This window comes from Emydura macquarii, unplaced genomic scaffold (assembly GCF_026122565.2).
Source record: "Emydura macquarii macquarii isolate MOO-44397 ecotype Brisbane River unplaced genomic scaffold, CSIRO-AGI_Emac_v2 contig_2205, whole genome shotgun sequence".
Taxonomy (NCBI): domain Eukaryota; kingdom Metazoa; phylum Chordata; order Testudines; family Chelidae; genus Emydura; species Emydura macquarii.
Window position 1 is genome coordinate 27,591,900 of NW_027132342.1, and position 72,089 is coordinate 27,663,988.

General features: G+C 41.9%; 1 protein-coding gene and 1 pseudogene across 1 annotated transcript; one reads left to right on the forward strand and one right to left on the reverse strand.

Annotated features, from left to right (window-relative positions):
• Positions 1-948: 948 nt before the first annotated feature.
• PLEKHG7 (pleckstrin homology and RhoGEF domain containing G7) lies at positions 949-39,642 on the reverse strand. The gene is made up of 8 exons (XM_067559108.1): positions 39,343-39,642; positions 26,941-27,036; positions 23,993-24,088; positions 22,191-22,315; positions 18,686-18,852; positions 9,806-9,885; positions 8,282-8,426; positions 949-1,061 (listed from the first exon to the last, which is right to left on the reverse strand). The coding sequence occupies exons 1-8, from the start codon at positions 39,640-39,642 to the stop codon at positions 949-951; spliced, it is 1,122 nt and encodes a 373-aa protein (XP_067415209.1).
• A 4,224-nt stretch (positions 39,643-43,866) lies between these two features.
• On the forward strand, positions 43,867-50,297 carry LOC137160566 (vertebrate ancient opsin-like; annotated as a pseudogene).
• The last annotated feature ends 21,792 nt before the right edge of the window (positions 50,298-72,089 follow it).

Here is a 72,089-nt window from a genome sequence, read left to right on the forward strand (position 1 = left end):
CTCCCACTACAAGCTTCCTTGAGCTTGAACACTTTAACTGTACCTCGCGGCGTTCACCAACCGCAGATTCCAACCGCGTCTAGCCTTTGGGCTCAGACCGGCTTCTAGGCGTCTTGCCTAGCCTTGCACCCTTGTGCTTTTTACAGGTCCCCACGGAAGCTAGTCCTCTGCTAACCCAACCTTTACCTATGCCAGGCAGGACTTGAGACCTAGCCTCCTATAGGGCCGTTGCTGGGAGCTCCCTCCACCAGCCGTACTCTGCCTCCCGGGCGTCAGATCCCCGATGGACCAATCGAGGAGGCACCTGAACGTTCCTCCCGGTGTTAGCTTCCCCAAGTGGGTACTGCTAACTGAGGTAACCTATTAACGTTGCCCCGACTAGTGTGGCAACGGGCCTTTATTCAATATATGACAGTGTGTGCCAGTAAAACCTCAAGCGTTCCTGCGGTTTCACTGGGTGGTGTACTAGTATGGGTGCCAATACTCAATGGAGTCGCAGACCCAAGATAACAATACCCCTGCGGTAGGACGGTAGTGCCCTGTCACCAAGTTGATCAGGCTTGGATCAAATTCACTGAACCCTCCCTTGCAGCAGTGGCTGCTTCTAGACTCCGTACCGTGCCAAATAACAAATGGTGTAAAACGTAAAGGACTCCTGGCCAACGTTTAACGTGCTAACCAGTATGTCCCTTCGTGGTCGCCAAATCTGTTAACCCTGTGAACAGTTATTTAGGGTGAGGGATCTTTGTTCTGGACGCATCTATCAACGGCATACGTATGAACGACAGACGCAGATAGTCCTTCCAAAACAAATGGGGTAATTTATTGAATGACAACTTAACAAAAGCACGAGGGTCTAGACAGAGGGGTTGAACCCCGGACCCAAGTACCCAAACACAACCCGAAGGCAACTTAACCCCGCCCCAAGAGTCTTTTTGTGGCTTGATGTTACACGCTCACGGTATTTCTTCGCCCCTCCTGGCGTTGATGGTACGATCTGGTCACGTCTGCTTCAGTCCCAGGTCCGATGTCGTCTGCTTCGATTCCAGGTCCGAAGAGGCCTACCCACAGTAACCACAACGAGTATCCCCACACAGACTGTCACTAGAATGGACAGCACCCGTTACTAGGTGCTGTAGACCTATATAGTTTTTGGCCGATGGTTAGAGATCCAATCATAGGGCTGGGATTTTCCCGCTCTGAAAGGGTGTGCACACGGCACTATCCTTTGCACTCAGCACCATAAGCTTGTGCACACGGCATCTTAGGCTTATGCACACGGCACTTCATAGCCAGCCCTGGCCTCCGGTTGGCTAGAAAGATGTTACTGGGCAGACTAGACCAACTGTCTTAGCTGACCTTTTCACCTAGGTCCCCTTGATGGACAGGGACCTACTAAGAAAGGGGTTTCCCGCTCTTTTCCAACTGTCACTAGGCAGAATAGAGAACTTGGCTTTGTGCCAAGTGACAGTTTGTGACAGTTAGCACAGCAGGGGACAAAACCTTGTAAAACTCCATTTTGTTAAATGATCTCTATCAACTATACCAAACTATATACACAACCATACATGTACCTTAGGGTGGTTATAGGCCTACACCGTCCCCGACAGTTGCTTGTCTAACTTGCTCTTAAAAACCTCCAGTGATGTTGATTCCACAGTCTCTCCAAGTAATTTGTTCCAGTGCTTAACCACCTTTACAGTTAGGAACTTTTTCCTACTGTCCAACCTAAATCTCCCTTGCTGCAATTTAAGCCCATTATTTTTTGTCCTGTCCTCAGTGGTTAAAGAAAACAATTTATCACCCTCCTCTTTATAACAATCTTTTACCTACTTGAAAACTATTATCATGTTCCCCCTCAGTCTCATCTTCTCCAGACTAAACAAATCCATTTAAAAAACCTTTCTTCGTGTTTTGTTGCCCTCCTCTGGACTTCCTCCAATTTGTCCACATCTTTGTAGAAATGTGGTGGGTGCCCAGAACTGGACACAATACTCCAGCTGAGGCTTTATCAATGCTGAGTAGAATAGGTTAATTACTTCTTGTGTCTTGCTTACAACACAAGTTGTATAATATTACAACACAAGTTGTATAATATATCCTGCAAATATATCCCAGAACGATGTTCACTTTTTTTGGCAACAGTATTAGATGGTTGGCTCATATTTCGTTTGTGATCCACGGTAACCCCCAGATCCTTTTCTGCAGCACTCCTTTCTAGGCAGTCATTTCCCATTTTGTGTGTGTGCAACTGATTTGTTCCTTCCCAAGTGGAGTACTTCGCAGTTGTCCTTATTGAATTTCATCCTCGTTATTTCAGACCATTTCTCTAGTTTGTCAAGATTGTTTTGAATTCTAATCCTGTCCTCCAAAGCGCTTGCAAGCCCTCCCAGCATCATCTGCAAACTTCATAAGTGCATTCTCTATGCCATTATCCAAATCATTTATGGAGCTACTGAATAGAACTGGGCCCAGGACCAATCCCTGCGGGACCCACTCAATATGCCCTTCCAGCTTGACTGTGAAATATTGATAACTGCTCTGAGTATTGTTTTCCAACCAGTTGTTGGAAAGTTTACTTGTTAAATTATTGCTATGAAATATTGTGGCTGTAGCATGTCCATCCCTTATAAAGTCAATTTATTTTTAGAAACAAAATCTCCTGAGGGGACAATACAAGGCATGAGTGTTTTGAAAGAGAGAGAGAGCGCATCACTTTTCCTAGCTGCTCCGTAAGATGGTGCCTCTTGCTTGTGGTCATTATTTTACTGGCATTGTGTAGTAAATTCCCTGCAGACATTACTTCATGCCTCTGACACTGAACGTTGATTTCGATTTCAAGGTGGGACTACAAAGAGGCTCTAATTCAACAGAAGTCTTGAGCAGGAGTTTGTCTTTAAGCGTGTGTATCCCATCCCTCTTCAGCAAAGCATGTGCTGCTGAATCATCTTGGATTTGACTGACTGTGCTTTATTTTGTTCCTGTTTTCAGTGGTGTATACCCTGCACTGTCCTAGATAGTGTTTCTCAAAAGGCCCATATTGCACACAGATATGTATTCAAGGTTTAAGGGTGAAACCCTGGGTCCATTCAGATCAATGGCAAAATTCCCCGACTTCAATGGAGCCAGGATTTCATCCCAAATATTTAGTGTGAGAAGTTGTTATGGGGATTTTTCCTTGTTCCCTGCATTCTGGGCTGCAGTGTTCCTATTACACCCTCTCTTCCTCCTGCATTTTATACTGGGGCTGCATCACAGCACTTGGAGTGGGCCAGACTCTGATTTCATTAACTTTTTTATTCTAAGCTTCCATTAATATAAGTGAGATCTTAACCTAGTCCATTTATTTTATGTTTAGTAGCGTTGGGAGGACAAAGCAAAATTCAATTCTGAGCGTGCAGGCTGGAATCACTTCCCTGATTTGAGGTTAGCTTTTAAAACCATGTATCTCAGAGTGCACTGCAGAGTTCGGGCTGCCATGACATGCCAGTTGTCTCTAAATTTGGTATATTTGAGGTACCTTTTTGATAACCATTTCTCTAGTTCACACAGTTTACTTTATTGTAGTACTTGCTCTTATAAAATGCCGCTCATCCAGGGCCCAAGCATAATTTTTTCGGTACAAACTTGTAACACGGGCCCCTCCACACACAAACCACAATCCCTCATCCCATACATACAATCTCATGAGCCATGACAAATTTTTTCCTCATGGTAATGGGGCTTGCAGCCTGGGCTGGGCCCCCCAGGGCCTCTGGGCCCTAGTAAAGTGTACCCTTTCCCCCGCCCTCCATCAAAGCATCACCGAGTGCCAATCAAACCTTAAAACACTCTTGGGAGATACTACTAGGTAAATGTTTTATAATCCTCATTCTACAGCTAGGGAAAGTGAGCCATGGAGTGGTTAAATTACTAGCCTGAATCAGTAAGTACAGTAAATCCATAGCAGCGCTGGGGATATAACTCAGAACTCGTGTCCCTTACTTCTGTGATCTACACAGAATACAGCTATTCTGTTTTAAAGACGATATTTTCTGAACTAATATAAGAGACTCTCAATAACATTAATGAGAAAGAATCTACGCTTCCCTGTTTTCACAAGCCCACAACTTTCTAGGAGATTTATCTTTTGGGCTGAAATCTCCATTCTCTTTTCACTGTTTAAAGAAAGAAAACTTTCTAATTACTTTTTTAAAATCAGGGTCAGATCAAAGATGGCTGCAGTGTGAACTCTTTGGGGCATGGACCATCTTTTCCTGTGTTTGTACAGCAGCTAACACAATGAAGCCCTGCTGTGGGCCCATGATCCTTGGTACTACCACAATATAAATAAATAACTAATCATAAAAGCTGCCATGGACACAATCTCTAACAAGCAGTATGTGCACTGGTAGTTTCAGGGTGGGAGAAATTATGAAAATAAAGCAGCACTGGATTAAAAATCACTGCTCAGGGTTTTAGTAGAATTCATCAAATCCCCATTTAATATTCTTCCATGCAGCATGACAGACACAGCATCTGCTCCTCTTAGATCACTGCGGAGACAGCTTTAATGGGATTGTAAATATCTCATTCAAACACACAGCCAAATTGTCCCCACAAGTTCCCTTAACATTGTAGACAAGAGTGATCTGAGGGGAAATTTTGGATCCTGTTACTTTTGGGTGTGCCTGCAGTATTCTGTATATTCTAAGCTTTCATTACAAAAAATACCTCTCCCCCAAAAAACCCCCAATGTCTCCTTTTTCCATTGCAGAGGTGCAACTATCACAGTGTAATCCTCTCTGCTGCGGCTAGTTCAGCCTTGAAGAAAATTCTCTCTAGCAGCTGGGAACTCTCCTCTCTCCTACCACATCCACCTCAGTAGGGAGTAGACTTCAAAACCTAAGTGGGGGAATACTTAATAACCTTATTAAGCACAGAAAATATTTTCTTAAAAGAATTAGGAAATTAAATAAAAAATGCCTGTGCTAATGCTGTGCACAGGCCGTTACTTAACTCCACAAGGAATCAGCTGAAGTTATAAATATTTTGCACTCTAACACCAGTACTATCCAGTTACTTAACTCTAAAAATCCCGCTGCCAGACTGTTACGGGGTCTAGGTAGGCTCTGTAACATCATATCCCAGAGCATGGGCAGTGGAATTGCACAGTTCCCGAATGGATCTTCCCAGGCTTCAGTCCCTACAACTAGCTTTTAGAAAACATTTGAAGTGGTATGTCACATCTTCTGCTATCTATCTAGTTGTCTTTTCACTTGTCCCAGAGTTCCTTCTGCTGCCTTTGGTATAATGCCAGACTGGAAAAAGCCCATGAAAAAATTGCATGCAAATCCTATAAACTACCAGGGCAGGTCTAAATAAGGACTTTAAAGTCACTTTCAATGGCCCTGCCCTGGGAAATGCAGTTGACTCTTAATGTAGCCAGATTGACAAGACTGGAGTGCAAGATGGTATACAAGGCAGGTGTTTCGCAGAATGCTAGGAAAGGGTGTAGGGGTTTTTATATATTTATTTAGTTGGAGGAGATGAATATGAAGCCCCGATGGGCTATCATGGATAGTCAAGGACTAAAGTAGTGCAAGTCCTCCTGACCCCCAAAGAAGATTTGCTTTTCCCCCCCCCAACTCAGGATCCTCCCAGGCCAGGTTTAACTCTTGACCAGGAGGTCAGCCACTTGTGGGGAGAAACTTAATGATACTCACATTAGTAACTGAATTTTGGATCAAAGTCAGAATATTAACGACAAAGCCCTGCCAGTCAAATCACAAGAATGAAATCCAGTGTAGTTGTAGCCGTGTTGGTCCCAGGATATTAGAGAGACAAGGTGTGTGAGTTACTATCTTTTATTGGACCAGCTTCTGTTGATGAGAGAGAGAAGTTTTTGAGCTCACACAGCTCTTCTTCAGGTCTGGAAAATCGGTTCCACCTTGCATTTAGCTGTGATGCTTGGAGTACCTTTCCCAGACCTGCAGAAGAGCTCTGCATAAACTCAAAAGCTTGTCTCTCTCACCAATAGAAGCTGGCCCAATAAGTAATTCACCCACCTTGTCTCTCTCAGAATGAAATCCTTCATTTAAATTCAGTCCCAATGATGAAATTATGCTGTAACGCTAACACTGGAAACTGAGTGATTCAAACCCTTGGTTTGAAAGAAATTAGGCTGCCTAGCTATGCTCATGGGGAGGAGCTATTTACAGCCTGTGCCCCACCTCCCCTTTGATGCTGTTACCTTGCACTAATCTGAACTCATAATGAATTTAGCATGTAAAGGAACCTTTATGCTTAAGGTCTTCTGCTCAGATCAGAAGCCACTACATCTGTCGTGTGATATCATTATCCCCATTATTATTATTTATTACTGTTAAGTACCAGTGATGTGTCCAGCACTTGTAGAAGACACAAAAATGAAGTCACTCTCTTCCCTGGGGAATTTTCACTCTAAAACACAGACTCAGAGGAGACAGGATTCACTAAGCGACCAGAGAGGGAATTAGGTTACAGTTTTTTCATGAGTAGTTCTGAATTACTCCTTTCTACAATATGATGTGGTGATGGAGGAGTGTTCTGGGATCGTTAGGGTTTGTGGACATTGTGGAAGAAGTGAGTCTTTAGGAAGGATCTGAATGGAAAGAAGTGGGGACCCGATGTCCTGGGAAACAGAGGTGTCCCATGCACAGTGGACAGCATAGAAGATCGCACAGAGACAGGAGTGGGAAAAGTAAACAAGTGGGGCATTAAGGTTATCTTCATTGACGGATTGAAGAGGGGACATAGGCAGAGTGGAGAGAGACATAAGACACTTCGATAACCTGGGTTCCAGATCTGCTGCAGCTTTTACATGTGATCTGGCAGAGAGCTGAAGTACTATACACTGGCAAAAATTTCATTTCACTGCAGTAGTCCAACTCCTTGGATTTCACATAATATATGCCCAAGAGGTTTTTCAGCAACAAGAATCTGTGTATGCCCAAACTAGCAGCACACACAAGATCAGAGAGGCAGATGTTGCCCTGACCATCACCTGCTGGCTGCAGCGCAAGTCATATGCCATTTGTTTGCTGGATTTAGGCTGTGTTGGTAGGGAGACGCATTTAGAGACACCGAGAGAGACAGACAGTGTCTGCAGCACATTTAAAAAGCTAGTTTTTAAAATTTCTGATGTTAGTATTTTTATCTCCTCTTTAGTTGTGTTTATTCTATTTCCTTCCTGCCCTGGCAGTGGTGCTGAATGCTGATGAGTCAGGATGGATGAACTTCAAGGCTATCAAAAGTTCTGTAGTCTTTTGGTTTTATTTTTCATATCTGTGAATTGGGGGGGGGCGCTATATTGCTTAGTGGACAAGGAGTAGGATTTTGACAGTTCACTGGACCTGTACATGGGGCCTAAACATTTTTAACAGATGCCCCTGTGTTATTTCTACTTTGGATAACTCATTGTTGGGCTCTAGGAGGCGCTAAACTTAAGACAGCATTGAAGATGGTAAATTTCTCTCCCAAAAATCTAGGGTCACTTTATAAGGATCCACAACCCTGGGACAAAGCTGGATTCTCCTCCTCTCCAAATCCACAGGGGAAAGGTTCGCAAGTTAAAATGGAGAGGCTTCAATGACTTGCATGGCTTCCATTGTCATCCTTGGAACTCCCCTCACTCCCGACTCCCATGAACCCAAGGAGGCAGTGACTCTCAAAGGAACTTTCTTCTAGCTGGACTCCCTTAGGAGCCACTCTGTGCAGGGGTGGGAAGAAGGTGAGTGGGCGAGTGCATGTGATGCAGAAGACGGGGGCTTTTCCTCTCTGCTTTCTCAGGATCTCCTGCTATAGACTACTCAAACAGCAGCTATGCAGACTTTAGGAACCTAAAGGGAATAGCACGTAGGTCTGCACAGGGAGTTGTTAGAGAGCAAGGCACTTGGGACAACACTGCAGGAATGCAAAGCAAATTAAAACATACTAAGAAAGGATCCCATCTCCCCCAAGTACAAGACCATGCAGGCAGTATAGAACAACCAGGTCAAGCTAATACTTGGTACACAACTAAAGAAATGTAATCTGCTAGGGTATCTATGCCTCTTTCAGTGTCTTGGGGTAGCGCCTGAATACTGTGGTCTATACGGGAAGGAAATTGATTAACACAATGCAACAGAGTGTGTGTGTGTGTGTGTGTGTGTGTGTGTGTGTGTGTGTGTGTGTGTATACAAACACCAGTCTTATACCTCTGTGTATACACAGTACATAGAAAGCTGCCTTATGAAATATACAAAACATGCATCAAACATACCTGTGACATTTTTTAGTGTCAGTCTTTCTAGTACAGTGCTGGACAGGCCCATTCTACAAGAAACACCATCTTTTACCAAAGACTGCAGCTCAGGAGTAAAGGAAGGGCATACAGATATCGAACCTATATCTGAGCCCCCGTATTTCTGAAAACAGGAAGGGAAAGCACTTGATTACATATTCACAACCTGATATGTATGTTTACAGACTTTAGCCACTAACCATTGCTCACAGCTGGTTTTCCCTGCAGAATGTGCTCAGAGGCCTCGTGTAGATAATAAGCCCCAAAATAAAACCTATATTTCTGCTATGGTCTGAAAATAAGCTCCAAAATAAGCAGCTAACCTGTATGTTAAAATCAAAGCCAAGCCCGAGTGTACATAACATACAATACTAGTTTTTTTTCAAATGCCTTGTTTCTCACAGGTTACTGTTTTCTTCACACTTGTGGGTTTATTGCTGCTAGAAAATATGCCAAGTGCAGAACCCTAGGCAGTCCATATGCATGGATCGGTACTGTCATGTATAAAGAGGAATTTGCAAAAGGCCACACGTGATGCGGTGCCTCTAAAGCATGATTAATGCATACATGGGACAGACCCTCCTCAGGGACCTGCGAGTGTGGTCCAGATGACTGGGAATAGTGTCTATGCCGTGGTGTTGCTGGCATAGACTCTAACCTGTGCCATTTCAAAACCGATAAAATGTGACAGTTGCTGTCTGTTAAAAACCACTGTCTCCTGCAATAATCTATTGCATTACAGCCTGTCACCTTTGCTAAGACATTACTTGAGCTTCATAAATTTAACTGACGTAGTACTCAAAGGCACTCCAAGGCCAGGTGCGGTTTGGTGGTGAATAATAATACCTAGCTCTTACATAGTGCATTTTATCGGCAGATCTCAAAGTGCTTTACAGAGAAGGTCTCATTACTCCCATTTTATGCATGGGCATTAGACATGACTAATCCCAGGCCACACACAAGGGCAGTGGCATAGCCAGAGATAAAACCCAGCACTTCTGAGTTTTTTACTATTTTGTCCACTAGGTTAACGTTTTCACTGTTTCCCTAGGCTTTTCCCCATTTGCTTCCAAAGGTTCTGATTTCTGATGCCCATTACATAAAAGACTGCAAGTTTATAGGATTGATATGTACCATTAGAGTGCCCAGTACACTTCAGCAAATGTTGTTGGCTTTAGGGATCCAGTATTTGGGGTATAGAAACTGGGGGGAATGGTAAAGAAATTAAAGAAATGGCCAATAATACAAACCTTGGACACCATATCAACCCTATAACATACAGTCTTTATACACATCTCTTGTAATTGAAACCTCCCTGAAGAATTATTATGGTGTGTTTTACTCTTTGCTATTTATATTTAAAAAATAGATCACTATCCTTCATATACATTATTCCACTTCCATTTTTCTCTTAAAAACAATTCTTCCAATACATTTTCATAAATACTTTCCAGGCTGCGAAAAACACACACAGTTAGTGTAAATATTTCTGCCCTTTGTTACCTTTTTGTTGCGTTTAGTTTTGGAAATTAATAGGAAATCATTGAATAGAAAGAGATAGACATCAAGGATCCTGGTACTTTCTGAGGAGAAATACAAAACAGTAGCATGATTGTTCTGAGGAACTGCAATTTCTACTCTAAAGCAGATCTGCATAATGTGGCACAGCTAACTTGTACATTTGAATGACCTAAGGCAATTAATGAAAAAAAAAGTCAAGCGTATTTTTCAGGATGCAGTGGATGAAACATTTGTTTTTTTGAAGGTTCTTTTGACAAAGAAGCAGGCCTCCAAATCCGGCACACTACTACTCATCATCTCTTCTGTATTGTTACATATTCCAGACTTGAAAGGCATTCTGCTTTGTCATTTTGGTCATTCATATTTGTGGCACGTTGTAGCCACATTATCATAAAAGACCAAAAGTTTCTCATTGCCAAAATAACTCGGATCATATTTAGAATATCTTTGAAGACAGCTACAAAGAGCAGCATGGTCTCAAACAAACAACTCACTCATGGGGCCCTAGGGAATATTAACCCTATGGCAACTACAGATGCATAAAGAGGGAAAATTCCAATGTTCATTTGGATCCCTTAAAAATAGTTGTAGAAACATCTCAACTAAATGATGCAACTCAGATTTTCACATTGATGGAATTATAAAGATCTTTCAGTAATTACACATAATAGAGTGGAATCAGCTTCCATCACTCGCTTGGAGGTAACAAGAAATAGTGAAACAAATGTCTTTTAAGGGCAAGCTATTTTTTATAAGTTTGATTTGAAGTCTTCAAGGAAGAGGCCCCAGGTCCTGATTGGGGGCTGTAGGTGGCAATTCATGGCAATTCATGGCCTCCTACTTGGAATGAGAGATCTGGGGGGTGATAGTTGGAGTGCACTTGCTCTGCACTTACTTCACAATGGTTCCTGTCCCTCAGGGCTGTCCCGGCTCCCTGCTCTGGTCCATTGGCTCTTGACACAGTGTGCAGATGGGGCCCTCCCCCGTTCCTCGCAATGCTACAACCTGCCCACTTTCTGGTCCTGGAGGTTTTGAGTGTGTGGTTTTTTCCCCCTGGGTGGGCAGGTTGCCCCTGAGATGGGGGCCCTGTGCACGTCGACTGAGTGCACATTGGCAAATCAGGGGTTTGGCTGGGAGGCTGTGGAAGCCACAATGGGAATCTCCTTTTACCTCACCAGGGATTCGGGAGACTACAAAGAGCCAAGGTAACACAAGATGCTTCATTTTATTTGTTTAAAACCTATTTTCTCCACTGTAGGTGTGCTTGCGTCCCTGTGCTGCTGATTGGAGAACTTTGGTCGCAGAGTCTGTTGGGCCTGCACATGTGCAGTCTCTCCTTGTGCTCCCCTCAGTTCCTTCTCCACCGCAGAATCATAGACAAGAACTCTGAAGTAGAGGGGAGGAGGGTGGTTTGTGGAGCACCTATAGGGGGACACACCTCGAAGAACCATCCTCACTGCACAGGGTGAGTAACATCTTCTTTGAGTGTCCATATGGGTGCTCCACTGTAGGTGACTCCCGAGCAGTATCCTTTCTGGAGAGCTGGGACTTCGGAGTCAGGTCAGTTACAGATGACAGCACCATGGAGTCAAAGATGGTGTCGGAGGCAGAGTCCCCAGTGATTGCTTAGTGTTCTGTGAAAGTGTGGACTGATGCCCATGTCACAGTTCTACAAATCTCTGAAATAGGGACATCCTTGAAGAAGGCAATAGATGAGGAGATCGACCTTGTGGCGTGTGTATGAATAGAGTCTGGAGGGGTCATGCTGTAAACTTGGTAACACTGACTGATGCAGTTGAGACCCATTTAGAGAGCCTTTGGGCTGATATTACTGAACCCTTGGATCGTTCTGCAATGGAAAGGAAAAGCCTAGGAGATTTCCTGTAGACCTTTGTCCTGTCAAGGTAGAAGGCCAGGGCTCTTTTGACATCTAGGGTATAGCCTCCCTGTTGTCTTGATGAGGCTTGGAGTAGAAGACTGGAAGATGAATCAACTGATTCATGTGGAATGGAGAGGTTACTTTAGGAATGAAATTTGGATGCAGCCTGAGCATAACCTTGTCTGGCAAAAGTAGTGTGTAGGGGGATGTGCCATCAGAGCTGCTATCTCTCCTATTCTTCTAGTCAAGGTAACTGCTATCAGGAAGGCTGTTTTCATTGATAGATATATCAGCGAACAGGTGGCCATGGGTTTGCAGGGAGGCCTAGTCAAAGCCTTTCAGTACCAGCTTTAGGTCCCATATGGGGGTAGGAAATCGAGGTTGAGGAACCTTTTGGTAGTTGGGTGTGATGGCACTGAGTACCCCTCTATAGGTTGCTGAAAAGCTGTTATAGCTGCTAGATGGACCCTAAGAGAGTTTAGGGATCATCCTGAATTTTTTAAGGATTAGGGAATAGTCTAGGATATGTGGAAGAATTGCAGATGTTGGGGAGATTTGTCAGGACATGCACCAAACTGACACCTGGACCATTTCTGCAGGTAAGTGCGTTGTGTTGAGGACTTCCTACTGTGTAACAGAGCATCTTGAACCCGAACCAAGCAGAAGCCATGACTTGAGGTGGAGAATCCCAAAGGGGGGATGTAGGGTCTGTCCTTCATTCTGCAAGAAGAGGTGTGGAATGGCCGGGAAAGAGAGTGGGGGACACGTATCTCGGTGAATCAGGATGACATGAGCACCATCCTTTTTTATTTTCAGCAGGACCTTCAACAGCAGGGGAAACGGAGGAAAGGCATAGCGAAGATTCTTGTTCCAGGGGAGGAGGATAGCATTGCCCAGGGAGTGCTGTCCCATCCCTGCTCTGGAGCAGCATTGTGGACATTTTTTCTTCAAGTGAGTAGCAAACAGGTCTGTGGATGATGTCCCCCATCGCCTGAATAGATCGTGAAATACTGTTGTGTCTATCTTCCACCCGTGGTCAGGTGGGAATTTGTGACTGAAACTGTCTGCTATCTAGTGTTGTGTGGTCGGAAGGTAAGCTGCAGACAGTGTAACGTTGTGGGAGATGCATCAATCTCGTAACCTCATTGCTTCCATGCATAGGGAGGGTGATCTAGTCTCCCTCTTGTCAGTTGATGTAGTACGTGCAGGCTATATTGTCTGTTAGGATCTTTGTGTGTGATCTTGTGATCAGCGGGAGGAAGTGGGCACAGGAGTTCCTGACCACTCTCAATTCAAGGAGATTGATGTGTGACCATTTGCTTTGTGTCATGATGTTGTTTAAAGGCACGCCTCATCCTATGAGTGATGTGTCAGTGGTAAGGAGTGATGATGGTGACGTCTACGAGAAGTAAATCTTTTTGCACACATTGGCTAGGTCCCTCCACCCATCTAAAGAGTTTTTGATCCTAGTGGGTAGTGACAGGGGTTTGTCCAACCTCTCCCTCTTTGGTCTGTAAACTGAACTGAACCAAATTTGGAGGCATCATATGTGAAGCCTGGCATGTGATATCACTACTGCATTTGCTACCATATGTCCCAAAAGTTGGAGGCAGAGCGTGGCTGATATTTGTGGGCCGTACTGAATGATTTCTATGAGTGAAACCAGGGATAAGAACCTGTGTTGAGGTAGGAGGGCTTTGGCCTGAAACGCATCCAGGTTGGCCCCTATGAATTCCCGGAGTTGCACTGGAGTGAGGGTTGGCTTTTGGTGTTGATCTGCAGACCCAGTTCAGTAAACAAGTGTATCATAGTGTCGATGACTTGGTGAGCCTCCTGGAGAGATCGGGCTTTGAGGAGACAATTGTCCAGGTATGAGTAAATCATTATCCCTTGAGAGCGTAAATGAATGGCTATCATGGAGAGAACTTTGAAAAATACTCTCGGGGCCAATGACAGCCTAAAGAGGAGGACTCTGTATTGGTAATGATCATGTCCCAGAGTGAACCTGAGAAATCATCTGTGAGCCAGTAGGATTGAGATATGAAAGCAGTTGTCCTGAAGGTCAAGGGCCAAAAACCAGACTCCCTATTGAAGTGCTGGAATGATTGTTGATAAGATGACCATTTTGAACTTCTGAGCCTTGACAAACTCGTTGAGAGTTCTGAGGTCTAGCATGGATCTCCAACCTCCCTTCCTTTGTGTATTAGGAAATAATGAGAGTAGAACCCTTTGCCTCCTAGATGCTGAGGTACTGGTTCTATGGCTTTTAACTGGAGGAAGCGATCTATCTCTTGTGGTGGTAAGCTCTCATGAGAAGAGTCCTTGAAGAGGGACAGGGAAGGGTGTTGTGGAGGGAGTAGGGAGGTGAAATGAATGAAGTACCCAGATCAGATGATCTCTAAGACTCATCAGTCTGACATAATGCATTCCCAGGCACTGCGGAATGCTACCAATCAGTGGCCAAATGGGCATGCAATGATATTTGGTTGTGTTAGTTGGGGGGAATGGTCTAATGGTGCCTCAACCTGCCCATCAAAAGTGGTGTTTAGATGTAGAAGGTTGGAATGAAGGTTGAGGGCCAGATGATTTGTGTTTTGGGAATTTCCTTTTCTTTCTTTGCAGCTCATAATGGCGCTGAGTTTGGGGTTGAGATACATGTGGTCTATACTGAGTTGAGGATTAAATCATCTCTTTTGTCCCAGTGTATAAATACCCAGCTACTGGAGGGTAGCCCTAGAATCCTTCAAGGTATGAAGGGAGGCATCAGTCTTCTCGGCAAAGAGCTTCATGCCCTCAAAAGGAAGATCTTCCACTGTGGACTTGCACCTCTTTTAGGAATCCCGACAAGTGAAGCCATGACGTCTGTTGCATCATCACAGACGTGGAGATGGAACTCACTGCTGTGTTGTCATTGTCAAGGGCCCATTGTAATGATGTTTTTGCCACTAATTGGCACTCCTGGATAATGGCCTCAAAGGAGTCCTGATGTTATGTTTAGAGTAATTTATGTAGTTATACTTGGCCATAAGGGCCTCATAGTTGGTGGTACAGAATTGCAAGGTGTCTGAAGAAAAAGCCTTTCTGCCAAAAAGATTAAGGTGCTTCCAGTCTCTATCATAGGGTGTAGCCCTGGGTTGGTGTTGTCAGCCATGGGAATTGAGAGCATCCACCACAATGGAGTTGGGTGGCAGATGGGAAAATAGGAATTCCGATTCCTTGGCAGGGACATAATATTTTTTGTCTGCTTGTTAGCAAGTTGGTGCTACTGATGCCAGGGTTTGCCATACAGTCTTTCCTGTGTCTAAAATGGCTTTGTTAATTGGGAGGGCAATCTTTGAGGAGGACGAAGAGTGGAGGATATAAAGGAGCTGATGGTGGGCATCCTTGACTTCTTTTAGTCCTATCTGGAGCGTGTCTGCCACCCTCTTTGCCAGCTCCTGGAAAAGACAGAAGTTGTCTGTTAGAGATGGTGGGGGAGGCATGATGGCTTCTTCCAGAGAAGAGGAGGGTATGGTCTTTGGTGTTATTTCCTCCTCAGTACCAGCTTCCTGTTCCTCTGTAAATTCTGAGGCAGTTCCAAAGGCCTGGATACTGCAGCAGAGGGAGTGTGCCTGGAGAGTTTTCAGGCAAGTCTGAGAACAGGCTTTTGGTGCACTGCCCAAGGGTCCCAATATGGCCATTGTGGTGGCATAGGGCCTGGTGGAGGTGCCCAGGGGTGGCCGTACCAACATGGTGATGGAGCCATCTGTGGGTATACTTTCAGGCCTTGTTGGCAGTGGGTCCCATATGGCGATTGGGAGGAGTAATGTGAAACCACCTCCACTCACTATCTGAACCCTCACTAGACAGCAGAGAGGCATGGCATAGCTGCAGGGATACCCTCCGTGTAGAGTAAAAACTCGGTACTAAGAGGTGGGGACTCTGGTGCATCCCATATGCAAATGTCTTTGGGCTGGTGGAATTGCACTGGTACCAAATGTCCCAGCATTGGTGATGGTGCCAGGGGGGATAGAGACCTTGGCTGCACCGATCTGTCTGGTGCCAGGTGATCTGTCGCTAGCAGTACTTAGGTCTATTCGTGTACCAGGGGCACGTTTTTAGAGTGTTTTCTCTTGTCCTTCAGTACAGAAGACTCAGTGCCCCATGCCCATTGGGTCGGTGGGCCTGTCAGCTGTACCAGTAGCCGTTGGCCATCGTGAAGCATGGGTGCCAGACTGAGATGGTCTCAGTGCTGGCGGTGTCAAAGATGCTGATGGAGATGGTGATCACTTGCGGCTGTCTCTGGGCTCACTTTGGGCACTTCCCATTCTCTTCTTAGAAGACTAGTGAGAGGGTCCCCAGCCTGTTTCTTCAACCCACTTCCCTTAGATGTAGAAAGCTGTGGGGAAAATGCATGTCCGCCGGGCGATTGGGGCTGGAGAGCTGCCTCTATAAAGATGATCTTTTGGCGGAGCTCTCTGTCTTTGCGGGATCTCGGCTGGAGCTGCTGGCCCAGGCTACACTTCTGCTCTACAGTGGCCCTCACTGAGGCAGGGACTACACTGAGTGCTTATCTGCAACTGGGATCGCCACATTGCAGGTGCGGCACCTCTTGAAGCCTGGGGAGCCAGGCCATGCCTGGCTAAGGGAAAGGGTCCCCTGTGGGGGAAAACAGACGGGAGGAAACGTTTTTTAAAAATGTTTTTATTTTAAGGGTGGAAGAGAACGGAAGAATTACAACTAGAACTACGAGAAGCACGATAACTGGGGAACTAAGTGTGAAGCAAAATAATCTTAACAGCCTGCTAATGGCTCTGTCTCTAGTTCTGGGTAGTTGAGAAGGAATTGAGGGGGGTTAGCTCGGGATATGCTGGCTAGCCTTGTGGCACAGCACGAGGAGAGACAGCGCATGTGCAGGCCCAACAGACACTGCTATTGAAGTTCTCCAGTCGGCAGTGCAGGGACACGCACAACTACCAGAGGAGGACCCATAGAGACACCTCTCAAAGAAGAACTGATCTCATTTTGAAGGTGGTGAGGTTTGTAGCCAGCCCGAGGATTTTCAGCCATAAATTGCACAGCTGTGTGTCAGCTACCAAGAACTGCATCTTTCACACACCATCCCTGATATGGGGAGACTAGTGAAGTAAATCTGTTTCTTAGGATGGAAGCTATGATCAACATTTTACTCGTTTTCCTTTCGGTTTCAAGGCGTAATAAGAAACAACCCAGTTTTGAGAGAATTATCTGAGTAAAAATGCTAAGTGCTTTAGGGTGTTGACACTGGGCTTGGAGAAGCACAGCGCTCCTCAGTATCAGACTGTGTGTGTTTTTAAATCTGAGTCTTTAGGAGATACTTTCTTCCCATCTGCAACATCTCTTCCTGGTTAGAATTATGTTTTTCATTTTCATCTTGAAACTGAAAAGATCAAGAAATGTTGCCAAACCACGTGCTCTCTGATTGCTTATGTTAGCTAAAATAAATTGAGCTTACAAACTTATTTCTGAAAGAGTTATGGCTGAGCCATCCTGTCTGTCTTCAAATAAAGTTTGTCCCTGCAAGAAATGGAGATCTTCGATAAGGACCAGTACTTCATCTCATCCACAGTGGATGTCTTAGGTGATGGGTAGTGCTGGCTGAAATTTTGGGGATGAGAGGATTAAAACAACTTATTCTCTGGCTCCTTCCCCCAAACCCTCCCAAACAATAGCAGTGAATTTTTGTAAGTTAAAAAAGAATTGTATTCATTTATGTCCCTACAATTGCGCCTGTTCTTCTACCACCTTAAATCTTCATCTCCCTATGGTTGGCCTGTGTCTGTGGGAAGGAGAAATCTTATCTGGTCCCCCTCATTCCCCAGTTTATTATGATGATTGTGAGGATGGGAGAAAGGTGAACCACAATTTCTATGCCTTATTCTCTTTGCCTCAGTGCCCGGCTGCACTAATCAGGGAACTTTAAACTGAAGGCTTTTTTTTTCTCATGTCTAAACCACGGTTGAGACCTTTGTCTCCCCCTTCTCCCCCGCCTCCCCCCCACACACACTGTGCTGCTCTCAGTGCCTCTTCTGTGCTCTGTCTTCCTGCACTTGGATAAGGACATGGATGCTGACCCACACACACACAGAGCAAGGAAGGTAATGTTACCCCTCACAACATCCCAGCAAGGCAAGTAAGTTGTGATGTTCCTGCTTTACAAAGGAGGACATGAAGGCAGACAGTTTAAGTGGCCCAAAGCCACTTCCTGATTTGTAATCCTGGGCAGAGGTCACTAGGCCAGGCATACACCAACAACTCTTTCCACTTTCTATCTAGTAATGCTATCATTGACCTCAGTGGGAGCTGAAGAATAAGTTTGTTTCATAACTAACTTCAGAGCTATTAGATATTTACAGCTGCAAATTGTGGGTTCCAGGAAATGACAATTCATAGATCAATTATGTAAAACAGAATCCAGGATAAAACTGGGTTTGGACCCATCCATTTTCTTTTGCACAAGCTGGAGAAAGCTTTCCTTAGCTGAGATGGCTCCCTAGGTACCTTACATGTTAAGACTCTATCATTCCGAGAAAGGTTGTTGGCATAATATGCTGCTTGTGTGTGGAATTTTATTCTTTTAACAATTAAACCCTCTGAATCCTTCCCAGACATGACTCCATCTCCAAGACCTCTTTGCCTGAGATTTTCCTTGATTTGTTCCAATTTGTTAACTGCTCTCAGCTGTTTGCATGTCAATGCAAATGATTCACTGTAAATACAAGTGACTGACTGATTTATACGCTGCATGACCATACTGAAGAGAGATGTTGACAATGTGAGAATGGTATCAGGCAATTGTAAGAAAAAGAAAAGGCCTCAAAGGGATCATAATGAATTTTTCATGCTATCAATCACATTTTCACATGGTTAAAAAAAAATCCCTCATTTACATTTGAACCTCAAGAGCATAAACTCTCAGAGAAATTGCTAAACTGAGAACTTGGCTTTTACTGTCAGCTACTTACGAATGGCTTTTTCCACCTTTTCCTTATTAGAGCAGATGGTGACTTTCCGTGCTGCATCAGTACTTCTCTTCCAGATGTTGTTAAGGAGAAGGGGATTTCGGGTCAGTCTGTGTAAAGGAGCCACCAGCAGTTCTGACAGACGTAGTCTGCACTGTTCGTTTTGCTCACTCCACTGTTGAATTCACAGGAAGCCTGTTTTAGGATCCACGACCTCTGTTTGCTTTCTGACAAGGCAGTTAATAAGCAACTTATTGCATCATAAGCTGACTGAAATGAAATGGGGAATCCAATTATGATGAACTTCTTCTTTAGTGAGAGCCCAATCCAGCTCCCAGTGAAGTCAGTGGAAAGGCTCCCTTTCGCTTCATGAGGAGCTGAATCAGTCCCACGGGTTAATCTTGTGTACAGATAATTTCACATTTCAGACATTATACAAATTACTAGTAATGCCTTTCTTCACTAGACCATTGGTTCTCAGCTAGAAAAATCTCAATAAGGGGTTCCTCCAGAGCCATTTCATCTCCAATTTTTGACCGTTTATAAAAGGATAAGTTTTGCACTTAGATGTGTGTCTGCAACCTCTGGGGGACTCCTGCTGGTACTGGAGTTATTCAGACCCCAAATACCCCTAGTGGGTGCAAGGCACCTGGCTATCACCCTGAAGCTGCGCATAAGAGAGAGCTCATTTTACATGTTTAAATAGAGTACAGTCTGAAAGCTGAGAGTGCTTGAGATGATGATGACAATTATTTAGTATTTAAGTAGTGCTATTGGTCTGTGTGATGCTTAAGATAAATAAAAGTGAAAAATAAAATCCCATGCAGTCTATGAGCTAAATTCTGCTAGTGTAAATCTGGATTAACGCCATTGATTTCAGAGATATACGGTGTAACTAAGAGCAAAACTTGACCAATTGTGCTCCCATTAGAAATCCATAAACAACTCTTCAAGTTTGGCAAGAGTTTAGGTCAAGTTAATGGAGATACAGCCACATGGCAGGGAAAAGCCAAGCCACTCAGTGTAGTATTTGTCTCTTCTCTTCCCAAATGGTTTCAGATACAATAAAACAAAATGTATCTCAAGGAGTAAAAATGACATTAACATCAATGATCTGCCATTTTATTTCCACTCTGGGGTCCCAAAGAGATTCTCTTCCCTGCCAGATGGGTCTGAGATGGAATGTACCAGCCCTGCGCTGGTTCGGCAGGGGTTAATCCCTAAGCTGATACCTGACTGCCAGTGAAAGACCAGGAAGTCATCGGGAGCTGCGCCAGTTGATGATCCAGGAGACCCGTGGACCGTGGCATAGTGAGACAGGGTAGGAAGTAGCCCAGGGGGACTAGACATTTATCTGGTCATAGAACTGGGAGCTTGGGCAGCATATTTCAGTCAGATCACCACTGACCCAGTGGCGAATATACACACTGCTGATAGGGCCCTGGGCTGGGACCCAGTGGAGTAGGGAGGGCCCATGTCACCCTACCCCAGCCACCACTCATCCCTGAGTGGCAGCCCATCCCTACTCTGGCCACTAGGCCACACAGTCCTGAGATTGAGGGCTGCCATATTGATTCTGGCCACTAGGCCACTCATCCCTGTGAAGAAGGGTAGTCTTATTGACTCTGGTCATTAGACCACGCAGCCTCGTAAAGAGGGGCCTATCTATTGACTCCGGCCACCAGACCACACTGCCCTGAGGCTTAAGGCAGACAATTGGACTCAGCCACGGGGTTATAACAGCCTCTGCCCCGTCCTGAAGAGGGACAGGGTGTACTGGCCCAGCAACAGGGTCATAGTGATATAAATATCCAAAGGGGGAAAAAAAAATTGAAGTGTTCTCCCTTGGGTTCACAGGCTCACAAAAAACACACAAAAGCACTACCATGCTCTTTCATGTGTTTGGTGCTATTAGCTTGGTTTAAACACACCTTTTTAATTTCCCTCTGCAAAAATAATCTGTGCTCAGAGTGAATTAGTAATGCACAGATCTTATTCTGAATGTTTTGCTTGTAAAGTCAGATAGGACCATGTGACTACAAACAGGGCTTCAAATAAAGACAGAGCTTAAGTGACAAAACCACCACACCAGCCTCTCCAGTTCACACAAAAGCGTCTTGAATCACCTATTCTCCAGTTATGCCAACTCTTGTGATTTTAGTATAAATCTCATGATATTTGGTATTCTCATTAAAGCAGCAGGTCCTGGAGTCAAGTGATTCTGTAAAAATCTCAGCTTTCATTTAAAAAAAAAAAAGTCTTTAGCCCTCATGGCTGCAGAGAAAAGCTTGAAGATGTGACCTAAGTGCATCCAGAAGGCTGAGAAATAGGAAGGCAAATAAAAAGAATCCCATATATATTATTTTAAGATCTCTTGATTTTTAAACCCATCTTCTGATTTTTTGAGGCCTGACTCATGATTTTTGAATGCTTGAAGTTGGGAATACTTATTCCCTGTCTGCACATACTGTAGGAGTGGCTGGTTCCTCCCGTGCTTCCACATTCTGTTTCTATTTTAAAGGTTCCTGAGGACTAGCCTGTGAACCCCTTACTTGCACTGGTGAGCAGTTACTCGTAAGAATAGGCCCATTGAAGTTCACCTAACTGCTCGTGTGAGTCACCAGTGGCAGTAAGAGGATCACAGTGTGGCCCCACAGCACTGAGTTTCTCAGCTTGGGTTGACAGACTCAGGCTTAAAGGGTTCAGGCTGCCGTGCTAAAAATGGCTGTGTAGACAGCACTTTGGCTCTGAAACCCACCCCCCCTCCTACACATCAGAGTTCCAGCCCAACCTGCAACATTTACACAGCTAATTTTAGTGCAGCAGTGTGCCTGAGTCTATTGATTCAGGCTTGGAGGCTTGCTGCTGCGGACTATATAGATGCACCCTAAGTCACAGAATCTGTGATTTTTTACAAGATGTGAATTTTGAGTAGATCACATAAAATACAAAATCCACAACCCCCCTAAAAATAGACGGTTATATTAGCTTCTGCCCTCAGTGCTGGGAAATCCCAAGAGGGGATCATTGCATCAGGTGCTTAGTTATGTCAAATGCTCCACTTCAATCCCAATGTTTGCAGATATCCCGGGACATTGTACATTGGCCAACCCTGATGCTTCTACCTCCCAATAGTAGGTAACATATGACAGGTTTGGATTAACAGCCCAGCTGCTTAACTCACCTCTGGTGGGAGCTAGTTCTAGCTTCTAATAATTCTGTATCTATAGATTTCACAAACTGAATGTGCATTAAAATGCAGTTACCAGTGGGAAGGACCTCTATGAGTGGATGAAAACTTGGTGCCATTGAAGGAGGCTCATGTCAATGGAAATGTTGCCATTGATTTCAATGGAGCTAGGATTCCACTCAGTGTATTTAAACCTGTGGTATCTTTTGCATGTCAAGAAAAGCTGCATAGAATGTTATCTAAAATAGCTTTTTCAATCTCTTTTTAAAGTACTGCAATAGAATAGGATTATTGAAGACTGAAAAAGGAGAACAAAACCAACATTTTAATTTCAGATAGATTCCAAAATCTTCTCTCTGCCTCAGGTTCTCCAAGTAAAAAACAGCTGAAGTGTAATGAAGGCAATAAATCTGGTGTGTCTGACAGAGGTTACCTTGAAAGTACTGCAAGACAAAAGATGTAGGTTTAACAAGATTGAAAAAGAGGAATGTTAAAATGAGGGGCAAAACAATGGGGCAGACAATCCATTTTCTTAGTTTTTGTAAGATACAATCAAATCTCAAGCAAAATGTAATGGGGAAAAATGGAGTACAATAGAGAGTAAACTTGCCAAAGAAAACTACTTTCTTAAAGAATCCTGCCATAACTCTAGCAATTCTAAGGGCATGTGTTGAGACTTTATTGCGGTGTTGAGGCTTTATTGCAGGAAAGGTGAAGTAGATGATAAAAATGCTAGGCTATGTAACAGCTTCGCATAGTCTCATAGTTAGGAATGAACTAAGGTATACACGTGTGTCAGTGGCACTTAAAAATGTGGGTGAAATCTTGGCCCCAAAGAAGTCAATGGCAAACTCTCATTGACTTCAGCGGGGCCAGGATTTCACCCACTGAGTGCAAAGCCTATTCTAAAAGAAAGGCTAAAGATAATGTGGATGGTGGACCCATGAGGGCTGTACCCTTTTTTTCTGAATGGACACAGGCATTGCAAGGGTTTGTATAAAGAACCATCCTTGTGCATACATGGCATAAGAATACACAAGGTCTTGTCCTCTGGGGCAGAGTCTATGTTAGCATTTTCTACCACCAGTGCAGCTCCAGAACCAGATAAGCCCTGGGGTAAAAGTGCTGATGCCCTGCCTACACTAGTATTTCCACTGTTGCTATCACTGGTGAGTAGCACAGGAGGTTTCATGCTGGTGGGAGAGTCCCTGACAATTGCTAGTGTCGGCATCACAACAGAAGCAGTGGAGTTGGACGGTAGGAAGTGCTTGGGGGAAGAAATAAGGCAGCAGTTGCTGCCAGCTGTTTGCTGAGCAGAACTAGGTCAACAGCTTTCCCTCACTTATCTGATATGGTGACCAGATGAGTTAAAGGAAAAAGAGAACACAGATGGAAGGAGAAATTTAGAGGTGGGTAAATGTTAAGGGAAAGATGTAGAGAGGATATTGCAGGAAGGAGAAACCTGGAAAGGAGAAAAATCAAGAGGAAATATGTTTTGACATGTATATACTAATGTTTTTTAATATATGAACATCTAAACACAAAAGGTGAAATAATCCTGGCCCCACTGAAGTCAATGAGAGTTTTACCACTGACTTCACTGGGGCCAGGATTCCAACCACAATATTTATAATATATGACAGGCATTGGTACTGAATGAATGGAGCTACGGTGCCCACTGAGGAAAGTAAAACTACAGATGCCTCACATCTAATCTGACTAGGAGGGAATCTCTAACCAACCCTACAAGGATGTGTTAGCAAAGTGTGCATGCAAACAAGTTTGTCTGAAACTGCAAAAGCGATGGCCAAATCTGTTCGTTTCAGATTGGCCAGCTTTATTAACAACAATCTATCAACATGATGAGTGCAAACTGCTAGAACCATTGCTGTGAATTAATTTATTATTTAAAATTATTATTTAAAAACTAAATTTGAATATTGTGACATTATAGCAGAAGAGTGAATGTAGCTCTGAAGCTCCCATTAGACAGCTTTATTCCTCGTAGTTTATCATCTAGGAGGTCTTCAGAAAAAGTCGAATGTGACCAAGAAAGCAACTTCACAGACTTTCTGCTTTACAGTCAGAGTAGTACTACAGACCATTTCTGACCGTGTTACCTTTGTGAGTACAGAGATGAAATCCAGGGAGAATTCAGATGCAGTGACATGGTCTTTTACAATTTTGAAAAAATTAGTCACAAAACTGAGACTCATCTAATCAAGGAAAGAAAAAAAAAAAGAGTTTGATTCATCTTCTGAGCTTTATTTTTATCACTAAATATTTTAAGGTCCAGAGCCTGCAGCTGACTCCACACTCAATAGACCTCTGTACTTGCACAGAGCTCCACTTGACTGACTTTAAGTCAATGGGCAGAATCAGTTTCAAAATCATGGCCCAAGTGCTTGAGTTAACCAGAAGTTAAAACAAGCCCGTTAAAAACACCCACTTAGGTCTCGTCAAGTTCTGTTTAACAAAAATGATGAAACTAGATTATATTTTTCCAATGACATTTATTTTAGAACACAGCTACATAACTAATGTGAGTATTAAACACAAATGAACATTGGGAATTACAAAAATCAATGCTGTATACTGGTGAGAATCTGATCTGATGTGCCAGAACTCTATAGATGCAATGTTATTAAAGAGGTCTTCAAACTCATTTGGAAAGCATTTGTGCTTTATATTCAACCTTATTTCAATTTCCTGAAGATAATGAAAACATTTATTTAAAACTGCAAAGGGACCAGAATATGAAAACTGTCTTTGCAAGCAAGCCGTTCTCCCAAATTAAGTTCTTTAAAAATATTTTCAGTTAGATTCTAATGGGTTTATCTGAATCTCCACATCTGTGCATCCATAGAAAAATTTACTGTGAAGTCTATATATACTATGCAGTGGTATTGGGGATCTCATAGTATTCCTGTAGGGACAGAATCAAAAATAACTGCTGTATCTCCAGTACCTCAGTGTATTACAAGAAAATGCTGGGATTTTAATTGCAAATGCTATGTTTTGTTTGGTAAATGTATGGGTCTACATAGCTTTTGGGGAATTACTCGTGGTAGAGTATTTACTCTAGCATTTTGGCAAAGTGTATTTTATATACTTCACCACATACATTTCTTTTATGGCAAGAGTTTCAGTGTCATTTGGAGCATCTACTTTTCTTACTTTGACCATGATAGATGTTACTCTACCACATATACATGCAAAGATTACAAAAACAAAAACAAAAAAACCCCCATAATGGGAAAAGTATTAAAAACAACACTCAAGTCATGACTGTATCCTAACCAACCCTGGGGCACGTTCACCCTGTAAATTGCACATAATTAATCTCCCTTCCCATCTTAATCCCCAAAGATAGGGCCAGGCAAAGTCTTGATGCTTGTATATTCTGATGTTTAGCTTATCAGAATCTGTTGTTTCTGTAGGAATGCGAGCGGGAACTGAGGGCATAATGACTTATTGCAGTAGTAATTATTATTTTCATTATTATGTTGTATTATAGTAACATTTAAAGGCCCAGACTGAGATTGAGGCCCTTTGGGCTAGGCCCTGAATAAGCACAGTAAAAAATAGGCCCTTGCCTTGAAACAATTACCTTCTAAATAGACAAGAAAGACAGAGGGTGGCGGAGGAAACAAAGACACAGAGAGATGAACTGATTGGGCCAATGTCATCCAGCGAGCCAGTGGCACAGATGGGAGTAGAAACAACATCTCCTGACTGTCCATATCTACTAGCTCATACTGCCTCACACCAGCAGAGCTATACAAATAATATTTAGCCCTTCGTGTGTTCAGTGCAGAGACTAATTAATCTTTGCAATCCTTATAACAGAGAGTAAACACACTCTGTGCTAGTAGAAGAGGAGCAAGAAAAAGTGAGATGTGAATGACCAGGATAAGTGTAACTTTGAGGGGGGAAATTGCAACATACAGTTTTCTTAATATAGTAGCATTTGATCTGAGTGATCATTTTCTGTAGTGCTCATTCAGCCAACAGAATCAGAAACTATTCCTAAATGTTACCCCCTATTCAGTCCAGTTGATGTGTTTGCTCTTATATTGATAATTTTGTATTCAGTTAAAAGAATTAGTTTGTAAATAATTTCTTTTGTTTTATTTGATGCTATCAAAGGTAGGACAGAGTTTTGCTTTGCCATTAAAGCCAGGTAATGACTATTTTAGTTTGAGGGAATGCCAGGTATTATCAATTGCAATCTTGACTAACTTGTCTTGGCATTAAAATTCTTTGCAGAGAATGCTCTCTCCTTGTAAAATAGAGATCTTAGGCCAAGTTCTCTGCTTTGCCAAGTTTACACTCAGGATGCGTAGTGTTAGGAATCCTTGAGTCTTTTCTGACCCCAGGACAAGTCAGAGCAACCTAGGAACTACTTTAATTGCACGTGTTGGAAAAGATCCCCAAGGGGACTGACCGCCAGCTGAGGATAGCCAGGGCACAGGGCACCAAGGGCATGTCTTCTCTCCACCTTGCCCCAGAAACTGCAGGGCGAGTAGCACAGGAGTCAAACATGTCAGCTCTACACCTGTCATGGATTCTTCCATGCTGGGGAATCCCCAGCTGGGAAGATGTGGGTGGTTTCTATTTCCTTTGTCTTTCTGGAGTAGCACAAGGGGACCATAGCATAGCAAACACTTCATGTCTATGCACTTGTTTAATATGGGAAATTCACTGTTGTATGGAGCTAGCTGTTGTGATTGTTCTGCCCTAATGTTTGTACAATGAGGACTGCCAAAAACCATGCTTTTAACAAGACTCTATTTTAAAGAGCTAATGCCAAGCTCTTCATATGACATTTACTTCAAAATAAGAAACCATCAGACAACAGCCAGACCCAAAACTCAAATGGCTCTATGCCTGTTCCTGAAATCATAGGAAAGTCATCTGGACTGATGAAGCCTCCTCCAAATTGTTTCGCCAAAAAGAGAGGGGTTCAAGACACAGACACTGAAATCTGGATTTGACCGTTCTTTGTGGTCTCCTTTTTAATTATACTGTCAGCTTTTGGTCTAAATGAGATTTCTTTTTTTCTCACCTGGTTTAACTCCTCCAAGTTTGCAAAAAGTCCCCACAAATCCACATCCAAGAGGAACTCATTGTTTTGCAGGTATTTTAGCATATTCACAAATACCTTTAAAGAGACAATAAAGCCATACTATTTTACCATCTGTATTAATTAAACTTTAACAAACCAATTAATTTGCAAATGGCAGATATATTTACCATATTTACCAGTAATTTGATTGGCAGACTACAAAATAGCTGTGCTGACGCCATGTAGGAGAAAGTTTTTCATGGCCTACACAGAGCCTAAATAATGGGCTTTGGACAGGAACTATAAAATGACTGAAGTTACAGAATCCATTCACAGCCAGCACATTGACAGCATTGTAGTCCTGTCATGGCTGTTATTCTATCCTATGGTCAGGAATGGGGGCTGAGGCCTCTGAAGACCTGTATACAGGGGTTCAGACCCACAGATCCATGCAACTGTAGACCTGGTGGTCATGAATCCCACTCTTCTTAAGTCCGTGCCCTCTAACCTAGGTTCACCCCAACCCTTTCTATCTACTTCCATGTTGCTCTGTATTCTCCAGCATGGAGGGTGGAAGATCCCACTATACTATATAATTGCTGTAAGGCCACCATTTTGAGAGGTGGGGTGGTTTGTTCAGGCTCTCTTTTTTTTTGAGTGAATTTCACCTGCACTGAATGAACACTGTGAATGCATGTGATAAATAGTGAATATATCATACATCAGGTATCCCACACATTAATGTGGGATAGGAAAAGTTATATTGTCAAATACTCACAGCTCCTTTTCTGGAGAATGGCCACCTTGATTTTTTGGACTTTAATGGGTGAAATTAAAACAAATAAATCGTTGGGTATGAAAACAAAAGGAAGACTATTAATATTAATTTGTTGCTCTTTTCTTGAAGGAGACAAATACAATTCTTAAGGAGAAGAAATAATTTATATTTAACTAAAATTTAACAGCTATGATCAGGCAGTTTATGGGGCTGGGCTAAAACCCATTGATGACAATAGTGATGTCTACCAATGACTGGATTTTCACAGTTGCTGAGTGCTCATACTTCTCATTGTCAATATGAGTTACAGGTGCTAAAAACCCAGCTACTGTTAATTTCTTACCATGACATGGTCAGTTAGACTCCAGGTTAGTTTTTTAAAAATGACATCATTCAACTTTCAAGAACACTAGGCATATATGTTCATTTCCAGCATCTAAAGGCTTGTCTATATAGATAAGTGTACCAGCATAATTACATCACTATAGTTATACTGGTATAACTTCCCTTGTGGACACTCTCTTATCCCAGAATAATTCCACTGGTAGCGTAATACTGGTTAATTTTCCCATTTAAACAAACCCTGATAACTTAGGCCCTGATTCATGATAGCATGTGCTTAAAGATTCGTTGTATTAAAATTGAGGTTCCAAACCACATTTTAAAATTTGTGTTTTAGCCAACAGTCAATTGAATGGTTCAACGATAACATCCCATAATACTGTGCATCATCTGATATCCCTTCATAGTTCACTATACCTAGCTTAATTCCTGAGCTTTTTAGTGGCTGGAGAAATTACAGCATCAAGATAATTATAGATTAAGAAAAAGAATCTATATTTACCTAGACTCGAGAAAAGGTGCCAAGCATCAAGCAATAGGAACATTAACCCACTGATATCTATAGTTTGACCCATCTTATTTATCTCATTTATTTACATGTTTACAAATATGCTGCAGAGAACCAGCATGCTCCTTCTGGCTTCCCCACCTGATGCCATCAAAGCACTCCTTAAATCCTGAAGCTTGCGAGATAGACGCCACACTATTTCTTAGCCTCCTTTGAGTTGGGGAGGTGGAAATTCTGCCTGGAGCATGCCTGTCAAACCAGAAAGGTGCACTATAGTTTTCCTCATGCTCCTTCGATGGAACCATTAGCAGGACTGGAGGCTCTCTGTAACTTCTTCTCTGGATACAGCCAACTGGAGGCATTTTACTGTCCATTCTAATTGATATTGCCTTTGCTTCACAGGGCTAGAAGATGTCACTTTCTGAGTCACTGTTTCCTGACAAATCAACATTCTCCTCATGTGGGTCAATCTCTCTATTTAGATGACATTCTAAATCCTGTTCCAGAGAATAATCACAAACGGGTTGTTGCATCCTTTAGTTACAGCATGCAGATCTACAGCTGAACACAATCAGAAAAGAAATCTCCATTGTCAAATGGAATGTTCCTTATTGAACCTCATATATTTCACATGATCTATTAATCATATTTTTATATTTTATATTATATATTATATTTCATATTATATTTTCTGTTAATTATAGAAAGGGATATGAAATACATGAGATTAAATTAATTATTATCCCTTGCTGAAAACCAGGTGCTGTTTAAGAGTAGGACTGAAAAGTGAATTCCTAACTAGTATTCATCGGTATCAATCATTATTTTTATTTATTATACAATGACATATTCAGCCCTAGTGTAACTGGAACAACTAAAGTCAATGGAATTTAATATAACTCTAAGTCGATGCAGTTGGCCCATGGATAAATTTGACCTATAGATTTAAATGATCCAAAGTGACTAGTGATTTTTGGGTGCCCAACTTGAAATGCCTTAAAGGAACCTGATTTTCAGAGGGTGGATTGTCAGTGCTTTCTGAAAATCAGATGCCTCAACTTGGGCACCAAAAATCATTAGTCACTTTTGAAAATTAAAAATTCATGATAATTAACAGAAGAGAGTTTCTTTCCTATTTAAGGATCTCAAAAACTGCCTACATCTATCACTGTACATTCTAACATGTTACAACGGATGTACTATAAACATAGCTATCCTCCTACAAAACCAGCTGTAGAAAATATGCCTCCTTGAAAATCTAACTTTGTTCAGCTTCTCTGTTTCCTTATTAGAACTTTTGATTATCTTCTTTCCACACACATTCTTTATGTATTTTATGGGCACTTACATTTAATATGCCAGCATGTATAGATAAAGAAACAGATATACACTGATAAAGATGAATACGTGTAACTATAGTTCAGTGTGTGCAACTGCTAAACATCTCACCATGAGAAAAAAAATGTTGAGTACTATTAACCTTTTGTATTTTGGGAATTCATAGGTACAAAGTTATTTAGTGCAGATGCTCCTGAGGTTTACGATGACTGGGGAAATTTAAAACGTTCAGTGGGCCTTAAATTCATCCTTTCACCTCTGGTGTGAGGCTTTTGTGTATATTCTCCTTATTAGTATGATGGGCTGTGACATAATACATGTGATTATAGTACCTTTCTCCAGAATCAGCCTCAGCATTTTAGAGTAGGACAGCCTTTCCATGCATTATTGCATTTGATGCTTTCTTGGAAAATGCTATGTGAATCTAAGGTACTTTGTTCAATACTCAGATACAACAATGGTGGGCACAGTAGATATACTTGTAAAAGATATGCTTCTCACCTTCCATGATCATGCACTATAACAATCTTCCTTCAGGTGATTATTCAGATTTTCTTGTAGGGCAGTTTCGTCTGTAGTATATATAGAGGGCCTTAGGAAGGATATCTGAAAAGGGCTCTGTTCTTAAAGGTTTCAGGAGAAAATAAGAGCTTCAATAGTTGAGAGGCCCTGATTGAGCAAAGTATGTAGGCACATGCTTAACTTTAAGATCAAACAGTACCATTACATTCAATGAGACTAATTATGTGTTTAAGATTAAGGATATAGCTGAGTGCTTGGCTTGACTGGGGTCAGAGTTTCTTAGTTTTTCTTAGGCCTTTTTCTGCCAAGAAGTGAGACTACAGCACTGTACTGTATTAGGGATAACAGGGAAACCACCAATGACCATGATTCCTTTCTCTTTTTAAGCAGGATAAATGGGCTATATGAAATTATAATTTACCGAAAGGTTAAGCAAATAAAATCTAACAATCATTTAAGACAAGGCTAACTTGTATTATTTTCTTTTCAGCAGAGAAGCAGGATGCTTTGAAATAAATAAATATAATTGTTATTATGTAATTAAATAATAAAGCAAAAAGTTAATAATCAATATATAGTGACAATTTATCTGGTAATTAAGTGTAGTAATCTGTTTTATGTTGCATGATGTATGAAAGTGTAGTTCCTAGATAGTACAGTAATAGTCCATCTAGAAATGGATTGATAGATAGTACAGGTAAGAAAATAATTAATGATAAATAATTTATTCAGCAAATGGGGCCTCTCATTTTGCTGACAGAATATCTACAAACAGTTCATGATTTCCTCAGATCTATTTATTAGTTGTTTATTCAAACATATGCTGGCTTTTTACCTCCCTTAATCGATTGAATGTGGCTTGTGAAATTTGATCTGTGTTGCTTAATTTTAAATAGATAATCATGAGGTATTGGTTCTGTTCTCTCATTGGTTAACTCTAGCAGTACTCCTGACCCAAATTATTGAGGGTGCAAATTTAAAATTTATTTTTTGCAGCTTTTGACATGTGCAACTTTTGCTTTCCACAAGCTTTTGGGCCAATCCAATCCAATCCAATCCCTCAAATGTTTGCAGGAAGTAAAAACAAAATTTTCTTGAACATAACTGAAATGAATTAATCACAACTGTGATGAATATCCATAGAATTTTTTTGCCTTATTCACCCATCTTTGAGATAAAGAGTAATTAAAGCATGTGCTCATTAAGGCTATGTCTACACTGACGGTGGCAAAGTTGCTGCCGTCAGATCGACTTATCTGGATTGACTGAGCGGTCAGTGAAGGCCGGCTCAGTCGATCCAGAAGTCGACGCTGTTAATCCACCCCCGCAAGTGGCGTAGCACTGCATCAATGGGAACGCGGTTCCTGTCAGCACAGTGTACTGAAAATGGCGCGCAGAAGAGACGCACAGCAGTCGACGGGAGTTGCGCAAGTTTTTTGCGTAGTTTGCATAACTCCTGTCGACTGCTGCCGAATCGCCAGGGTAAGTGTAGACCAAGCCTAAAACTGAGATACACTTGAAATCCACTCTTTCCATAAATCATGCACAAAATCAGTGCAATTTCTCTGTTTTTCATCATATAGCACAATGTTGTAGTGACATCTCCTGTTACGATGGCTTTGTGATCTTTACAACATTTATTAGTATATTGTGAAGTATTATAAATAATACTATGCTACATTCACCAAATAAATGAACAGAAGTATATTTTGTGATGCATTACATTTTTTTTTATAAGAGATCACTTGGTTGTCTGTATGCAGAATTCTATAATTCACAATTGGGCAGCCAGATATTAGTATGAATTAAAGAAGTGTTACTATGTAGCCTTTAGGTTTGTTAAACAATATGCTTAAGAAGCACAAATCATAAAAAAATATTTTTTTTATTAGATTTTAATTAAAACTTGCTGTCTGGAAAGCTCTTACATTAAACTGAAAATATAATAAATTTCAGTAGTTTTTTGAAACTAGGGGCTCAAAAAAGTCATTTCAGCAACACAATCTTGACAAAGCAAACATGATATAAGAGGAAAGGGCAGACAAAGTAGATCATTAAACTTACTGTGTTAAACAGCTGAAGAATTGGACTCAGCCATAGTGACACCTTTTTCTCTTCCTCAGCTTGCTTGTTGAGTGCTGAAATAAGGAACTAGTTTTTCACCTTGTAGGTTCAGTGTTTCTAGGGGATTTGTTTATCAGAAAGGTCAGATGGAGTGACCTCTGGATCAATGCCAACTTACAAAAGGTAACATGATCCATTTAACAGAATTAATAATATTCACTCTCTAGAATAATTGTCTCTCTTCCTTGCTTTTCATTTTTTCTCTTCAGATTGTTTTGGGTAGGTTTGTACTGATAAGGTTTGGCAAAGGAAATCTCACTCAGGTAAGGAATAGGCATCAAGAGCAGATGAAATGGAAACAATCCTGTGTTTATGCAAGTGTCTTAAGCAATTAGAGTTGTCTGAAGTAATCATTGTGAATAATTTAATCAATGAAGTCAGCACTTTTATTCTGTTTATTAATTATCAGCAATCAAATATGTTCCTAATTGTTTGAACGATCTGTGTGGACAAAATTTAGCCTATGGATTATTCAGGAACTAGTCTCTGAGTATTTGGAATTCATTATTCATTGTGCTGGTATTATTTCCAATCCATGATTGGACACTTATAGCTGCAGTCCTGTTTATTTGTTCACAAATTGTCCACATATCATTATAATGGTTCAAATCTATTGTGAAAACAATAACATTTTTCAAATGGTTGTGCAAACGCTTCCAGTGCAAATATTCTCAGTGATATTTATTTGTACTAGAATTTGTGACACTTTTCACTTTCTTTAAACGTTCTTGTAAATAAAAAAAATCATTCATCCAAAGGTATATGAATCAGTGGAAAGACTTCCAGTGAATTCAGTGGGGATTGGATTACGGTCTCAAGTGGATAAAAGGGTAAAGCAAATTGGAAAGTTTTATTCACAAGAATGCTCATAAATACTTGTTTTCAATATTCGTCTGGCTCAGCAAGAAATAAGAAGGAATGGGAAAATCCCTCCTGCATCAATCTTGAAACATGCTTTATGATATAGGCAGATTTGTTTTAAATAGAAAATTTTAAATGAGTAATTAAGGCCAGGTTTTTTTTTCCACGCTCAGCTTGTCCTTTAAAATTATATCGGACGAGGTGGAGCAGATCTTCTTGCTCATGAAATGCACACAAATATCTGTTCTGATGATGTGGAGGCTCCACTGTGTCATCACTGGTGCAAGGGTGTTACATCTGGGAGAAATGACCAAGCCTTGCCAAAATATTTGCTATTCACCAAACTACAAAACTAATAGTGCCTTGGCCAATTGTATACTGAAAAGGTAAAGAAGAAAAGTGATCACTCTAAACTGATGGCAGAGATGTTAACCTCCATGCCTTGGAAAAGGGAAAGGAAGATGTCACACCTGGCTTCTTAAAAACATTCTTTATAATTAACTTCACCTTGTCTCATGGCAGGTCCCCCTTCTCTCCCCATTGTCAAAGGAAAGCAGCTTTTGGGTCTGAACTCCCAAGAGCTGCAACAAGAGATATATCCCTCTGGAGACACTATCGTGAGGTGGACTTAATGTTTCTCAGCCTGCCACTATCAAATAAGTCTCTTGCAAAAGCAGAAGACTGATACCCTGAGAAGACTGAATCTCCTCATGTGTGTTCCACAGTGGGTGTCATAGCTGATCATTAGCAGTAGATCATTCTGCTCTATTTGGGTTCTTACACCATGCCCATCACTGTGGTGGTATCTGATGTCTGTAGAACTTTTTCTAAAATTTCTCACTGTTGCTATCACAAGCGCAGCTCCTCCAGTGTCAGCAATGGTGGGCGTGTTTTCCTAGACAGAGCTCCAGGTAGCTGCCAGCATTTAAAACATTATTGTCTGTCTGACTGGAGCACGTCTAACCAACTTGGTTATTAAAACTCTGGAACTCACTGGCCCCTTGAATACCATAGTGCTCTTACTGTTGGCACCACCAATATATATAGGCCAGATCCTTAACTGGCAAAATTCCATTGACATAAAATAATTTACACCAGCTTTGGACCTGGCTGTATAGCCCAAATAATTTATTAAATTTCAGGATATGTTTTGAATATATAGATGATTTTTACCTTTTTAGCTGCATACTGGACTCATTCTTTGTTTTAGGCCATTCCCAAGGACTATTATGCAATCTCACTGGATTACACTACATAATGGGTAAAACGATCATGTTAAACAAAGATGAGTTTCTCCTGGCAGAAATTTTATTGCCATACTAGCTGCCAGGATTTCCACTTAACCAAGAGGTGTGAGAATACTTTATACCCTGGGAAGCCAAGCGAGGTTGTCTGCATCAGCTATGGTATAATTATGTGCAGTGCACATAAACATTCATTGAGCGTTTAACTACTGTATTCAATCAACATGTGTTGGAAAGCAAAATCTTCTAGTTTAATAGGAATGGTCTTATACAATTGATGAAGTCTGAGTACCTCTAAGTACTGCTTTTCTTCCACTGTTAGCACATTTGCTGTTTGCCAAAGGGTTGGCTAATTCTTACTATTCTGATGAAACACGGGGTATGTAACATTGGCAGATGTCATGGCAGGCTTTAAATGTCAAATGAACATACTTCGTAACAGCCAGAGGATTGATTTTTTTGTTGTTGTAATTACTTCCTGGCTCTGAAGACAGCCGTTTAAGCTGTTTTCAGTGTGTGACAATGAATATGACAGGGAACATCTTGTCTGTGGTATTTGTGTTGGAAAGACCCTAATACAGAAAAATAGCATTAAAAAAAGGGAAAAATACATTAACATACTGTTTATTTCTCCTTGCAATTAAGAGTGAATACTCTCCTTTGAGCCCAGCCCAAGTTGCCAGGCTGGGTTCTGGGAAGAACAGAGGAAGTTTGGGGTGTGTGTAGATTAAATATTGAACTGAACTGAACTGAACATAGAACTGAAGCAGAGCAATAAGCCCATGGCTATCCTGCATTGTACACTTGGGGCTGAATGGCTGGATGACAGATCTGCTGGCCTGTCCCCATGTTGCTGCCTTTCTTAGCTCTGCGCCGTTGTGTGAAGGAGGTCCTCAGATCCTGTCCCACTTGTAGCAATGCAGTGGTTCTGCTGCAGTTAGTCCCTGTGCCTGTGCGGTGGGGGTAAAGGGAGGTGTCATGCTGAATAGATGGGGGAGAGAGCATTTGTTATATTGTTTGACATCGGTGTGTCAGAATCATAATAATTCATGTGAGATATGCCATGTCAGGTACTGTTAGAAAGGTTATAATATGTTAAGTCAGATGATAATACTTATGTTCATGTGTAACATGTGAAATGGAAGTTATGGATATATTTGATATATCTGTATTTCAAATTGGGCTATCTGGGTAACAACTCAGACAGGATGGATGCAGAACAATAGCCTGCTTAATGGCCCATTAAGACACTCACGGATGCAAGAGGCCCAGGAAGAAAAAGGCATACCTGAAGAGTTACCAGGATTGGCCCATGTGACTCTGGACTCCATTTTAGTTCTTGTACGATTCCACAAGACAGCATGGCCAAGGCCAGAGGTATATAAGGCCAAGCCACAGAAACAATTTTGTCTTTTGTTCCTGTTCAGCTACTGACATATCTCTGGATCAATTCACTAGCAACTGAACCAAAGGACTAAGACCCATCCAGGTACTGGATATATACCAGAGGAACTGTACAAGCTTGCAACTCCACAATTCTCCCGGAGACTTGATGTATCTGGACTTTCAATCATTTGTATGTATCTGATTTGCTTTGGCCCTTTAACATTTCTTTTATGGTTTCTTTCTTTCTTTTTACAATAAACCTTTAGATTTAGTTACTAAAGGATTGGCTGGCAGCGTGATATTTTAGGTAAGCTCCAAACTTGTATTGAACTGGTACTGTGGCTGACCCTTTGGGGTCAGAGGGAACCTTTTTAGTAAAGAGCATAGAGTTTAAAATAATTGGTCTCTTTACTGGACCTAATGCTGATTTGGGAGCTGGGCGCTGAAATGCAGTAAAGGAGGCTGTGTGCATTTGTATACTGGCTTCTGTGGGGATTCAGAAGTGGAGTTTGTAGCTGGTTGGGAAGTCTGACTTCAGTGTCACCCACCAGTGTTGGGAGAATCTGCTCTCCTTTTACAGCCTGCCCTGACCTTGGCATTATCAGGTGGCTACCCTGGGCATGGGATGGGTTACAGGCGGGACTCATCTTTAATTATGAAAAATGTGCTACTAACAGGAAAAAAACATTAGCTGTGGTACTGAATTGATATAATATCATGAAAATGTAGAGAGACATGAACTCATTTTTTTCCATATCTCAGACTATGAAAGACAGAAACTTCCTTTTACACTGTAAATTACTATTGAAACATAGTTCTTTATCATGGTGAATAACAAATACACAACTCTCTAAGGGTATGTACACACTAGAGTTAATTAACCCGTACCAATACTATGCTACAGGAAGTGCAGAAGAGTATCATCTCTCAGTTGAAACAGCAGGGGAATTTGAGAAGGAAGAAAGAAATTACCCTGCTGGGAACCAGTCAAAACAAATTCAATTCATGGATCATTCAAAATTTCCTGCTGTCATTCCACAAAATCAGTAGGCTCCAAAAAGTCCATGAGAAATTAAAAAAGATCATAAATAGTTCTGTAGTGTTTGGGGCTAAAAGTAGGTCATGCAATTGGGCACTGATACCAATGTAATTTCCAATGGACTTCAATGGACAGCAAAGACATTTTATTTGTAAGCAACCAGTCCTGCAAACCCTTGGCATGAGGAACCCTCATTGACAGCAATGAGACCACTGATTGAGGGCTTACAGCACTGGTGTGGCATGGAGCCGTCTTGTGGACCCTGCAGGTATCTCACAGGAAGTAGGCTAGAGAAAGACTAGGCCAGTGGTTCACAATCTTTTGGGCCTCAGGACCCATTTGTAAATGTTTATGGTCTGTCGTGACTCAGTAACTAGCTTGGGGTTGGAGACCCTGGGGCAGAGCCATAACTAGGCATTTTAGCACCTGGGCAAGCAAAACATATTTGTGTCCCCTACCAGACGTGATGCATAGGAAGCTTGCAGGGTCACATGCCCCCCCCCCCAGCTTTTTTGGTTGCACCCCCCTCCCCCAAACTCAGACAGGCTGGGTGGCCCACTGAGGTGAGTCAGGGGGTGGAGGTGGCAGTCCTTCCCCGAGCCCCTCTGCTTGGGGCTGGCCCAAACTGCCTGTCATCGCTGGCCCAAGTCACTCCCATGGCTTTGCACCCTGGGGCAGCTGTCCTGCTCACCCTGCCCTGGTTATGGCCCTGCCCTAAAGTGGTTTACGTTGGATCTTGCTCCCGGAAGGGAGTTGGGTTCTGCCCGGCACTCATCTCACACTGGTGGCTCCTGCAACTTTTATGTTGTGGGGCTGGCTGGACTTGGCTCTTTGTGTTGCAACTTCAGTCAGGTTTGGCTCCACCCTTGACTGGACCAAACTGGTGTGAGTGGAGTTGTGACCTGGCTCCTGGGGTTGCAGTGCCACTCACTCAAATTTGGTCTACCTGGACTCCCATCATCATGATGGCTGAGGCAAACCTGAGTGGTGCTGGGCCCCCAGAGGTTGCAGTGCCTGGAGCAGGGAGGTGAGCCCGGCCAGCCTCATGGGACAGGCGCCACGTCACCCTTTGAAACATTCTGGTGACCCAATTTTGGGTCCCGACCCATGGGTTGAGAAACCCTGAACTAGGTGATAGTGTAATACTCACTGGCAGAATCCCAGCGCTTTACTTGGATACTGCAAGCATCAACTCCAGGTCACACAGGCAGGACTGAACTTCAAACTAACCCTTCAGGTCAGATCAACAACATAACATCTAAGACAACAACTTAACACTAAGATAAGGAACAGTACCATCTACTGGTAGAGTTGCTGTATACATTAAACATTGCAAATCCCCTGTAGTTAATTAAGCATTTAAACAGAAACTCCTAGAAGCCCACATATTCTGCCATCCACACAGCTTTCTGGCTTTGTCTGCCCACTCGAGTTATACTATTCAGTCATGGACACCTCACTTGCTGTTGGATATTGATTATCAGCGACTGCAGGGTACATGTCCTTGAGGTCAGGCCTATCTGCTGTGGATAGACTATCTGTTGAAGATGGCAGCGTGTTGAGGTCGCAAGAACATCCCAGCAATTCCTCGCCCACAACCAGTCTCCCATTTAGAAGCCACAGGAACCTGCTGGGGTATCTCCAAATCCTCTTCTGCATCCTTCTGGAATAGTTATTGAGGATCCTCAGTGTTTGTGCGTTCCTTTCTTTCAATGAATCTGTGCACCAATTCTCAATGAACTACAAAGAGGGGCAAGATCTTGCTTTTTGTATCAGCAAAGGCAAGTTGTTTAGATTCTTATTCACTGCATAAGGTTCCCTCCAAAAAGGTCTACATTTGGGATTTTTTTCTTGGCTGCTTTTTTCAGTTGCATAGGAACACCTTCTCTTCTTTCAGGATGAGCAAATTATTTTCCTTTTTCCTGGCATCTTGTGACTGGCATGCTTGCTTCTGACTCATCTGTTCCTCTACCTTCTCGAGTGCTGTCCTCAGTTCACTGATATAAGACTCTGCCACATCACACAGGTGCAAGTGGACTTCCCAGTTCCTGCAGCCTGAACATCAAGTCACAGGGCAGCGTAGGTCTGAGGGGTTCAAAAATAATGTGATAAGGAGAGTAATGGATAGTTGAGTGCGGCTGGTGTTATATGCAAAGACATCAAGCGGTGACCTAATGTCCCAGCGTTGGTGTTCACTGACTGTGATTCTAAACATAGACTGAATGGTATGGTTTACTCACGCCTCTCCCCCATTTCTCACAGGATGGGCAACACTGGTCCTCATCTTGCTTAGCTGGAGCTGTCGGCAAACCTTGTCTACCAACCAGGATTCAAATTCTTTCCCTTGATCACTGCAAATGTAGTTCGGTGGGCTGAACTGCAACACAACGTGTTTCATCAATGCAACTGTAACCGCCTCAGTACTTTTAGCCTTCAGTGGTTGTGCCACCACGTCCTTTGAGAAGGTGTTATACATTACCAACAAATACAGATTTTCTTCTGGTAGAGGGCCTTGCAAGTCAACCTGTATGTACTCCCAGGGTTTATGAGATTGGGACATTGCCCTTAAAGGAGTTCTGTCTCTTCTTACTAGCATTTGCTTTTCTTGACAGGTAAGACAGGAAAGTACAGAGTCATTACATCTGCGGCTATGCTCAGCCCAAAAAATCAGTTGAAAACCTGCCTCAGTGTCCAGGTAGCCTGCCGCTTCATTACCACAATGACAGTGCCGTACCGTTCTCTGTAAGCTTGCTGGCAAGACAATCCTGTTACCTTTATACACCATCAAATTGGCAGCTGGAGTCCAGATCAGTGGATAATTGTTCCTGAACTGCATCGAACCTCCCCAGTCAAGTTCCTCTTCTGTAGATCTGTTGCAGCATAACTCAGGGTCCTTAGACTGTTCTTGCCAGATGTCCTCGCAAGCCCAGCCTGAGGCTATTCTCACTGTCCTCCCCCAGCCAAGAGCATCTGCAACCGCATTTTGCTTTCCAGGTTTATGGTGAACTATGAATATATATTCAGACAGTTTGTGTCTTGATTTCCAGAGGTGTCCTTCTGGGTTGTGCTTGTTAAGGAGCCACTGCAGTGCACTCTGGTGTGTGTACATTGTGAATTCCATACCTACAAAGCAGGGATGATGGGCCTTGAGGGTCTCCACAACAACCAAACACTCCAGTTCTGTAGTTGCCAACACAGAGGTGACTCTGTCTATTCATTTGCAACCTCCAAAAGCCCCGCACAAACTGAGCTAATCAATTTGTTTAAGTGTAAATCCAACAGCAAGTTTTGAGGCATCACAGGTTACCATGAGCAGACAGGATGGAGCTGGGAATTTAAGCATAGCATGGTTTAGCAGTCCTTCCTTCAGTAACTCAAGTGCTTTTTGGTATCCCTCCATCCAGACAAAATTGCCTGTAGTTGGCTGATATAATGGTGCTGACCGCTCTGAGAATTTAAAAGAAAATCTCCTGTAGTATCCTCAGAGGCCTACAAGCCACTGTATCCCTTCCAGGTTTGCATAATTTTCAGTTTCTGGGGCCTCAGCCCATTCTCACTGACTGTATGTCCTAGGAAAGTACTGTGCCTCCTCACAAACTGATCTTTGTTTCTTGCAAGTTTAAATCCTACCTCCTCAAAAAGCTTTAGAATCCTGTCCACTTCTACCAGATATTCCTCCCATGTTTCATGGATACAAATGAAGTCATCTACGTGCGTGTGGATGTCTTCAGTTCTCAAAACTTGGGTTAGGTCATTTACTACCTACTGGTACTACAGCCCTGGTGCATTTACTATAGTTCTGGTAAATTCATGAGTCTGAAAGACATTCTGTGGAATTGAAACAGCCCATAGGGTTTCACAAAGGCAGTGTTCTCTCAGTCCTCAGGTGCCACTTTAATCTGATGGTTTCTAGATACCAAATCAAAACTACTGAAATATTTTGCTCCTGACATTATATCCTGTGTTTCTTTTATCTCATAAACATCTATTTCACAGCTGATAAATCTGCAGGCAGAAGAATAATGCCTAAAAAGAAGGGCCTCACATTTACGTCATTATGTAAAGAAAACAGTTGCTTACAGGTCAGTCATAGGATAGCCCACTGGTTAAACATCCAGGGTGAAATCCTAGCCCTGTTGAAGTCAATGGGACTGGCCAGCTCCACATTGGATGTCATAATGAAACACTCAACAACAGGAATAAAAGATCATTAAACAAGATAACACTACTTTAGTTTGATATTAACTTATCCAGAAGGATGGATTTACTGGATAAGTAAATCCTGCCAACACAGGCTATGCTGTAAATAATGGCAGATGCTTATATTTACTCATCAATGACTTCCCGCATGATAACCTTAGTAATGAAAGTGACAGAGGTGCCATCAACTATCTACATGTACTTTGCCCGTTCTCTATATGCCCATAAAACCCTGACTCATTGTCAAGTGGATACTGAAGGAAGCAAAGTTGTAATAAAATAAATGAAATAAAAGTCTGTTCTCATGAAGTTTATTCGAGTATCAGAATCTGGGTGTCACAAGCTACAACTCTTAGAATAATTAATTAAATGCAGCAAGCTGCCTCTGTTCTAAAAACAGATGCCACATCATGTTGAAAGAGGGGAAAAATGTATTGTTGCAGTTCTTTAAATGGTTGCGAGATGAGGTTATTAGTGCTTGTCTTGTAGTTAATGCTAACTCAACCTAATCTCTGCACTGCTTTCCAGCTGGTGCTTTGGAGATATAAACTGATCGGGTCCCTTAGTATTTACCAGTGTGGTTTTGAGATGCAAACTTGGGTGCAAAGTTTATAATACTTACACCTGAAACATTAGATGTAGTCTCAAAGTGTAAGTTTCTGAAGCTAGCTGGAAACTGGATTTTGAAATAAAGTATGAAATTAATGCAATGTTATGGCAGAAGTAAAAATACACATAAATCTGGAAATCCAAAGTCATGGCTTCCACTGCAAATGTCACACAGGCTGCGTATGCACATATAAGAGTTTACGCTCAACTGGCATAGTCAACTGAAGTAACTGAATCAGTGGAGCTACTCTGATTCACACTGGCTGAGGATCTGGCTGTAGTATTTTGTATTATCCAGCCATATATAGTGAAACATGTGCAGTGTGGTCAAGTAACCATTAAGTCAGGAACCATAGATTTGACCTCCTTGACACCTTATGGCAACTTTAGATTAGTATAGTATTTTGCATTGAAGGAAGCAAAGATAAGTGCTCCAGAAGGAACCATAGCATGGCTGGTAGGGAAATACCCTCCATAATGCAAGATTTACCAGGATTAAATCTTGTTAGATTAATGTATTTTCTTTAGTGCTAGATTAAAAAGAAAATATTGGGGGAGGAGGAAAATGGGGACAGGGCATTTTTTAAATGAAAAGACGGGTGAAGATACAGTTGACACAGTGGTTGTCTTTCTGTCATGTGACAATTTTCTTAGTATACTGTCTGACTCAAACTGAAAAGCATCTTGGAAATTATGACAATAAAGATGATTTCTGAGTTCACTTTTGTGCACACAGCGAATATCAGACAGCTATTTTATTGACTGTAATCAATATAAAACAGAGCACCATGTGTGATTCAGGGTCCCCCTGCCACAGTGCCCAGGGGGTTACAGGAATCCCCTGGTTTGGATATATGCATAATAATTCACTAAAGGGTGACATGTGAGGTCTTTACCAAGAGCCACAATATCATAATTGTGAAATGTATGTATGGATAATATTTAAGGAGTTGTGTCTAGTCTGAAAATTAAGTTCTTAAGGCAGGTAACGAGGAGGTGACATGTCTTGGAGAGGTTCCTTTCAGGCAGGGGGTTACAGATGCTTATCTTTATGTCGATCATTGTGCCTAGTGCACCTCCCAATGTATGCTTATTTGCATGGTGAGCCAGATGCTGAATAAGAAACTGCAAAATCTATAAGTAAGGAGTATACAGGAAAAAATAATCAGCTATTGGGATGGGCATCCTGTCTACGAATAAGGAGAATGGATTGTTCTGAAATATCTAGGGATGCAGACAGACACCCTGGATCTTTCACTGAGGGGCAAGCTGACAGAGTGACTTGTCTCATGAGTGGATGATCACAACCAAGCCTGGTTGTAAAACACTGGGAAGACTTAGGGTGAGCATTGTTCTCTAAAACATGGAAGTATCTAGCTAAGTAAGTCCAGGTTCTAGAATGCATCTTATGAATTTATTTTATATGTAATCATTTGTTTCCAATACATCTACCTGCTATCACTTGAATAATCTCTATACTTTGTTATATAAACTTTTACTTGTTTTCCTATAAACATATCTAAATGCTGTGTGTTAAGCCGAGCGGTGATCTGAGATAGAATTGGTAAGCTGGGATGTACTGCTTCTTTGGAAGCAACAAATTTGTTGCTAGTGTCCAGTGAAACAGGGGCTGGTCACGCCAGGGAGACACTCAGAGGCCTCGAGGGCTGAAATTTGCCTATCACCAACCTGGAGAGAGAGAGAGAGAAAGAGAGAGCAGGGCCTGCGTTGGCCTAGAGAGAGTGCTTGCATCACCTGTGGCCGGTAGAGTTGGGGAGCTGCACCACCCTGGCAAGCACAGACAGGCTCCTTCATGCTAAGAGTAGGTGGTAGTGAGGTGCCTTACAACCCTGGGGTCCCTTGGGAAGCGTCACACCATGTGATTATGTAAGTACAAGAGTCTTGGCCATACGCAGATGAACCATATCTTGTGTGAACAGTTCTCATAAAATCTCCAGTTCTCCATTATGGATAGATGCAGAACAATACTACTGTTGCAAATGACCTGGCTGAGAGCATCACAGTGAGACCCACCATTTCTCCCAGATCTGGATGTAGCATTATTTTGGCATTCTTGATGTTCCTCAATGCTGTGTTTTTAATATTTAATAATTTGTTAGTGATTACAGTTAACTTCAAAGCCCATCAACATATTCATTCCAAATCTCTCCTTTTGAGATTTCATGATATTTCTATGTGACACTACTGTAGTTACAGTTACAAACTACTATGGATATTTCTACATGGGACATAAATTCTGCATATTCCAAGGATTTGCTGTCAACTACGTTGGTAAGTAACAAGAGCCAAGTGATGCACATATCCTCCTCGGTCTTCACACATGAAATTTTGTATGTGTTGTGTTAGATTAGAAAAAGACATCTGTTTATGTTGTGTTGTGGAAGAGTCCAAAAGAAGGATTAACCTAGCAACAGTTTTAGCAACAGGGCTAATTTTCTGTTAACTTTAAAAAAAAAAAAAAGTATTAAAGAAATCACAGCTCGGAATTAGAATTTTCTAAATGGCGAGACAGTTTAATTAATGGAATGCCGAAGGGCTAAGTGGGGTTGTTATAACACTGCTTAATGTTTGCTTCCCCTCTTAAAGTGTGATTATTACTCTGAATCTATTCTATGACCATTCTCAAAGGGACAGATTCTGCCAACTTTTCTCATGCTGAGAAACAAATTACTTGGTGAGGAGCTCCACTGACACTTGTAGTGATGTGAACTGTTGTATTCCCCTGTCTTGGATATTTGGCACCCTCTCTTATTGTCTGTTGAAGAAGGCAACCATTATTGTCAATACTTGTTTAGTATTAATTTTTTAATAAATAAATAAAACTAAATACAAATCTAATGTATTTATGCTTTAAAATAGTAGGCAAATTGAGCCGGAGGGATAATAGCTCCAGAAAACAGTAGTAAGAATAGCAGAAAAATGTTAACTTTACTTCTGTTTGGAGACAAATCTATCCTTTCCGCTAAAGGGAATAAAAGACCAAACAAAAAACGAAACAAAAACAAAAAACCCAAACAAACAGCAGCAAAAAATAAGCAAAAAGTGAAACGTGCCATATTTTGCTCAGGAGACCTGAACATCTGATCTTTCTTAAAGAAGATTATATTTTAGCCACTTGTTTAAATACAAATCAAGCAAAATCAAGATGATACAATTGTTCTGACTAAGTGTTAGTCTGGACCAGGAGTCACCCAATGAAATTAATGGGCAGCAAGTTAAAAAAAAAAAAAAAGGAAGTAGTTTGTCACACAACACACAGTCAACCTGTGGAACTCATTGCCAGGGGATGTTGTCAAGGCCAAAACTATAACAGGTTTCAAAAAAGAATGAGATAAATTCATGGAGGATAGGTCCATTAATGTCTATTAGTCAAGATGGTCGGAGACATAACCCCATGCTCTGGGATTCCCTAAGCCTCTGACAGCCAGAAGCTGGAATTGGACAACAGGGGATGGATTACTCAGTAATTGCCCTGTTCTGTTCTTTCCCTCTCAAGCACCTGAAACTGGTCACCGTCAAAGACAGGATACTGGGCTAGATAGACCATTGGTCTGACCCAGTATGGCCATTCTTACGTTCTTAAAATGTCTTAATCTTGTATTTTGAATAATAATTTCTTATGGACTTTTTTTTCCACACAAGTCGTTTTCTGTTTGGAAAAAATTGCTAAATTCTGATGGTTGATGGAGATTATTATACACCAGGGATGACATCCTGGCCTCATTGACGTTAACGGGAGTTTTGCCATTGACTTAAATGGGACAAGGATTTCACCCAGCTACTTTCAATCTTTCAGTAATGCCTTTGCTATGAAACTTGCAGGCTGGTGTATGAATTAACCTTTAAACATTCTGATCTGATAGTTGCTCTTATTATTTCTTGTTATTTTCCTAGTGTGGTTTCTCTCTGGCACCTGACTTAGCCTATGAAAGATACAATGTGGTATGCCAACCTATTGGAGCTCTAAAGCTGATCCTAGTTGCTTTCATCTGGCTCTTTTGTATCATATAGGCTGTGGCATCATTCTTTGGCTGGTGCTCTTGTGGTCCCTGAAGGAGTCCAAATCTCCTGCCCCATTAGCAGGGAAGAAAGATTCTGGAGCAAATGTAGTTACCAGAGAATCTACTTTGTAACCTGCTTCATTGTTCCTATGCTAATCACTGGATTGTCTTATGGCAATGTCTTCAGATCATTGCATAAGGTAGGTTTCAATTTATGCTTATTTATAGTACCCTTCTATACCTTGCTCTTTCTCTACAGGAATTCTTCACATACAATGTAAACCTGCCTTGATTCTGACTCATTGAAATGATTGATTATTTTTAGGTCTGGTGAAATATTTTCAAAATTCTGATTATGGTGGTTTTTTTTTTTGTTTTTTGCTGTTTTCTTGACAAGTTACAGAGTGGTTGATGTTTTTTTGAAATTTTGATGAAAGTTTTTGAGGAAAAAAATGTGATTTTTTCCCCCAAAATATATTCTGCATTTTTTTGACCAGCTCTATTTATTTTGTTGTACATTCTTCCCATATTTCACTTTATTTCTAGCTTATCTCACTCTCTTTAATCTGGAAAACAGGCTGGAAATCTCATGAGAACAGGCCATTTTATAATATTTCTAGTTATAATTTCTAATTATAATATTTGTGAAAAGTTAATACAGCCTAAGCGGGTTTTTGTGGAATTTCCATCTAAAAAAGCCCCTTGTTCCTCCACACACTCAAAGTATTGCTATAGAAGTGGGTGACCCTGGACTTAAATCACCTATCTGCATCCAAGGTGTATATTCACTAATAGAAAAAGACTTGGAAATGACGTTTGTGCCTTTTAAATTATGTGTAAAGGGGACCTGAAATGATCTTTTTAAAACTGCAAAAGAATCTGATTTTTGTTTCACTTTAGAAATTGAGATCTTGCCTATCAAGGAATATTTTATGGCAACTGAAGAAGTGAAATTGTGACATCATAAGACCCCAGAGACCAAAAGCTGAGCAAACCAGATGGGAAAGGAATTTTAATCAGAGTCTTTAAAACACTTTGATTTTGTTTGGAGTTAAATAGGCATTAAACCAATGTATAACAATCACTTGGGAAAAACAATGCCATTTGTTAAAAATTCAATACCCCTGAACCTTCAATTAAGGTGTAAGACCTCATAATTCACATGCTCTAATGCTCCTCATCAGCAAAATTAAGGAACGCCAGAGTTGACATTGCTGATATTTTTAGGTTAAAAACAAGCAGAAAAAGCTCTTAAAATAAAAAGTCTCTCTTTATGCATAACAAAGAAGCAATAAAGGGCACAAACCCAATTTAAAAAAAAAATCCTTTTCACATTTCTATTAAAGAAAAAAATATTTAAAATAGCCATCAACAGATTGTCAAAACAATATCTGATTAAATTACACACAAAATTGTAATAGGAAGCTTCAATACTGGAATAAAAAGAATTTAAACGTGGTGGGGTGTTTGACAAACAAATAGGAACATCAACATTTTAATAAAATATTTACACCAGGAGAAATTCATACATGTGTGTTTGGGGTCAATGATATAATTTAGCACTTATTTTAAGCTGAACATAAACACAACTTCAACACTGAGTGAAGCAGAAAAGAGATGAGTTGTAACTAAAATAAAAATATTCTACTGATGTCAGAATGTTGGCTGAGACTCAGCTTCCTTTATGGCACTTCCCATGAATAATTTTTATAGTCAGCAGACAATGCCATCTGCAGTATGCCAGCAGCATTTCTGTTGCCATAAAAGAAAAGAAAATGCACTGAAGTTGCCAAGATCACAGAATACTCACAATACCCATAAAATAATGCATTTTAAAAATTCATTGCTTATTTGTGAAAGTATATCCTACAATTTCCAACTAAAATAACACATTGCTTAAAATATATGAATGCTGTTTATTGTGCCTGAGGCTTGAGGGAATAAGAATTCTTGGGTGAAATCCTGGCTCCACTGAAGTGAATGGGAAAAGCTCCTATTGATCCCGAGGGAGCCAGCATTCTACTCCTTGTATTTAAATTTTGGTTACACAGGGCTGGATGTAGAGCACTTCTACGGTCAGAACCAGGGTATTCAAGGGAGGAAGGAAGGTTTTGGTTAGGGATTTGCACCGGGATCTGCATTCAGTTCTTGGTGCTGCTGTGCATTTCTTGTGTAGTGCTGCCCTTGTTACTTAATCTGTCTGTGCTTCCGTTCTCCATTTATAAAGTGAGGATGATGATAACCCTTCCATTCTTCCATGCCTTATTTTTCTTGTCCATTCTGATTGTAAGCTCTTCAGAGAAGGGACAGGCTGTAGTAATGTTTAAATGTCTAATACAGTGGGGCCCTGATATTAGATGGGGCACTAGCTGCTACTGTAATACACAAATAATATTGCTATTGGTAGTCAGGCATATTAGAAATAATAAATAAATAAGGTCACCTTATTGAGCAGCACTTCTCCTGAGAATTATTGTGTCTTCCCCAATAATAACAAATTCATAATATTTCGCTTGTTAGGACTGTCCCCCTCACCAACTAATTGAACTCACAGCGATTCCTGCCCCTCTGTTATTACTCCCTACTTAATACCCTGCAGTGAAACCATAGAAGAATTTTTAAGGTTATTTACAGTATATACATAGGTCAAGATTTTGAAATGTATCTGGTGTTTTTAGATGCCTCAGTTTTTGGGGTGCTCAACTTGAGACATCTTAATGAGGCCTAATTTTCTGAGAATGGAAGCGCAGTACATTCTGCAAATTAGGTCTATTTAAGGAATCTTAAATTGGGCATCCAGAAATTGAGGCATGCAAAAGCACTGCTCACTTCTGTAAAATATTGCCCTATAAATTTGTTATATTTGGAGTTAGGCCACTAAACATCACCAGAGCTAATCAGAATTAAAAATAAAGAAATAACAATTAAAGGTAAGATAATGAACAACTAGGAACTTAGGGCTAGATCCATCAAGAGGACTTTAGCTCTATGTTGTAATGTGTAGCTTTAGACACCTGGGCGCCCTGTGGAATACTCAGCTCTGAATTAGGCACCCAGATTCTTTTTACAATGCATGGGGAGAGTTTGGCGCCTAAGAATGGAATTCACAGAAGCCAGGAAGCGGAGTGGGGAGCTGTTTAACCTAGCCAATAGGAAACGTTGAGGAGAGGGATGAGGCTTGACTCCTACCCCTCAATGGGACTTAGACACCTAACTCTGGGATGGATTCATAACCATGAGCTCTTTCCTGAAGTCAGGCACCTAAGTCAGGTCAGCCATTTCTAGAAGAAGAATCGCACACTCGTCCAGGATGTGGGACCCTTATGTTCAAATCCTCCTCTGCCTCCTGTGGAGCACAGCTTGAATGAAGGTCTCCTACTGCTCAAGTGGGTACCCTAACCACTGGGCCAAGTGGTATGGGGCAGGGCTTTCCAAGTTCTCCCGGTGAAGCTATTTAACTTTGTATACATTCTTAAAACTTCATTGGGGCAAGGGCTGGAACTTTGGTCTTCTAGGAGAGCGCATTAACTAGTAAGTGACAGAGTCGTTTCTCTCATTGACACAGTGAATATTTAATATATTATACAAGGTGGAAAAGGTCTAACAGGAACAACTGAGAAACTTGCCCTGAATTAGCTAATAGTCCAGAGGTCAGGGCATTCACATGGGAAATCTGGGTTCAAATCCTTGCTCTGCATCGGGCAGAGTAGAGATCTGAATCCAGACCTCAGGTGACTGCTCTAACCACTGGGTATCAGAGTACCTCATTCTCCAGATTTTGTGTGGGACCAGATCCAGTAGGCATACGAGAATGCCTATTGGATTGGGCCTCACAGGCAAAATCAGAATCCCACTGGGGTTTAGGTGGTGTCAGGCCTTAGGTGGCTTTGCACATGCTCGCCAGCTGAAACTTAGGGGCCTTTAGGCACCTACAGGGTTACGCAGCACTGAGAAAGGGTTATAAGGATCTGAATTTTGTTTTTGGCACCTAAATCTCTTTTGGATTTAGCCCTTAGTTACTTACAGACAGCTAGGTCTGAAAAATATTACATGTGTATATCATGCACATATTAATGTGGAAAATTCGTTCAGAAAACTTGGATAAATGGTTGGCTTTATCTTTTAAATTGTTGTTCATCTGATTTATTATCAGTTAAATATGAAGATCAAACAGCTGGGAGGAAAAACTGATCCAGAAGAAGAGTTTTGCGCTGTGGTGATGGTACTTGCTATGGTGATGGCTTTTCTGATCTACTGGTTGCCAAACACTTGCTTTGCTCTTGTCATTGATCCAACACATAACATTTCACCTCTTGCTGCTAAGACCAGTCTTGTTTGCAACTCAATCACATGTCTTTTCTTTGATATGCAGATAACGCACTAAATATCAGTCACTTAAAGGTTATGAACACGGAGGGTTGAACTGAAGGGCAGCATAGTTGTTTGGTCTAATAACCTAATTATTTAGTAATGTTCATCTTTTTATTAGGAGGTAAAGTGCTTTACTTTAGTGGGGCAGTAGCACCACTACAGTTATTAAATAATCTCTGTATCTCACACACACTCCTGCTCTCTCACACACATGGCACCCTCCCCAAGGAGTCCTATTCCTTTGCTGAAAGATATAGGAGTCTATGGGAGTACTTGAATCCTGTGTGTTAATCAGTCCTCTCTTAGGCTATGTCTCCCTTATGAGCTAGGGGTACGATTCCCTTGCTCATGTACACATATTTGTGCTAGCTCTCATCGAGCTAGCATCAGTATACATAGCAATGTAGCCATGGTAGCATGGGTAGTAGCAGTGGAGGTATAGCTGAGTATACATCCACCAATTTCAGGCTTATTTGGACTAGTGCATTTGCTGCCACAACTGCAGTTACACAGTTGTTTATACTTGTGCTAGCTCAATGAGAGCTAGCGTCAGTATGTGTACGCGAGCTGGGGAAATCACACCCCTAGGTCACAGTGTAGACATAGTCCAGGAATGAAACACATGTGGTGCAGAGGGCCAGCACAAGGCCATGCACAAATAAGTCCCACTCAAGGCTCCAGTTCTGTAACTGATAGAGTGTAGGTGGGTGCTTGTGCCTTTGTAGAGACCCATTGTTTACTCCGTGGTCCACTTGTATCATAAGTTACTACTCAATGTGAGTAAAGATGGCAGGATATGGCCCAAAACATTTTAAAGTTTTAGCTCTGTATCTGATTTTGCATCTCGCCTATTTATATCTTCTGGGTGATAGAAGTAGTTACTTCAGCAGTTTATTTTAAATATTACCATTGTTTAGTTTGGCTCAGTGAAATCAGACAATTCTTTTTTATCACCATTTGACACTCTACAACTTAAAAAGAGTCCAGAATGAATGATCTAGAAGAGACTTAAAGCAAGAAATATTATAGATATTCATCCTTGTTCTGCCTGAGGCTCTGAATTATTTTAAAATGCTGTCTTACAATACTGACAATCAAATAATTAATCACCATTCCTCATTGCACTTAAAAAGAATAAGAATAAATACCATAGTTTCAAAAATGTCTGTGTATAGGCTATTCATATATCAGCTACTTGAGAGGAAAGATATACTGTATAAGAAGGGTGATGACAGCTGTCGGAGTATGCATACAACAGCCCCCAAGAGGGGAAGAGAGAAAAAATCCTTCCCCTCAGATTGGGGAATCAGAGAGAAACATAAATACTTCCTGCCAAAGACGGTAATCTAAATCACTCTTGCCAAAGAAAACTGCTTTATAATATGCACAGTTGTGGAAATGCATTTAGTGCTATTGTACTAAGAAATCTTCTTTTTGAAAAATTAAGGTGAAATCCAGGCTTCAAAGTTAGTGGGAATTTTGCCAATGATTTAAGTGGGGCTAGGATTTCATCCTAAAAATTAAAATTTTCCCTTTTTCCTCTCTGTCACTCTTTGCCCCTAAAGTTTCTCTAGCTTCTTTTTATCATTTTACTTTGTAAGTGGCTAGAGCATGAACATTACAAATCGGGCACGTTAACTGAAAGGCGAAACTATCAAAATATGTCCTAATCTGGGTAGTGCAGTTGCCACATAAACATGGACATTTTGTGAGTGCAGAGCAGATAGTTAGAAACCCAGCCTCGTGATTGGTGTGCACTTTATGGAATTTATATTATGGAGAAGCTGGTCGTGTTTTCATAGTTAAGGTTAAACTGAGTCTTGCATGTAAAACAGTGATTCAACTTCTTTGATATGTGTGAAGAATGTTGTGTTTCTTTGCCAATTTTATACACCTTAATCTTTGAGTTGAAAATTAATTTTGTGAGAATTTACAAGTCATTCTATTTGAGTTAAAATTGATTTTAAAATGGGTCCTTTAAAAAGTATAGCATCCTGAGTAAGATAATTTTTGTCCTGAGCAAAGGTAATAACAGAATAATAAAAACTCTTTAAACTTTCCATATATTTAAAACTTATGAAAACCTAGTACATAGGCTACGTTAAAAAAATCAGTAAGCACAGTTCTTGTATCTCTTTGTCATGACTGTAGACTAACAAATAGAACCAAGTCAATGGCAACTCAGATCACTCTTAAGTGGGGCCATTGTGACATCAGAAGTAATTCAACCAATCATAAAACATCTTTTCCAGCTAATTTATGTGCTAAATTTTTATTGGTTGAAACAAGTCAGGAGTTAAGGGGGCAATATGCAAGCAGGAAGTGTTCACTGGTAGACTAGTTGACCCTCAGAAGTCGCAGATTGGCCTCAACTATCACTGTTAAAAGTTGCATGACTTCTTGTAAACAAAATGAAGGCCAGATTCACCCATATACTCTGTCTGTTTTGCATTGCTCCAGTGACACAAAGTAGCTGTAATCATTTAAATGGCCGGTAGGCTCCAGCTGCTTGTGCTGCTCCAGAATGTCAGTGCCTACAGGTGAATTTGTCTTTAAAAATTAAAATATCCATGAATAATTTAAGGCTGATATTCCCTGTCTTCAATTTGTTATAAATATCACATGCTGGCATTCTCTTGGTATTTCTCGTTGTGTTCATGTATGAAACTTGTAATAGTTTAAAAAAATATTAGTTACATTAATTTGAAATTTACATTAATGTAAAATTTAATTACATTAAACTGAAATTAAGGTTGAGACTACATATCAGTAATTTAAGGATTAAAAACATCACAGGGATGTAGAAACTGTACCCCAAATAAGCATTATAAATCAAAGAAATTCAAAATTAAAGTGAAATTTAAGAGAAATCCAAACAGGCTACAATATGTAAATGCACAACTAAAGCATTAGAACAAACCTAAATCTGCCCTGTAGTAACATCATGAGAGGCCAGATGTGAAAGATTCATCTCTTTAAATCAGATTTCTTCAACTCTGGGACCACAAACAAAAAAAATGCCTCAATCATAATTGTACAAGTTGCTACAGCATAGAATTAAGGTCTCACGGAAGTCAAAGGGAGTTATATATACATACCTGAGGGTATGGTTTGGTCGATGGTTTGGACATGAACAATATTTTTATTGTATTCCTGTATTTTTCAGTATAAAGACCATAAGCATATTAAACTTTTCCCTTGTTTTGTCTTTTTAGTTTTGTGAGTGTGCTGTTGAATTTCGAACCTGTTGCCATATCAGTCTGACAAAGACAGACGAGGACAGTGCCCATTCAGTGGCTCTGTTCAGCTTCAGGTGTAAAACATCCTGTAAGACCAACTGAGCGGCTCCTGCCTGAAACAGATTATTTAACATTTGATTTACTTCAGAATGGAACTCTTCTTACAGTTTGAACTAGAGAGGACAAAAATAATCCGTTCATTTCTGCATCTGAATTTCACAATGGGTTTGCTATCAAAGACCAGTGCTGGTACGAAACAACAATAAAGAAATGGACTGGGTATTTAAATCATGGCTATTTTTTGCAGTTATGTCGTTTTTAAGGGGCCCACCGTTAATTTGAAATCTTTGTGACTTTTTCAGAAGTGCCTAAATCACTTAGAAGCCTAGGTTCCATTTTCAAAAGTGACTTAGGTGCTCAGAAGACCAAGTCTCATTGACTTTCAAGGAATTGTTAGCCCCTAAGGGCCACAATTTTAAAGTATTTGGGTGCCTAAATATACAGATTGTAAATCCTATTAGGCACCCATCTGCATCTTTAGGCACCTAAATATAATTAAAAATCTGTTCCCATGTGCCTAAGTCACTTTTGAAAATGGAATTTAGGAGCTTAAGAAACTTAGACACTGTTAAAAGTATCCCCCCCCCCCCCCCGGCAATTGTTAAAAACATGAATTAAATGGCATTTCAGGCAGTACTCCTGGCTCCAGGTCCTCTTATCAACTGTTGTGCCTTTTCACCTTTTCATTTCCTGACAAATGTTTTTCTCTTTTCTTTTGCAGGACCCACACTAGCAAGAGTAGACAGAAATTGACTATGGCCGCAGGGCTGAAATTAGATACATGAGTCCAGGATTCTATGCGTGTACAGAGGCCTGTTAAAACATTGAGACTCCATCCAGGCCAGGTTTACATGCTAACACATGCTAACGTGCTTGCAGGGTTGCATACTTTTATAGTGCAGGTTGTCCCAGCACGCCCCCTCCAGTCAGATTGTATGGGAAGATTTTAATAGACCAGTAAAAGGGCCAGGAACTACTTGACAGTGTAACATTGATGATCATATTTGTTGCTAACAGCAGCCAAACTTGGTAAGCCTTTCTGACAGGCCTGTGCAGCCTTGGCATGGCTAAGCCAGGAGGGGGGAGGAGCCTCTTGCTCAGCCTTTGCCTGACCCCGTACCCCCTCCCTGATGCTCTGGCGGATGTGCTGGGCTCTGTGCTTCAGGAAAAGACCAAGAAGCTTATTTATGCGTGACCTCTGGGAGATTTGTCCTCGTCTCAAGATATGCAGATTCTGTAGGAACAGATCTAGTTAATTAAGTACTCTGGCGACCTTAGGTCTAGCTTTTGAAACTTTTTTTCCTCTTTCTTGACGTGTTATTTTCTACTAACAAGGATAAATGGGGGGAATAGGCTTGGACTCTTTGGGATCTCTTCTTGGACACAGTTTCGGAATCCTCCAACGACAGCTGGAAGATCAGGCCACTTGGAAAGCCGCTGCTATTTCCACTCAAAAGCTGCCCCAGACTTCGGTAAGTATTGAGGGTTGGGGTGTTTTATTAACCTGTTGCAGACGTGTGAAAGTGCTTGAGCCTAAGTAAAGTATAGCTTTAAAGTAAGAGCACTTTTGTGTTATACTGTTTCTACCGGTCCATCTATTGGCCATTTGGCTTATTTCTTGACACCATCTCACACAAAGTAAAGTTACCACGAGCTTTGGATTGGCACAACCCCGGGTAACAAGATGGGGTGTTGCAGTTGAGCCCTGCCTCCATTTCCCTGCACCCAAGATGTAAGCAAGTCCAAGCAGACCTTCAAGTATTAAAAAGCACCTTCTCTTCAGGGGTGGGGGTGAGTGGGTCCCTTTTATTTAACAGAAAAGAACACCACAAAACATAAGTAAGACCTTCAGTGAGAGCTACTCCACTGGAACACCCTCTGCCTCTGGGTTAATCAGTCTGACCTCTTGGACCTTTAGCTGTGGAACACTCTCAAGCTGAATTCCCAAGCTGGAGCTTAGGCTGCTGCTTGGTGTTCTGCTAGCTGCGACTCTTCCTCCAATAATGCATTGCTCTTTGCTGACTAAGTCCCTGGCAGGTCCCACTCCTGGGTGCTCCTGTCCCTTCCCTGGGAACACTTTCTTTCTGGGATTGCTCCTGTGAGTCCCTTCTCTCTGGGAGTATCTTCCCTAATAGAACTCGGGTAACCTTTTTATTAGGTCCAGGTTCTTGTTTAACCATGAAGCAGATGGACCTTCAGAAGGCAGTCAGGAGCAGACTGTCAAATGAACAGAGTAAACAAACGGAAGCAATAGGACCCTCTCCCACCTTCCCCACTCTAATTTATTTCAAAAGAGTCTTACATTGAAATCATCTAGTTAATAAAAAAGAACAATGTAAATGCAAATCGAGGTGCAAGCTATACTGCCCAGATGTGGCTACTGGAGTGTTGAAATATACAGATCTTGACAGATGTGTGTGCATTGCTTCAAAATAGAAATCCTCAGCTTTTTGTCTGCATTTTCACATTACGCTACATCAGCTAAGCAGCCAGACTGTAACACATGTTCTGGTTTGAATTTTGTGAATGGTGGCTGTGATGGGGTGTTCACTCCACGTTAGCTGAGAAAGGGTTAATGAGGCTGAGAAGGGGCCAGTTAACCAAATAGGCCACAACTGAGAGGAATTAGATGGCCTACGTAACCTCTGACTAATCATGGAGCCCAGCTCAGAAATAACAGATGGGACTAATATAAAGCCAAGAAGATGACAAAAGACAAGGGCTGTAGTAAGGAAGCTTCCAGTCACTCTCTGGGCATTAAAGCGGGAGAGGAAGAGGAGGGTAGAAACCCTGGGGATCCAGGCCCTGAAGGAAGGGTTTACCCAGAAGGTTGAGCAAAAGCCTGAGAAAGCACTACCGTAGAGGCTGACGCTCAGAGATGGGCACCAAGCGGCGCTCTGACCCACCACACAAGAGAAAAGCGCGAGACCCACCATAGTGGAGCCGGCAATTTGCTACAATATGGAACCGCCTGCTTCCAAATTCTTTGTAGGCACTTCTTTCAGAGCCTCGAGTGCCATCTCTCTTACTAATACTGTCTATCACCATTGTCACAGGTCAGGTCAGGCTTTGTAGCCTGCTAACAAAATGGCAGTAGATGATACCACCTGCAACTGGTCAACACCGGATTCTGAATGGTGGTTAAATAATTCTGCAGACCTCGGGAAGTGTCAACACCTTCAGACAGATGAGCACCTGAGGCAGTGAGACCTTCGATGGAGGAAATGCCATTGAAAAGTGGAAGAGTTAACTCATGATTTAGTCAATGGCAGCCACAAACCAGAGGTACAGAAAATGACCCCCTGTACTTTCTGCCACAAGAACTATTATTGCAGAACAAAGGCAAAACAATTCATGTGTGATACTGGATGGTGAGAACCCCCAGGTGTGAAGGTGCAACAAATTGTACTGGGGAGGAGGCTCCAGCCATTAAGAGTACAGGCTATGCTTATGTTGATGCTCTACCAAATCCTTCAGGAAGTATAGTGCCTGATGTTTGCACCAAGGAAAAGAATGATCCAAACATTTGTAAATGAATCACCAGAATAGGGACATGGAATGTGAGGCCTATGTATGAAGGGAAGCCCACCATTGTGACCAAAGAATTGGAAAGATGTAAGATATAAATATGTGGAATATCAGAGGTGTGTTGGAAGGGTAGGGGTCATTTCAGGATGATGGATGGGTATGCAGTGTACTAGTCAGTATCCAATAAAAGAAGAGAAAATGGGGTTGCATTTATCCTATCCAAGGAGACATAAAAATATGTGCTTGGATATAATCCAAACAGATAGAATCATTACAACTTGCTTTCAAGTAAAGCCAGTCAATGCGTCAATCATACAGTTTATGCTCCTACAACAGCAGCTGATGACCAAATGATTGAAGATGGCTATGAACGACTTGAAGAGACACTCACTAAAATACCACATAAAGCTATAACCCTTGTTTTTGGAGACTTGAATGCAAAAGTTGGAGCTGTAAGCTTTCATAAAGAAGTAATGGGAAAACAATAGTCTGGGTTCACAAAATGAGAGGAATGTGTTTAGTTTAATTCTGCTCTAATCATCTGGTCATTGGAAACACCATGTTCACCCACCATCCTAGATTTTTATACATGTGAAGGTCACCTGATGGTATGACGAAGAACCAAATTGACTGTGTAATGATACAGCAAAGCTGGAGATTGAGTGTCCAATGGACAAAGACTTTTCCAAATGCAGACTGTGGATCAGACTATTAGCTGTTACTCTCAAAAATAAAATTAAAACTTAAAAAGATATAATAATCTATAGGTCCTCTGCATTTGGACTTGTCCAGAATCAACAAAAGTCACATAACTTCTGTCTAGGGTTAGCTCAGGTGAGAGAAGAGAACAACTCCAATGAACTCTGGAGTAAAATGAAAATGACTATGCTCAAAACTGCCAAAGTGCACATTCAGAAAAGTCAGTGATAGATCGCACCAGCGTTAATTGAGAAGGTGTTTAAGCTGGTGGAAAAATGACTCAGAGTGAAAGGGAATGGCTCAGAGATGGAAGAACATAGGAAAGACTATAATGGATTGAGTATACAGATTCAATGGAGTAGACACGAAGAGAGACTATATAATGGCAAAATGTATGGAACTTGAGAATTATGAAGAGAGTAATAATACAAAAAGTATGTTTACAGTGGTCAGACTTCTTACCAAAAGGTTTGATTATGATCAAACATAATGAAAGATCATGATGGCAAAATCCTCACTGAAGGTGATGATATTAAACACAGGTAGAGAGATTACTGTGCCAAACTGTATGTTTCACCAGAGTCACTCATAATACAGGACAACAGAAAAGAGAGAATTGAGCTGGATCCATCAATTCAGGAGAGGAAGCTGGGCATGCTATTATGAAGATGAAAGCTGGGGAAGCACCAAGGGTAGATACTGTGCTTTACAGAACTGTTTAAAATGATTAGTGCATGTGGTACTGATCTTATGTGGAAAATGTGTAATAATGTATGGATGACTAGAAATTAGCTGGACGACTGGACAGTGGGAATTTTTCTGCCCTTTTTAAAGGAGGGAGACATAATGGACTGTAGTAACTATCATACTATCCCCCTTATATTGTACATGAGCAAAGTTCTTCTCTACATAATCCAGGCTCACATTAAATGAAGGCTAGACGCAGAGCTACCATGACAACAAACTTGTTTCAGAGACTGCTCGGGTGCACATGACCAAATCATACATATCTGTCACGTTATAGAAAAATGCAGACAGTACAATCACCCGTTGATCAAGTACTTCATCGACTACTCAAAAGAGTTTGATACCATCCAACATGACCATTTTTGGAGGATACTGGCAGACATGGGGATTCCAAAGCAACTCAGTGAACTTATCACAAGTCTCTACCACCACCAAGAGACCACAGTAGGAATCGTAGCAGCTGACTGTGAGGGGTTTTACACTTGGCAGTGTGCGGCACAAAGGTGTATTTTGTCCCCAAGTCTCTAACACATACACAGAATTTATTATGAGATAAACATTGGAAGGTTTTGACAAAGTGGAAAGAGCTTGGATTTCCATTTGCGGACACCTCTTAACCAACCTCACATATGCTGATAACGCAATGCTCTTTGCTACAACCAGCAATGCAATGCAACATATTGGAGTCTGTAAAAACAGTTATTGAGGAATATGGATTATTCCTGAGTGTGACAAAAACAAAATGCATGTACATTGACACGACTAACTAAAACAGGATGCAAGTGGACATCATGATTACTGGGCAAGCCGTAGTGGCAGTAGATTAATTTAATTACCTGGAATCATATCTATCCAGCCAAGGAGGCTGTTCCAAAGAAATCGGAAGAAGACTAGGGATGACTCGCTCAGCTATGGCCTCCCTTAAGAAAGTGTGGAAAAAATGTGGCATCTCAAAATGTACAAAGGTACTACTGGTGAAAAGCCTAATTTTTTTCATAATTATTTATGAATGTGAGTCTTGGGAAGTTATTGCTGCTGAGAAGAAAATTGAAGCTTTTGAAATGTGGTGTCAATGAAGACTCTTGCTTATCTCCTGTACAGAAAAAATGAGTATGTTAGAAATATTATTGACAAAAAAGCAGACCCTGATATTATGTACCCTGGTAGCCTGAGGCATAGAGATGGAAATAGCCTTGGGAAAGTTATTATGGAAAGAATGGTGGAGGGGACAACCAGAGAGGAGATGGATGGATAATGTGCGGTAGATCACTGGAAGGTTAGCTGCTGAGTGCTTAAAATTATCAATGGATTGTAAAGGCTTCCAAAAATTCTGCTATGATGTCATTGATATTCAGACATGAATAAATGGATTAACTTTTTTATCACCATTATTGCCAGATACAGTACAACAAAAGGGTCCTAATCTTGGATGTTTCCAGGCAACAATAACAATATACTATTAACAATATATTGTTTTGGAACTAGGATCCAATTATTTCATAGTCCCTCTACCTGTGCATATAACAAAGAAGATACTCTCCAATCATACATCAGCATCAGAGGTCAGGAAGAGGAAATTCTTGTACCAACTTTTGGACACTGTAAGTCTGGCAACAGAATGGAAATTTTTAAGATGGACCTTTTGTTTTAGAAATTGTATTTTGGCTGTGATGGTCAGTGTAGAAATGATGCAATAGTCACACCATTAAAGATGGCAGTAGGAAAGAAATGGCTCCCTTGTTGACTCCATGAAGTACGGCTGCTGTCTAATTCCCTGTAAAGTGATGCACAAAAGAATATCATTAGAAGAAAAAAGTGGTAGGCATGATGAATTTCAAGGTCCTTTTCTGAGATACTATATTCAAGGATATCTATATTCAATGTATCTTTTATTCTTTTCTCTTAGTGCTCTTTTCTCTGATGCCAGTACATGCATTTATTTAGACAATTTATTGTGCATCCCTTCCTGAGGCATCTGGGTGCATAAAAGATAAATACAAGCAACACTCTATAAATCAAAACAACGACAGGTGGCAGAGGCCAAAACAGTATTGAAGAGAATGTCACAGGACTTGTGAATTCATAGAGTCCCAGAAGCGTAGGACTGGAAGGGACCTCAGTAGGTCAGCTAGTCTAGTCCCCTGCACTCAAAGCAGGACTATGTAATAACTAGACCATTCCTGACAGGTGTTTACCTAACTTGTTCTTAAAAACCTCCAGTGACACAACCTCCTCAGCAATTTGTTCCAGTGCTTAACTACCCTGACAGTTAGAAAGTTTTTCCTAATGTCCAACCTAACCCTCCCTTGCTGCAATTTAAGCCCATTGATTCTTGTCTTATCCTCACAGGTTAAGAAGAACAATTTGTCATCCTCCTCCTTCTAAAAACCTTTTTTATGTACTTGAAAACTATCATGTCCTCCCTCAGTCTTCTCTAGACTAAACAAACCCATTTTTTTCAGTCTTTCCTCTGCAAGCAAGTTATTTTTTCTAAACCTTTAATCATTTTGTTGCTATTCTCTGAACTTTCTCCAATTTGTCCACATTTTTCCTGAAATGTGGCATCCAGAACTGGACACAGCTGAGGTCTTATCAGTGCTGAGTTAGAGTGGACAAATTACTTCTAGTGTCTTGCTTACAACTCTCTTGCTAATACATCGAAGAATGATGTTTGCTTTTTTTGAAACATTGTTATACTGTTGACTCATATTTAGCTTGTGGTCCACTATAGCCACCAGATCCCAGATCTGTGATTTCCTGGTTTTTATCAGGATCCTATGATTTCTTGCTTCCTAGAACCCTGGCAGAGAGTTGACCATTCTGCTGTTTGTTCTCCCATTTATATTTTCTGCCCATAGATGATTGTTTTGGAAAGTTTCAGCAAAAATGTGTTAAGAGGAGAATGGGGTGGAAAATACACTTTTCCCACTCTAAAAACTTGCATTATTTTTTTAAAGAACTGCAAAAAAAGCTAACGATCGAAAATTGCAATTTAGTATGTAAATAATCCTCAGTAATGAGCAAAGTATAGACTTTTTGGGGGTGGAAACTGGTTTTTATATGACCAAGTTATGAGTATTTGGAAATCATGTCATTAATAAGCATAGTAGAATTTTTTGTCAAGCTTCTTGTGTGTTCCTGTAAGAATGCACTGTGCATTCATGTGTACATGTGGAATGTGTATGAAACTCACTGGTCCTTTGAATGATTCCAGATCAGGCAGAGCAATTTTTTTAAATGATAAGAAAATTCAGGAGCTGGTGAAAGCTTCTACTTTGCACTCATTTATAAGCTATTCTAAAGGCAGCTGGGTTGTGAGTTCTCAGGGCTGGAATAAGGTTGCTGGTGTTGGAGTGCTGTTTAGCCAATCAGTTCTAGATTATGGAATTTGTATGCTCTCTCTGTAATTATTCTGTAAACAGCAGAACTTCAAAGCAGTATAGACTGAAGCACTCTCTTTTGAAATTTTACCCTAAAAAAACAACTAAACCATGAGAACTAAATGCAAAAATTGACAAAAGTGAAAAGTCAGCAAGTGCCAGAGTTCAGCCTCACTCTTTTGCTTTGTATATTTTATCAAATAGACTAATTTACATGATCACATACAACTCCTCAAATAGAATATTTCAGATTTGATACACACAGAGGCATGTATTTGATATTTATCATACACACATAAGTAGTTGTTTAAAAGTATATATGGTTGTGACACTGACAGACTAGCCCCAATCTGTGTATGACCCATTACAACGTAGCAGGAGGCATTACAATTGTAATCGAGACAATTTATTTGTATGTGAATTTCAAAGAGATATACTAGACTAGCAATCTTTAACCCATTCATTTGTAGTAATAGAAATCAAGGGTGGCTGCTAAGTGTATTCATCTGTGTTTACCTATATCTTGTTAGAAGTTTAACAATCTGATCTAATCAGCTTGTAAATGCTAAATCCTGTTCCTGTCTTCTAATGCTTCATTATTGTATTATATTGACTCAGAGATCAAAAAGTGATATTGACATTTAGGTGGCGCTTGTGGAGCAATAATGTTACGATCTGCATTTCTCTTTGAAACTTGTAATTCCACATAGTAAACCACCTGTGAAACACCTTGGTAATTTGAATGGGTGTTGCTAAGGGTATTATCTTCGGGATGACCCATTGTGTGAGAATCACAGACCATTGGTGTCTGCTTTCATCAAAGCCCGTGTGGTAAGTTGTGCATCATCTTAACAGCCTGTTTCAGCTATAAATGCAGATTCATGAGACTGATCTACAATTCTGTACTTTTTGGATGCTAACGGGGGCTATTGCAGAAGCAAGTCAGATCTCCCCAAGCCCACTTGGGAAAACCCTGATACATTTATGGAAAGACTATGAGATCTTTTACATCTCAGTTGCATCAGGATTCTAGCCCTTTGAACTGATTCCAGAAAAACTTTTACAAATCAGGAGCCTCACCATCTCTGCTACGAAACTGACCTAAGGACTTCACGTATTTGTATGTATCTTGATCTCTTGAACATTTATAACTCTCTTCTTTCTTTTTTCTTTTATTAATAAATCTTAGATTTAGTTAATAAGGATTGGCTGTAAGCATGTATTTGGGTGAGATCTGAAATATCCTGGTGGACAATGTGGGATTGGTAGAACTTTGGGATTGATAGAACTTTAAGTATGGTGAATAAGGTTTTCAGTAACCCCTCACTCTATTAGACTTGGTTGTCTAGATGGGAGCCCAGGGTTGTAATGCCTAAAGGGTACTGTATTTGGCTGCTTGTTAACCAGTGTGGTACTATAGAAGCACCTTTTTTTATTGGCTTGGTGTATCTAATATTAGAATAAACCATCAATTTTGGAGATTGTCTGCCCTATTTCTTACAGTCTGTTCTGAAGGTGGCATCCTCAGTGTGGCCCATCCATTCACCATGGTCACAGTGGTGGAAGTGGGGAGGTACTCACACAGCTGCCTAAGAAGAACAAATTTGACATGTAAGGTCCTATAAAAAAAAAGACAAAGTCTTCTGTCATCTTAACATGCTACAAAGAGATCTATAACAGCCAGGGAGGGACTGAGAAAATCTTGACTATAGCCAAGATTTACTCTGTAAAGAAGCTGTGGCAACTAAAAGTTAATCTGCTATTTTATAGGAAATCAGAGTCAACAACACTGAGAAACAGGAAATGAAACACCAGATAGGATCAATGGTATCTTGTCTGAGACAGAGGCCAGTACTAGATGCTTCACAGGAAAGAGATCTCAAACTGAGGATTCGAGTGTGATTTGTAGCGATTCAGCTGTAATTTGGAGATTTGGGTCTCCAGTAATGAAGCAGATTTAATATTCCTAATCACCATGTTTTTCTGTGTCAGTTTATTGGTGGCACGTTTCTCTTTGGCAGACCGCAACCATGCAGTACAGACTAACTTTTCATGTTCATGGTATCTACTTTTGTCACCAACTTAACATTTATTGTACAATATATTTCAGCACTTTAAGAGCATTAAGTAAGTTACTTTAATGAGTAAAGCTATGTCTAAATTCATGTCCAAACCTACTATCTCTATAGCAACCATCTGACCTTTGAGTTTTCTAGTACTAGGATTTGGGCAGCATGAAGAGGACCCAGACAAAGTTCTGAAAAATGCAGCTTCAATTAACTCTGTTAGCCCTTCTTCCTTGGTGAAGAATGACATCATTGTAATTTTTCTGATATTTATAGTTTAAAATCAACTCTGAGCATTTCCCCTTTTCACAGAATATTATAATAACCCCTGTCCCCATCATCTTGTGCAGGTAATAATGTAGCACAATCTAGTCATTTATAATGTTTAACCATTTGGCTTCTCTCAGTGAATTTATTGGCTGCAGGAATAAATAAGAAATTATACTGTTATGCTGGAAGGTGCTGATGGCTGCACTCCCAAAGACAATCACAGACTGTAGCAGGGCGCTGTGGCCTTCCTCGGAGCCTGGGATGGAGGAAGGGTCACTCTGCCTCCGCTGGACAGAACCAGGCCCTGCAGGCCCAGCCACCCGGAAGCAGAGGGGTGGAGCCAGGCCCAGGGCAGGAAGTATAAAAGACAGGCCCAGCAGCTCAGTCAGGGGCAAGCTGCTGCTGGAGGCGGAAGTATCTTCCCGGAGGTTGCGGCCTAGGCCTGACCCAGGCCCTGTGGCTTGGTGTAGATGTCCCGCCGATCGGAGCCTCCAAATCTCGCTGGACCTGCCATGCCCGAGTGACCCTGGTGACTGGGTAGGGCCGCCCGTCCCAGAAGACAGGAGAAGGCCGCCAGACCCTAGTGACTGGGTAAGTCTGCCGGACCCTAGTAGCAGGGAGAAGCTAACCTCGCCCACTGGATGAGAGAAACTCCTTGAGGATGGCCCTGACCTGGAGGAGCTGCCTGGCATGGAGGACCCACTGGCGTGGACGGACCCTAGCAGACCGGAGGAACCCCTGGGGCCCTGTGACCTGGAGGAGCTACCATCCGCAGACGACCCTCAGGCGTTTCTGGACCTGCCGCTGGTCGCCAGGCATTTCTGGACCTGCCAGACGCCCTCTCACCACTTCCCTCAGTGACCCGGAGAGAGATACGTGGCTACAGGTACCCCGGGATTGGGTGGGAGGAAGTTGCCCAGGGACAGCCATAGCAAGTGGCTGAGTCAGGGGCGAAACCCCCATCAGCGTGTTGCGGCACGAGCCCCGCTGACTCAGTGGCAAATGCCTTTGCCACTGATAGGGCCCCGGGCTGGAACGCAGTGGAGTCAGGTGGGCCTCTTTCCCCCTTCCCCCTTCCCTCACCACCCAGGGAGTAATTGCCATCCTCTATGTTACTAGCCACAGGGCACCGTACTTCCCTGCCTCGCCCTGCATGAGGGTTGGAGGCAATAAACTGCTTTAATTGCCTGCCCTGCCTAAGGGCCGGGCAATAGACTGCTTTAAGAGCCCCGCTGGTGGGAAGGCTGGGGATTAGGGGTTCCTAAACCAGTTGCTAATTCCCCTCAGCAGAGGCGCTGTGGCCTTCCTTGATGCCTGGGACCGGGAAGGGTAGCGACGCCCCAGCCGGACCGTGCCATCCGCTTACACAGACATTGTTAAAACTGATGGATATGCCAAGCACTCTCTTTCAGGGTCTACAGAAAAGGCGCAATTAAGTCTTTTTATGTTGTGAAACAGCTGCAAATAATAGAAGCTGCCACCCAAGGCATGAGCCTGCATGGCAAGGCCTGAGCAGAACAAGCACAGGTAATTTAACAGGGGTTTGCCTCATGCAAATGCAAGAGCTAGGATATTGGCTAGAGTCTGTATTTGCTCGAGGCAGAAAAAACTAGAAGAAAACCCGGAGAAGTAGTAAAAGCAGTTCTCAGTTGCACCCTGAGAGGAAGCAGAGAGACAGAGTTGATTGGGTTTGTAGCTCAGCTGAAGTGGCACACTGAGGGATTTCCGAGAAAGGAAATTGTTTGTTTCTACTGTGTTTGGGAAAACAAGACTTCGTGTAAATATTTTAACAAGATTATACCAAGAATATACTTGATTTTGTGTCATTGATTTATCCTCATGGAAACAACATGAAAGGCTCAGAAAATTGACTAAACACTCAGGCCAAAGGGGCACCAATATCATTTATAGCAATCCAACTCTCTTCTCTTTGGTTGCCCCATTGTCCCATTTTCTCCATGTCCACTTTAGGTGGTGGTATTCACCTTCCCAAGGGCACATAGATATAGGAGTTCCTATACTCCCTGAGAGCAGTGACTGTGAATATCCATAACCCAGGTACAAAGCACATAAGGAGAGAAGTAGAATACTCCTTGCTCTCTCCCAGGTAACCATGCAAAGGGTAGAGGAAATATGATTGCTTACTATTCATTCTTATTACTTCATATTTTGCTAGGTTACTAACAACATTTTCCATTTGTTTTTCACAAGTGCGCTGCATAAACAGTTAGCACATGTTTCTATATAGTGTTGATTAAACTACAAGTTTTACTTAGTAGGTTTATTCATCTTAAAGCCATTTGTTAAGTGTGAACTGGATTCTTTTTTTTAAAAAAAGAAACCAATAGCTAAACAATAATCCAAACTCCAGACAGCCATTACAGTGACACAATCTCAGCAATTCTGAGGAAGAAACAGGCATCGGCAGCATCAGTTCTCCATACAGTGGACATAGACAACTACTGATTGTACAGCCCTAACATGATCAACTCCCCAAGTTTCTATTTGAGATTTGCATGTTAATAAATATTTTAAATTCCATCGCATCATAAATAGCAGATGGCATAACTTCTCATCTCTTCACATTCTCTTTGTTATCACAAGTCAGTATAACAACAACCTTCAATATGAGCCAGCATACCCAGAAATTCTTCCTCCACCATTATGTTCTAGTTAACACTTTCGCTGACACAACCCATATAGCTTTATTTTTAAATCCGAAGCAAGGGTGGATTCATGCCATCTTCCAAATCTTGCCAGGAACCACTTCCCTGGGACTGGTAGCAGAAGTGTGATGGTGTGAGCCAACTACTACATGCTTCGTGTCATTGTTGAATGGCTGGGAATGCATGGTGGTTTGGCATCCTGCTTCAATAAGAGCAGCCAGAACCAAAACGTACAATGATTCTCCCTCCACTTCTGTGGATTTCTCTACTGAGGAGGTACGAGAGATGAAAATGCATCTTCAGAAGAAGAGGAATTATTGGGGCAAGAAGTGTTACATGGAGAATGCAGTTAACAGAAAAGCCCTACCACTCAGGGGAAAACTGACAGGCACTGCATGGACAAGAGAAATTAGAAAACTTCCTGGAGGAAAATAGAAAAAATGAATCAAGGAGCTCTGTCTCTTGGTAAGAGAGGCAGTCTAAAAGGCTCAGAATCAAGATGCCAGTTTGTCAAGAAACTGGGGAGCCTCACTCCCCATTGTCTGAGACCAGAAGTACAGTCCATAAGTGATATTACGGCCATAATTGTAGGAGCGCAGTTTGTAAATATTCTCCCTCTGGAAGTGCTGCTCTCAGGATATGTACTGACTGATCTGGTGGGAGCGACGTGGCTCACCGACGAGTCCTTAGAGGCTGAGTGGCCTGGAAATCCAGCTATCTCAATCTCAAGCCAAGATGCAGTTCCCACGGACCAAAGGGCTGGCTCTGGGCTTGGAGAAAAGACTGTGAGAGTTAACTGAGCAGGAAGTAGAAAAATATGAAATTCAGATGTCATGTAAGACTCTGGGCCTTGGGACCTTCAAAGGAAGGCTCGGTGCTGATCCCACCAACCAGTTTTTCCCAGAAAAGGGGAAGGAGCTGAAGAAACTACCAGTGCCAGCGAATGTTGCTGGTGTGGTCGGCCTTGACACACAAAGAAATTCTGTCCATTAATGGAATGTGATTTCTAGGGACATGGACAGACCATATGCATTAGATGGGCACCCCTGGTATTTCTGCTACCTGTCCAAAATGAAAGGAAGACTGTATCTGGCCTTTTGAATTCAAAATGTACCCAGGTACTAGTCTGAGGGACTCTGATACCAGGGCAGTGCTTGCAAAACGCAAAACCCTGCTATTATGTCATGTATCCATGGAGATGAAAAGCCTGCTCCACTGCTACTGTTGTAATGCAGGTGGGAAATTATGAAGCAGAGATTTTAATGGGAATCTCATGAATCTTACCCTAGCCATTGGTGACTGAAAGCCTTTCTGGAGTCTGCTGGATTCAGCTATCACTCCCTAGTTTGAGTCCAGATAAGGTGGAAAAATCCTGTCTGAGGTGTTTACACTCATGTCCCCACAGAGGACTTGAACTTTTGTGAAGGTTGGTCCTGGGACCAGAAGTCCCAAAGTGAAAGACGAAAAGTAGGACAGATAGGTGTGTATGACACTCAGATTAGGGGAAGGAAAAGAAAAATGGCTACCAGAAATGAGGCCCCAGGAGAAAGCACCTCTACTGATCAGGACAAGGAGACTAGTGATCCTGCAGCTGGCACATGCTCTGCCTTCTGCAGGCCACCTGGGTGAGGAGTTGGGGGAAGGAACAACAAAACCCTTTACAGTTGTTAGAATTTATATGCAGGTAACTTGGTGTGTGGGTTTTTGTTTTTGTTTTGGGAGGTTTCATTTTGCATCCCTGAGTGCCAATGAGTGGTATGCGGGAGTAGTTACAGGAACCCCTTAGTCCTCCTACCATTAGCTGGCATTTCCTTTGAATGGGTGGGGATAAATAAAGAATTGCTAAGAACCACAGGTTTATTTTGATTCTGTTAGATTGTTACCTGTTATCTGGATGCTATCCCCCTTTGCTCAGTGGCCACCTCAGTTGTTGCAGGGAGTTAGTGCAAATACCCTTCCAGGAAGGATTGCCCACAGAGATCCTTACTGAGTAGGGGACTAACTTTATTAAGTTAAGAGAGAGGTATGTGAGTTACTGAAGGTAAAACTGATCTATACATCAGCTGTCAGCCACAAACGGATGGTCTGGTGGACAGGTTTAATGACACCTTGAAATCAGAGCTTCAGAAGTTTGTGGAAATGGATGCAGAAGAGTAGGATAGATTATTATCTCCTCTTCATGATCTGTGAGCTATCTAAGTATTCCCAGGGTTTTCCCCTTTTGAGCTTTTGTATAGGCAGCGACCATAAGGAGTACTAGATCTCATAAGAGAAGAATGGAAGAGTTGCTTTCTCACAGAACCCAGGTAATCCAGTACATCCTCCAGAGCAGAGTGGCTAGAAACTCTGGGGCAGATGACCCAACAGAATCTAGCTGGCATCTCACAGGCTCACATGGAATTATACAACAAATGGGCCCAAGAACATGTATTTCAGCCAAGAGATAGAAACCTCTTTCTCTTTCTGAGTTCAGAGAGTAAACTTCTAGCCAGTTGGCAGGGATTGTATGAGTCAGTGAGGAGAGTAGGTTTGAAAGATTATGTGATCTAGTGCCTCGACAAGAGAAAGGGAAAGCATCTCTACCATATAAACCTGTTGAAATCCTAGTAAGAACAGAAGGACTTACTGGTAGAGCTGGAATAAAGGCCATTAGATTTGAAACTTCAGGTTCTAGAGCCCTTGGGACCTGCTGACTTTTCCTTAGTGGAGGGTTTAACATCACAGCAGAAGCAGAAAGCGCATGAGCTATCGGATACTTTTTGAGATGTGTTTTCACCCTACACCAGGAAAAGCTCCTACACTTTCTTACAAAATCAGCACAAACCCAGATGTGAAACCAGTGAGAAAGTTCTACCAGATTACCTGAGAAGCTATGTGAAGTGGCTGCCCAGGAAGTCTGAGAAATGCTAAAACTGGGAATTATAAAGGAATCTCAAGGTAACTGGTGCAGCCCCCTGGTTCTGGTACTAAAACCTGAAGAAATAGTGTGGTTCAGCTTGGATTTTCAAAGGGTAAACATGATTTCTTGGCTATATGCAAATACCAGGCCTCACTTAGAAGAAGTGTTTGATCAGTGAGGAAACATCAGTTATTTAACTACATTAGATCTGAGGAAAGGATATTGGCATATCCCTCTAACATCAGAATCTCAAGTGGAGAACCCGGTGGGGGTGAGGGGCACTGGGTTCATCTACTGGCGCACTGAGGAAGAGGGAGCAGAACCCCCCCAGACAAGGGGTAAGAACTATATTCCTAGAAGAGATGCCAACAGGGAAAAAGAGTTTAAAACATAGGTAATGCTCCCCCAGCCTCCATTCAGGTCACACTCTGTTTTTATCTTAGACCTACCTTCAGGCTACAACTTCTTAAAATCTTGCCTGTGCAGTGGTCATGTGGTATAATTTGATTTGCTCACTCAAATATGAAGCAATCCCCTACTTAAGGCCTTGCAAGCCAAGCATTAAGTGCCTGTAGGAAGGTGCGGTGGCCTTCCTCCGAGCCGGGGCCCGAAGAAGGGCCACCACAGCAGGGTGGGACAGTTAAAGGGCCAGCCGCCCAGTCTGCCCGGCAATCGGGAGGCTGGCTAGTGATAGGTCCGGCCGGCCGCCCAATCCAGCACCAGAGGGGTGGGGCCTCAGCCAGGGCTGAGAGTATAAAAAGCAGGCCCCAGAACTCAGATGGGAGGAAGCTGCCACTGGAGGCCGTGCTGCCTTGCCGATTGCAGCAAAGGCCTGAACTGGGCCGGGCCCCTGCCCCAAGCAAACGCCTCCCAGAGCGAGGACCCCGGGAGCGACCCCAGCGACCAACCACTAAGGGTTGGATAGGACCCCTGAGTCCCCTAGACTGACCTAGGCCTACAGGCCCTGAGGACTGGACCGAGTCCCCTGAGCCTGAGGGCTGGGAGATCATCCCCCCCCCCCCCCAAGGCCGGACCTGACCTGGAGGAGCTGCCTGATGCTAAGCCATCCCCCGAGATGGGACAGGACCTGGAGGAGTTGCCTGAGGCCGAGCCATCCCCCGAGCCCTGTGACCTGGAGGAGCTGCCCCTTGCAGAAGCACTCCCCGCCTTGCCGCCACTGGATGCAGAGGGACTGGCGAGCCTTCCATGGGCTATGTACCCCATTGACACCGAGGATCCCACCGCTACAGGTACCTGGGGATACGGGGAGGAAGCGGCCCAGGGACAGCCATAGCCATGGCTGAGACAGGGGTGAGACCCTGTCGGCGTATTGTGGTGGGACCCCTGCCGACTCAGTGGCAGCGTCTTTGCCACTGCTAGGGCCCTGGGCTGGGACGCAGTGGAGTTGGGTGGGCCTGCGTCCCTCTCCCCTCCCCCTTATCCTTGCCACCCAGAGAGTGAGTACCGTCTCCTGACTAGAGGACACTGCTTGCTCGCCTGCCCTGCCTGAGGGCCGGGGCGATAGACTGCTTGCTCGCCCGCCCTGTCTCATGGCCGGGGCACCGACTCATCACAGACGCGAACGTTTCCCTGGTAGGAAGGCGCGGTGGCCTTCCTCCGTGCTGGGGCCCGAAGAAGGGCCACAAAGGCAGGACCGGACCGGACCGGACCCCGTGCTACAGTGCCCTAACAAAATTGTCTATAGTTCATTATACCTAATGAAGACCTAGTTAACATGTTTCCATAGCTGCCGAAAGTGCAGCTTTTCTTTAATTAAAAAAAACACCAGTAGATAACACTTTATTATAATGGCTAAGCAGTTGAAAGGAGGAGGGGGAAAGTTCATTAGAGCTACAGAAGTCCAAACCTGAGCTGTAATTCCCCCGACCCACCCACCCCTTTTTTTTTTTAAACTGCTAGAATAGAGAAGCATATTCACCAAGCCTCAAGAGCCTTGGGGACAGACTTTGCAGTGACTCAAGATGGCTAACTCTTGACCGGCTTGCTTGCTTGCTTCAAGTACATTAAATAAGTCTCTTTTTAAGACTTTGGGTTAATGAAAGCAATAAATGTCTGAAGAGTCTTCATCGCACTCCCAAAATTATGTGACTGTATCATCAGTTTATCATGCTACATGAAGCCAAAGAGCTTCTGCTCTTCTGCATATGGACTTAGCGGCACCATAGACCACAAGCATTTCCCTTCTGCGAAACAACACAAGGTTGTGTTTTAAATCCATTGCTCTCTAGTC

What these genes read in the sequence shown, in the direction of transcription:
- PLEKHG7 (XM_067559108.1), bottom strand. Translation starts at nt 39,642, where the DNA reads ATGTCCCAATCTCATAAACCCTGGGAGTACATACAGGTTGACTTGCAA. An exon ending in ACTTGGAGGAGTTAAACCAG is followed by an intron (nt 24,089 to 26,940) that starts GTGAGAAAAAAA and finishes TTCCTTGATTAG; the next exon opens with ATGAGTCTCAGTTTTGTGAC. An exon ending in AAAGGTGGAAAAAGCCATTC is followed by an intron (nt 9,886 to 18,685) that starts GTAAGTAGCTGA and finishes ATTTCTCCTCAG; the next exon opens with AAAGTACCAGGATCCTTGAT.